This window comes from Balaenoptera acutorostrata, chromosome 5 (assembly GCF_949987535.1).
Source record: "Balaenoptera acutorostrata chromosome 5, mBalAcu1.1, whole genome shotgun sequence".
Lineage (NCBI taxonomy): Eukaryota > Metazoa > Chordata > Mammalia > Artiodactyla > Balaenopteridae > Balaenoptera > Balaenoptera acutorostrata.
The window spans coordinates 55932114-55998038 of record NC_080068.1 but is presented as its reverse complement, the minus strand read 5'-3'; the positions used below and the strand labels follow the sequence as shown (position 1 = coordinate 55998038).

General features: G+C 36.1%; 1 protein-coding gene across 4 annotated transcripts; it reads left to right on the top strand.

Moving 5' to 3' along the window:
• The first annotated feature begins 30378 nt into the window (after positions 1-30378).
• On the top strand, positions 30379-65050 carry YTHDC1 (YTH N6-methyladenosine RNA binding protein C1). 4 transcript variants are annotated; one of them, XM_007193549.2, is made up of 17 exons: positions 30380-30773; positions 40525-40626; positions 40995-41323; positions 41443-41875; positions 46217-46306; positions 46773-46826; positions 47397-47491; positions 49000-49108; positions 49190-49307; positions 55275-55359; positions 56354-56520; positions 59038-59120; positions 60370-60406; positions 60503-60542; positions 60651-60713; positions 62289-62423; positions 64054-65050. In XM_007193549.2, the coding sequence occupies exons 1-17, from the start codon at positions 30746-30748 to the stop codon at positions 64276-64278; spliced, it is 2193 nt and encodes a 730-aa protein (XP_007193611.2). In that variant the 5' UTR covers positions 30380-30745; the 3' UTR covers positions 64279-65050. The 4 variants fall into 4 exon arrangements, with proteins under 4 accessions (XP_057402946.1, XP_007193611.2, XP_007193610.2 ...); XM_007193548.2 differs by having other exon boundaries at positions 60479-60542; XM_057546963.1 differs by lacking the exon at positions 46773-46826 and having other exon boundaries at positions 30379-30773; positions 60479-60542.
• The last annotated feature ends 875 nt before the right edge of the window (positions 65051-65925 follow it).

The following is a 65925-nucleotide window of genomic DNA, read 5'->3' as shown; positions in this document are numbered from 1 at the left end:
ATGACCACCCATTTACAGAGTGAATATAGATCAATTTACCACAATTATCAGTTTCCTTAGGTAATCTTTCTGAACCTATGCCTTCTCAATTCACCTAGTCAAAGAAATAAGTAACCTAACCTTCACTGTTAGGTGAAAAAAACAGATGACAGCTGAATTGTAATCATCAACTCTGAGTGATATAATAAGCTTTTTCTTTCTCAAATGGTAAAGTCTATCATTCCTCACCACAAAAAACAAACACACACACTCTTCTTTTTAAACTTTTTGAAGCATTTTAATCAGCAAGCAAGGACATTCTTCAGATTCCCTGAGATGTAAAGTTGGCATTTTTCCACATGACAAACCTTCCCTACCCCATCAACTAAGAAGCAGTCAGTGATGTTAAAATACACGGAATATAATTAAATGTTCTACATGGAAGCATAATATCCTCTTAATATTCACATTCAACAGTTAAGAAACTATTATTTCAGCTATTTCCTCTAACAGGCTGTGCTGTATACTCCACTGCCTTCTTTTCCTTTTGTGATTGTTCAAAGGAAGCAAGACAATAAGTAGAATATAGAGCAGAGGGTAAGTGCAAGACAAATAATTTTTAGAGGCACTGAGTTCCAAAGATATTCCTCATTCAAGGTCATGAATGATAACTAAAGAAAGATAAAATGGTAGCTTCAATTGAAGTAATTTCTAATGATAACATATTAAAATCTGAGAATGCAATTTAAGCCTCACGTTATACCAGTTAACGAGATAATTGCAAAAGAATTCCCACTATGAAAAAAATCACCATATTTGTCACATGGAAAGGTGAAGTTTTTGATGATCATGGTACATCATCTTCTTTTTAAATATATTTTCTACATTTATGTTTGCTAGTATACATAGATGCATCAATTACAGCTTTATAGCTTATCTCGTTATTATCATTTGCCAAAACAGAATTAAAGTATAACTGCTATGATATTTATTATCTTTCCCTTACCCCAGAAAGAATATAAGAGAAGGGAATCATCAGAAGCCTGAGAATTCAACATGCTCATGCTCAGATAGCACTGACTTTCATATGCTCTCAAATTACCCCAGACCCCATACTCCAGGTTCTACTTTATATTATTACTTTTAGATGATCAAGTGCACAAAATTGAATTAATCACTCTCTCCCATGTCACTGTACATTATCAGCATCTGTCCAATTTCTCTTATTTTTCCTCCTTTCATTTCACTATTTTTTCCATGCATCCACCATCCTCATCTCTCTTCCACCCTTGTGTATAAATACATATATTAAAATATATGCTCTTCCATGTTTATTTAGATACACGTGTATCCTTAGAAATAAGTGTAGGGTTGTTTTCTGAGTATGTGTGTTTAATCTCCTTGAAAGATATTCTTTTATAAATCTCATATTGTTTCTTTTTTTTGTACTTGCCAAAATATTTTAAGATCCACCTAGCTATATATTAATCTAGAACATTAATTCTGATTACTGCATATAACTTTATTATGTGTCTATCTCTCACTTTACTTCTCATTTCTCTCCTGATGGGCATCTAGGCTTCTTCCATTCTTATTACCACACCCAGTGCTGTAAAAAATATTCTTAGGGACATGTGCAAAAGACCTAGGATATAATTGCTACATCCTATGGAGAGTATAAGTAGAGTTAATGTACCAACTACTTGCAGGTTGCTCTCTGGAATGGTTGCACTTTCTTTTAAGCTTTATGGGAGATTTCTTTTTTTTTTTTAAATTTATTTAATTAATTAATTTATTTATTTTGTGGCTGCATTGCGTCTTCATTGCTGTACGTGGGCTTTCTCTAGTTGCGGCAAGTGGGGGCTACTCTTCCTTGCAGTGCACGGGCTTCTCGTTGCGGTGGCTTCTCTTGTTGTGGAGCACGGGCTCTAGGCGCGCGGGCTTCCGTAGTTGTGGCACGTGGGCTCAGTAGTTGTGGCTCATGGGCTCTAGAGTGCAGGCTCAGTAGTTGTGGTGCACGGGCTTAGTTGCTCTGCAGCGTGTGGGATCTTCCCGGACCAGGGCTCGAACGCATGTCCCCTGCATTGGCAGGCGTATTCTTAACCACTGTGCCATCAGGGAAGCCCCTGGGAGACTTCTTATTTCCCAACATTCTCACCTCTACTTGATATAAGACTTTCTAATTGATGCTTTAATTCGCATTTCTCTGATTACTAGTAATGGTAAATAACTCTTCATTTGCTTATCAGCCATTTGGGTTTCCATGTTTAGTTGTGTATTTTCTGTTTCAATAGCAGAATGCAAACATCATGGGTGCTGTTATTTATTGCATCTTCTTCCCTTTTTCCTCATTAGTTTTATCAGAAACTGGCCTAATCAATCTTTTACAAGAAAAACCAGCTTTAGATTTTTACAGCAATACCTAGCACATATGAATGATGAATACATTAATAAGTGACAAAGGAATGTCTTTTGCTATGTAACAAACAACTGAACAATTCAATGAATAAACGACGTTTATTTCTCACTCATGGGTGTGCAGACTGGTCTGAAGGAAGTTGTGACTCTGCTCAGATCTCCTGGGCTTGGCACTAGCCTGCAGTTTGGTTTAGGTATGCAATGAGAGGAAACTATCCTAAAGGCTTTTTTAAAAACTTTGCTTAATAGGTTTCATGTCTTAAGTCACCTTTCTTTAAAATATAGGAAAGAAAATGGTACATGATATTTATAACCCAGAAAAACTTAGTGAAAACCCAAGCAAGCTGTCAGGAGAATATCTTGAGTAAGATTATTTGATTATTCTCTCTTCTTTATTATAACTTAATATCCCCTATTTATTTTTTCTGACTTGCCATGTAAAGAAGATAAGGCACTCCAATATGCCAAATCGTTTTACTTCAGGGACTGTCTTCATCTCTCAGGAATATAACATCTACCCAAGGTTTGTTCTAAAAAACAAGTAACGTGTGTTTTAGAAAACTGCATGAGATCATCAAACATGAAGGCACATTGCTATTCTGCCAGTATACGTGACCATACCAATTGTTAAAATTTTGAACAATTCTATATCTGTTCGTAAATAGAAGCTACCCTGAGCCCCATCCTTGTGCCTCCCACTGCCCCAGCCTGTCCCAAATGTACTCCTAATCCCCAGGTGAAGGACCAAGCAGGAGCCTCCCGGATTCTACTCTAGCCCTTTGACATCTGATGTCTGCATCTGCTCTGACGGGTCAGTGCCCCATGCTGTCCTACATGTTATATATTTTAAATATCACCTCTGATTATAGGAAATAGTACATATTCACATGTACAGCTTGTAAATCAACTCATGGGAGGTTTTGTTGGCCTTTGTTCCTCCAGCAAATATACGCACATACCAATGACTTATGTCACACATATGTATGCTCTATGAAATCTCTGGGGTAAAGGAAGCAGTCCAATCTTGTCTCTCCCTGAAGCTGTTTGAATTAAAGATGCTCTAGCAGCTTCTGATCCAAGCACAAGTTTTTCTCCCACACTTTCCACATCTCCTAGTTACCTCTTGGATTCATTCCTTTTCTTCCTCAGACACTTCATCCCACAATGTTTTCAAATAGGATCTTTCTGTGTCAGCCTTCTCAGGCCTTGTGCACCTTACAATAATTATTTGGGCCTTACATATAATTAATTAGATTTTAAAATGCTAGCTTGAAATTTCTCCTATTTCAACACTTTCTCTGCACTCTTTCCATCTAGATACTAATATTCTTTAATCTTGCAAAATTCTGTCACTATGTCTTAACTTTTCTCTCAGTTGCTCCGCAGCATGTGGGATCTTCCCAGATCAGGGCTCAAACCCATTTCCCCTGCACTGGCAGGCAGATTCTTAACCACTGCGCTACCAGGGAGGCTCCTACGTAAAGTTTTTATTTATATCAAAATTTAACAGAACAGGGGTGAGGTTTATTCCATGCTATAATACTTACTGTTCTTTTTTTAAATATTTGGCTCTAGTACTCGAGCGTCAGAATTTCTCTTGCTTTCAGGTAACCTATCTTGCCACTAGATGGAGAGTAATGACAGTTTATGGTCTTGTGGTAAACTCAGCTTTTAAAGATAGCTGTTTAAGTATAATGCATATGTATGGGGTCTTAATCTGGTGAAGAATCAATATTCTAGTTTCAAAGGTGAATTTAGAACAAGTTCTTTCTCCTCTAAATCACTAAATATGAATAAAACAAGCCTTTAGTCATTAAGGCCTTCCCTAAATCTCCCTATGCTTATTTTGGGAAGAAAAGAGAGGATCTTTAACCTCAAGAATAGTAAAAAATCAATCAATCAATCAATCAATCTCACCATTTCAGAGCAGATGCTTCACATGCTGCCTACTAGAAGAAAATGATGTGGGAACTGTTGTCCTGACAGCCCAGGGGTTCCCTGGGAATTCAGGGAGCCGCATTAAATCAGGGAGGCCTAGTGATTCTGTCAGTGGATTCAAGCAGATGTAATGACAGCTCTGTGTTTGGACCTTTCAGACCTCCCTGAGCTATAGAGCTCTTCCTCACAGAGCAGCTTTCCTTCCATGGCTCTTACTGTGAGTGGCAAGAAATTCAGAGCCTGGACCCGTGCACATGTAACCCACAGATCTCATAAAATTATACCCATAGATATTCAGATGCTTACGATTCAAGTCTAGTATTTGCACCTAAATTAAAGTGATGGCATCATAATCAAGTTACATAATCTTACTTCTAAGTTATGGTCTACAGGCTTTAATTAAGTTTAATTCATTTTTTAATTAATTTAATTTTGGAGACAGTAAAAGAAGAAAGCTTCCTTGGTGTTTACTTGAAAGACCTAAAGAGGATGGTTTACCTACCAACACAGGGCTGTAGTAAGGGGTCACTAGATCTTAAAGTTATTTATTTAACTAATAGTAATTATATATGGATGATTACCATCATTTGAGATAATGTATGAATGCATTGCTGAGAAATACTGGGGAAATGGGTAGTCTAAGGACTTGATGGTACTTCACCTACAGTGAGAATTAAACTGTTCAAATTTACTAGCAAAAGACATTAGAAGTTTTTAAATGATGTGTCATTTTTCCTTTTTAAAAGTATGAGCAAATGCATTAATCATGATTAACGATATGGAACAGGATGGCCAGAAAGAATATAAACTGGTATAAGTTTTCAAGAGGGGAATTTTGCAATAATTATTAAAAACTTGAAAAGTATTCATACTGTTTGACTGAGATTCCACTTTTAGGAATTTATTTTATTTATTTATCATAGAGAAAAATATGTAACAACCTAAAAATCTAAAATCTAACGAATGGTTAGGTAAATTATAACAATGTTCTACTTGCATTCCAGTCGGCTTCTAGTATTCTTTCTGTGCCTTTGCGGTTGGAAAGTAAAAACTACATTTCCCAGATGCCCTAGCTGTTAGGGTTGAGAGTGGGTTCCACCACACAGGGACAAGAGATCCGTGGACACGGGACCGCAGCGGAGGCGGGTTTTGATGCTGTGAACGCAGGCGGAACCAGTATTGTTCTGTCCGCCGAAACCTCTTGGTTTGATGACTTCCTAGTGGCAGTGCTGCTTCGGGAGTGAGGGTTGGGGGTGTGACTTTGGCGAGTGGAAGTCGTTCCTGGAAGCTCCTTAGCGCCTGCCATTACAGGGAGTTTAAGCCATCTAATACCGGGTAATAAATTCCTTCCTGCTGGAGCTAGATACAATGGTGTGCAACTGAACCGTAGCCAATAGCTCTTTCATACGATGGAATACGACACATCAATTTAAAAATCACATGGTCAAAATTAATATATAATGATATAGGAGTAAATTCTGTAACTTTATTTTTACTGGCTCATTTTTTCACTGATTTATAATTTAATCATTTACGCCAAAAAACTGTTGTCTTAAAGAGCCTCTATATCTTTAAGAGCTAACAATTGAACACGTGAGTAGTTCAACCTGGTTGTAGGGAAAATTAAAAATGATGTTTTCACACAGCACTTAAAAAGATTTCCCTTATACACTAATGTGTATAAAATAGATAACCAATAAGAACCTACTGTATAAATAAATAAATAAAATAAAATTTAAAAAATTTAGCTTCAGATTTTGAGATTAAAAAAAATAAGATTTTCCTTCTGCTCTTCAGGTAAGCCACGATTCTGCTGCTACACTACCCAGTTTCCCTCAAAGGCATTTGTTTTTAGGTGTAATCCAGTTATCAACTAAAGTAGTCTGTTCTGTATTGTTTAAATTTGGCTCAAACCCACATAAATGGTAGAAATCCTGCACTCCTCCGTGTTTCTATTCCTCAGCTAATTCTTGGTAAAGAGGGGGAAGGTGGGAGGGTAGGTTTGACTTTTTTCTGAACAATTAATCTAGTGGTTTTCTGCTTGTTCCCTTAGTTGTGTTAAATTAATTAAACAAGGAGGCCATTAGACTGAGGTGGCTCTAAATGCCATGTCAGTCTATGTAAGCAAACCAAAACCTAAGCCAGTAAATGCCAAGGTTACCAAATCAAAACCTACGGACAGTCAGTCACAAATAGCCAATTAGGCCTTAAGCTATAGCCAATCAGTTATTTCCTTACTTTGCACTCAGCTTTCACTGTCTTTCCCCCCAGCTCGTGTGGATGGAGCTCTCCTAACTACTTCTGGATTGGTACTGCCTGATTTGATTTTTGCTGAAATAAACTCTTAAAATGTTTACTATGCCTCAGTTTATCTTTTAACAGAACATAAAAGCAGAAGAGTCAATTTTAATTTTAAATGATTTTTTCTACTTCCATTCTAAATCACCATATTTTCACTTGCAAACACTTTTGTGAACCTGAGGATACGCCCATATGTTCTGCATATGTACTGTCCTCATAGGGTGATTATGAAGAATCAATAAGATAATGTATGCAATTAAATTTAGCATTTAAGAATATAAGACCCTAAGTATATGTAAGTGGTGAAGAAATTGACCCAAACTGAACTTATCTTCTTTACAATCCTGATTCTTCTTTTATATTCCTTATCTCTGTTAATGACATCTTTTAGGTGTGTATCAAGAGCAGATGATATTTCCTTCTCTGGGGCTAGGTATAATTTCAGTTCTTTTAAATTAAACAATGAGAAGAAAATTTCAGAGCAGCAGTAATGGTAGAAAATACTATCCAGGGATTTAATAAGTAAATATGTGGAAAGTGTAAGATAAAATTCTTGCTAACACAGTAATCTCTGCCTTATTTCTAGATAATAGAATCAGTCAGAACCATTTTCTCTTTTGAAGCAACCATCTGTCTAGTCATGCCCCAGGAGCCCAACTAATTACTGGGGCAAAAATTGTATGTCCTACTATTCTTCCCTCTTAAAAAATAAAGCTGTGGTAAAACTACTATCAATAACAACAACGATAATGACTTCCATTTTTTAAGTGCTTACTGCTATATACCAGGTGGCATACATGCTTTACTTGCTAAATCTGCAAGATAACTCTCTGAGGCAACTATTCTGATTCCCTCATACCCTCAGATTAGGATGCAGAGCAGAAAGAGGTTAATTTGCTCAATAGCTTCTAAGTGGCAGAGTCTGGATTAGAACAGAGAGCCTGATTCCAGCGTTCTTAAAGAGAGACAAAAACTTGCAGAGTCAGGCTTGTCGCAAATCAAATTACTAGATGCATAGGGAGCTTGACAGAGTTATCGTATTAAAATGATCCAGTCATGTTATTCCCTCCAGTCACTCAAGATGCCTATTAAAATAGCAGGTTTGGGACTTCCAGGGTGGCGCAGTGGTTAAGAATACACCTGCCAGTGCAAGGGACACGGGTTTGAGCCCTGGTCTGGGAAGATCCCACATGCCGCGGAGCAACTAAGCCCGTGTGCCACAACTACTGAGGCTGTGTGCCACAACTACTGAGCCGGTGTCCCTAGAGCCCATTCTCTTGCTGTGCAACAAGAGAAGTCACCGCAGTGAGAAGCCCGTGCATCGCACCGCTCACTGTAACTAGAGAAAGCCCAGGCGCAGCAACAAAAGACCCAACGCAGCCAAAAAAAAAAAAATAAATAAATAAATTTATTTTTTTTTAAAAAAAGAAAAATTAGCAGGTTCCCAGCCTTATAACAAACCACTGAATCTGATTTCTGGGTTCAAGACCAGGAATCTACATTTTCAGTAAATTTTCCTTATGAATCTTATGCACAGTATACTTTGAGAACTCCAGATCAAGAGGGTCAAGTTCAGACTCCTTATTTTGGCACAAAAAACAGTGTCTTGGGCAGTATCTACCGTGTAATAGATGTACAATAAATACTTGTGGGAAAAAACCCAAGGAGGCAAGAAGGGGAGGAAGGTGAGGAAGTAGGTTCGGCTACTTAAGTTTTGGATAAAATTAAGGCTTAAGATGGAGATAAGGAAGATAGACTAGATTCTTTACAGAAATCCTGCACATATGAATTCCAACATTCAATCTGTTTTCTGCCTTGTTTTTCTTTCTCCAAAAGATAGTAGCCCTTGAAAAACAAATGCAATGATTAACTAAGTGTAATTTTAACTATTCAACTTTTAAATGCCTTTCATTCTTTTCCTCTTTTTATTATACCTTTCTCTCCTTGCACTGGCATGTGAGCTTGTTGTTCTGGTCAAATGAGTCAGTTTAGATGGAAGCACTGATGTATAGGAGCACAGCTTGTGTTGACGTCCTAGTCACACATTCACAAAAGTAGTTGCTGCACATCTGTGTTCCACTTAGCCCACAGAATTTCTAGAATGTTCCTGGAAATTTGACCTGAAAGCTGTTTCAGAAAGTCCGGAACAATTTAAGTCCAAACTTACCCAAGTAGAAAGTGTCCTAATGATATTAAGACTTTATTTATGTTTTTAGAGTAGTATTAGGTTCATAGCAAAATTGAGAGGAAGATATAGAGATTTCCCATATAAACCTTGCCCACACATATGCATAGGCTTTCCCATTATCAGCATTCCCCACTAAAGTGGTACATTTGTTATAATCGATGAACCTATATTGATGCATCATAATCACCCAAAGTCCACAGTTTATCTTAGATAAACCTTTGGTGTTGTACATTCTTTGGGTTTGGACAAATGTATAATGACATGTATCCATCATTACAGTTTCATACAGAGTAGTTTCACTGCCCTAAAAATCCTCTGTGATCCACCTACTCATCCTTTCCCCACTTTCAACCCATGACAACCACTGATCTTTTTACTGTCTCCACAGTTTTCTTTTCCCAAATATATTTGGGGTCACACAGTATGTAGCCTTTTCGGATTAGCTTCTTTTACTTACTAAGATGCATGCATTTAAGATTCCTCTGCATCTTTTCATGCTTAATAGCTCATCTCTTTGTAATGCTGATTAATAGTCCATTGTCTGGATGCACCACAGTTTATTTATTCATTTACTTACTGAGGAATATCTTGGTTGCTTTCAAACTTTGGCAATTATGAATAAAGCTACTATAAACATCCATGTGCAGGTTTTTCTGTGGGCATAAATTCTCAACTCCTTTGGGTAAAAACCAAGAAGGATGATTGGTGGATCCTGTAGTCAGAGTATGTCTAATTTGTAAGAAATAGCCAAACTGCCTTCTAATGGCTGTACCATTTTGCATTGTCACCAGTGTCAAAAGATAAACTGAGGTATATTAAAATTTTTTAGTTTATTTGAGCAAAAATGGATTCAAACTGGAAGTGGTTAGGAGCACTCTGCTGCCAAGAGTCAGGGGAAAGACGTTATATAAGAAAGCGTAGAAGCAAAGAAAGGAATATATTTGACTGGCTATAGCTTAAAGCCTAGTTGGCTATTTGTGATGGGCTGTCCTTAGTAGTTTGATTTCATAGCCTTGAGGCATTTACAGGCTTAGATTTTGGTTTTCTTACATCAGCCACCGTGGCATTAGAGCCATCTCAGTATAATGGCCTCCTTGATTAATTAATTTCACAGAAGGTAAGGTTATCTGTCCAAATCCAGGGATAAAATGCAGCCAAGTCTCAGAAAAAACTGCAGCTGAAAACTATTGACAATAGAATACTGTAAGAAAACCAAGATTGGTGTTTTCCTTTGCTTTCCCTTTGCATTTCTTCTTCTTTACTGGAAGATCAATCTTATCTGCTACTCAGTCCACATTATGGTCGAAAAGTGATTAGCTCAAATATTCACGTGTTAGTTATAGCTTTAGTCACACATAGAAAATGATTCTCGGTCTTAATTCACATCTCAATTCTGCATTACTCTCATTAGCTGTGGCCAGGAAAGACAATGATGTTATACAGATTTGGCCACTGGGAGCAGTGTATCTGAGGGCAGTGGTTTGCTGGAAGTGGCTTATAATGACTTATGAGAGTCAATTGTGAGATTTTTAGAAATTTTGCAAACTGGTTGTTAAACACAGGGATTATTAAAAATTAGATTACATGAAACTGTAGTTAAGTGAATTATATTAAAAACAAAAGTAATAAATTTCAAAACTCACCACTTTCTAATTCTTTCAACTAAAATTTAATATTATCTATGTTCTTTTTTAAAAATTTAATTTAATTAATTTATTTATACAGCAGGTTCCTTTTTAAATTTATTTATTTATTTATTTATTTACTTTATTTTTGACTGAGTTGGGTCATTGTTGCTGTGCTCGGGCTTCCTCTAGCTGTGGTGAGCTGGGGCTACTCTTCATTGCAGAGCACAGGCTCTAAGCGTGCGGGTTTCAGTACCTGTGGCACACAGGCTTAGTTGCTCCGTGGCATGTGGGATCTTCCCGGATCAGGGATTGAACCCGCAAACCCTGTTTTGGCAGGTGGATTCTCAACCACTGCACCACCAGGGAAGTCCCAACAGCAGGTTCTTATTAGTTATCTGTTTTATACATATTAGTGAATATATGTCAATGACAATCTCCCAATTCATCCCACCACCACCACCACCCTCTGCCCCCAGCTTTTCCCCTTTGGTGCCAATACGTTTGTTCTCTACTTCTGTGTCTCTATTCCTGCCTTACAAGTCGGTTCATCTGTACCATTTTTCTAGATTCCACATATATGCATTAGTATATATTTGTTTTTCTGACTTACTTCACTCTGTATGACAGTCTATAAGTCCATCCCCGTCTCTACAAATGACCCAATTTTGTTCCTTTTTATGGCTGAGTAATATTCCATTTATATATGTACCAAATCTTCTTTATCCATTCGTCTGTCAGTGGGCACTTAGGTTGTTTCCATGACCTGGGTATTATAAATAGTGCTGCAATGAACATTGGGGTGCATGTGTCTTTTTGAATTATGGTTTTCTCTGAGTATATGCCCAGTAGTGGGATTGCTGGGTCATATGGTAATTCTATTTTTAGTTTTTTAAGGGACATCCGTATTGTTCTCCATAGTGGCTGTATCAATCTACATTCCCACCAAAAGTGCAAGAGGGTCCCCTTTTCTCCACACCCTCTCCAGCATTTGTTGTTTGTATATTTTCTGATGATGCCTATTCAAATTGGTGTTAGGTGATACCTCATTGTAGGTTTGATTTGCATTTCTCTAATAATTAGTGATGTTGAGCAGCTTTTCATGTGCCTCTTGGCCATCTGCTTGTCTTCTTTGGAGAAATGTCTATTTAGATCATCTGCCCATTTTTTGATTGGGTTGTTTGTTTTTTTGATATTGAGTTGCATGAGCTGTTTATATATTTTGGAGATTAATCCTTTGTCCGTTAATTCATTTGCAAATATTCTCTCCTATTCGGATGGTTGTCTTTTTGTCTTGTTTATAGTTTCCTTTGCTGTGCAAAAGCTTTTAAGTTTCATTCGGTCCCATTTGTTTATTTTTGTTTTTATGTTTTTATTTCCATTACTCTAGGAGGTGGATCCAAAAAGATCTTGCTGTGATTTATGTCAAAGAGTGTTCTTCCTATGTTTTCCTCTAAGAGTTTTACAGTGTCTGGTCTTACATTTAGGTCTTTAATCTGTTTTGAGTCTATTTTTGTGTATGGTGTTAGGGAGTGTTCTAATTTCATTCTTTTACATGTAGCTTTCCAGTTTTCCCAGCACCACTTATTGAAGAGACTGTCTTTTGTCCATTGTATATCCTTGCCTCCTTTGTCATAGATTAGCTGACCATAGGTGCGTGGGTTTATCTCTGGGCTTTCTATCCTGTTCCATTGATCTATATTTCTGTTTTTGTGCCAGTACCATATTGTCTTGATTACTGTAGCTTTGTAGTATAGTCTGAGGTCAGGGAGTCTACTTCCTCTGGCTCTATTTTTTCCCCTCAAGATTGCTTTGGCTATTTAGGATCTTTTGTGTCTCCATATAAATTTTAAGATTTTTTTTGTTCTAGTTCTGTAAAAAATGCCATTGGAAATTTGATAGGGATTGCATTGAATCTGTAGATTGCTTTGGGCAGAATAGTCGTTTTCACAACACTGATTCTTCCATTCCAAGAACATGTTATGTCTCTCCATCTGTTTCTGTCATCTTTGATTTCTTTCATCAGTGTCTTATAGTTTTCTGCATACAGGTTTTTTACCTCCTTAGGTAGGTTTATTCCTAGGTATTTTATTCTTTTTGTTGCAATGGTGAATGGGATTGTTTCCTTAATTTCTCTTTCTGATATTTCATTGTTAGTGTATAGGAATGCAAGAGATTCCTGTGCAGTAATTTTGTATCCTGCAACTTTACCAAATTCATTGATTAGCTCTAGTAGTTTTCTGGTGGCATCTTTAGGATTCTCTATGTATAGTATCATGTCATCTGCAAACAGTGACAGTTTTACTTCTTCTTTTCCAGTTTGTATTCCTTTTATTTCTTTTTCTTCTCTGTTTGCCATGGCTAGGACTTCCAAAACTATGTTGAATAATAGTGGTGAGAGTGGACATCTTTGTCTTTTTCCTGATCTTAGAGGAAATGTTTTCATTTCTTCACCATTGAGAATGATGTTTGCTGTGGGTTTGTCATATATGGCCTTTATTATGTTGAGGTAGGTTCCCTCTATGCCCACTTTCTGGAGAATTTTTGTCATAGATGGGTGTTGAATTTTGTCAAAAGCTTTTTCTGCATCTATTGAGATGATCATATGGTTTTTATTCTTCAATTTGTTATTATGGTGTATCACATTGATTGATTTGTATATATTGAAGAAACCTTGCATCCCTGGGATAAATCCCACTTGATCATGGTGTATGATCCTTTTAATGTGTTGTTGGATTCTGTTTGCAAGTATTTTGTTGAGGATTTTTGCATGCATGTTCATCAGTGATATTGGTCTGTAATTTTCTTTTCTTGTAGTATCTTTGTCTGGTTTTGGTATCAGGGTGATGGTGGCCTCATAGAATGGGTTTGGGAGTGTTCCTTCTTCTGCAATTTTTTGGAAGAGTTTGAGAAGGATGGGTGTTGGCTCTTCTCTAAATGTTTGGTAGGATTAGCCTGTGAAGCCATCTGGTCCTGGACTTCTGTTTGTTGGAAGATTTTTTTTTTTTTTTTTTTTTAAATAGAAAGTCTTTATTTATTTATTTATTTATTTATTTATTTATTTATTTATGGCTGTGTTGGGTCTTCGTTTCTGTGCGAGGGCTTTCTCTAGTTGTGGCAAGTGGGGGCCATCTCTTCATCGCGGTGCGCGGGCTTCTCACTATCACAGCCTCTCTTGTTGCGGAGCACAGGCTCCAGACGCGCAGGCTCAGTAATTGTGGCTCACGGGCCCAGTTGCTCCGTGGCATGTGGGATCTTCCCAGACCAGGGCTCGAACCCGTGTGCCCTGCATTGGCAGGCAGGTTCTCAACCACTGCGCCACCAGGGAAGCCCTGTTGGAAGATTTTTAACCACAGTTTCAATTTCATTACTTGTGATTCTCTGTTCATATTTTCTATTTCTTCCTGGTTTAACCTTGGAACTTTATACCTTTCTACGAATTTGTCCATTTCTTCCAAGTTGTCCCCTTTATTGGCATAGAGTTGCTTGTAGCAGTCTCTTATGATGCTTTGTATTTCTGTGGTGTCCATTGTGACTTCTCCTTTTTCATTTCTAATTTTATTGATTTGAGTCCTCTCCCTCTTTTTCTTGATGAGTCTGGCTAATGGTTTATCAATTTTGTTTATCTTCTCAAAGAACCAGCTTTTAGTTTTATTGATCTTTGGTATTTTTTCTTTGTTTCTATTTCATTTACTTCTGTTCCGATCTTTAAGATTTCTTTCTTTCTACTAACTTTGGGTTTTGTTTGTTCTTCTTTCTCTAGTTCCTTTACGTGTAAGGTTAGATAATTTATTTGAGATTTTTCTTGTTTCTTGAGGTAGGATTGTATTGCTATAAACTTCCCTCTTAAAACTGCTTTTGCTGCATCCCATAGGTTTTGGATCATCATGTTTTTGTTGTCATTTGTTTCTAGGTATTTTTGATTTCCACTTTGATTTCTTCAGTGATCTCTTAGTTATTTAGTAACATATCGTTTGGCCTCCATGTGTTGGTGTTTTTTACTTTTTTTCCCTGTAATTTATTTCTAATCTCATAGTGTTATTGTCAGAAAAGATGCTTGATATGATTTCAATTTTCTTAAATTTACTGAGGCTTGATTTGTGACCCAAGATGTGATCTATCCTGGAGAATGTTCCATACGCACTTGAGAAAAAAGTGTAATCTGCTGTTTTTGGATGGAATGTCCTATAAATATCAATTAAATCTATCTGGTCTATTGTGTCATTTAAAGCTTCTGTTTCCTTATTAATTTTCTGTCTGGATGATCTGTCCATTGGTGTAAGTGAGGTGTTAAAGTCCCCCACTATTATTGTGTTACTGTCGATTTCTTCTTTTATAGCTGTTAGCAGTTGCCTTATGTATTGAGGTGCTCCTATGTTGGGTGCATATATATTTGTAATTGTTATATCTTCTTCTTGGAATAATCCCTTGATCATTATGTAGTGTCCTTCCTTATCTCTTGTAATATTCTTTATTTTAAAGTCTATTTTATCTGATTTGAGTATTGCTGCTCCACTTTCTTTTGATTTCCATTTGCATGCAATATCTTTTTCCATCCCCTCACTTTCAGTCTGCATGTGTTTCTAGGTCTGATGTGGGTCTCTTATGGATAGCGTATATATGGGTCTTGTTTTGTATCCATTCAACCAGCCTGTGTCTTTTGGTTGGAGCATTTAATCCATTCACATTTAAGGTAATTATTGATATGTAAGTTCCTATTACCATTTTTAAAATTGTTTTGGGTTTGTTTTTGTAGGTCCTTTTCTTCTCTTGTGTTTCTCACTTAGAGAAGTTCCTTTAGCATTTGTTGTAGAGCTGGTTTTGGTGGTGCTGAATTCTCTCAGCTTTTGTTTGTCTGTAAAACTTTTGATTTCTCTGTTGAAACTGAATGAGATCCTTGCCATGTATAGTATCCTTGGTTGTAGGTTCTTCCCTTTCATCACTTTAAATATATCATGCCACTCCCTTCTGGGTTGTAGAGTTTCTGCTGAGAAATCAGCTGTTAACCTTATGGGACTTCCCTTGTATATTATTTGTTGTTTTTCCCTTGTTGCTTGTAATAATTTTTCTTTGTCTTTAATTTTTGTCAATTTGATTACTATGTGTCTCAGCGTGTTTCTCCTTGGGTTTATCCTGTATGGGACTCTCTGTGCTTCCTGGACTTGGGTGGCTATTTCCTTTCCCATGTTAGGGAAGTTTTCGACTGTAATCTCTTCAAATATTTTCTCAGGTCCTTTCTCTCTCTCTTCTCCTTCTGGGACCCCTATAATGTGAATGTTGTTGCATTTAATGTTGTCCCAGAGGTCTCTTAGGCTGTCTTCATTTCTTTTCAATCTTTTTTCTTTATTCCCTTCTGCAGAAGTGAATTCCCCCATTCTGTCTTCCAGGTCACTTATCCATTCTTCTGCCTCAGTTATTCTGCTGTTGACTCCTTGTAGTGTATTTTTCATTTCAGTTATTGTATTGTTCATCTCTGTTTGTTGTTTAATTCTTCTAGGTCTTTGTTGAACATTTCTTGCATCTTGTCTATCTTTGCCTCCATTCTTTTTCAGAGGTCCTGGATTATCTTCACTACCACTATTCTGAATTCTTTTACTGGAAGGTTGCCTATCTCCACCTCATTTAGTTGTTTTTTTGGCGTTTTATCTTGTTCCTTTATCTGGTATATAGTCCTCTGCCTTTTCATTTTGTTTTTGTTTCTGTGAATGTGGTTTTTGTTCCACAGGCTACAGGATTGTAGTTCTTCTTGCTTCTGCTGCTGCCCTCTGGTGGATGAGGCTATCTAAAAGGCTTGTGCAAGCTTCCTGATGGGAGGGACTGGTGGTGGGTAGAGCTGGGTGTTGGTCTAGTGGGCAGAGCTCAGTAAAACTTTAATCCGCTTGTCTGCTGATGGGCGTGGCTGAGTTCCCTCCCTGTTGGTTGTTTGGCCTGAGTTGACCCAGCCCTGGAGCCTACAGAGCCTTTGGTGGGGCTAATGGCAGACTCCAGGAGGGCTCACATGAAGGAGTACTTCCCAGAATTTCTGCTGCCGGTGTCCTTGTCCCTGTGGTGAGCCAGAGCCACCCATCACCTTCCCAGGAGCCCCTCCAACACTAGCAGGTAGGTCTGGCTTAATCTCCTATGGGGTCACTGCTCCTTCTCCCTGGGTCCTTATGAGCACACATCTTTGTGTGTGCCCTCTAAGAGTGGAGTCTCTGTTTCCCCCAGTCCTGTCGAAGTCCTGCAATCAAATCCCTCTAGCCTTCAAAGTCTGATTCTCTGGGAATTCCTCCACCCGCTGCCGGACCCCCGGGTTGGGAAGCCTGACATGGGACTCAGAACCTTCAGTCCAGTGGGTGGACTTCTGTGGTATAATTTTTCTCCAGTATTTGAGTCACCCACCCAGCGATTATGGGATTTGATTTTATTGTGATTGTGCCCCTCGTACCGTCTCATTGCGGCTTCTCCTTTGTCTTTGTATGTGGGGTATGTTTTTTGGTGAGTTCCAGTGTCTTCCTGTCATTGATTGTTCAGCAGTTAGTAGTGATTCCAGTGCTCTCACAAGAGGGAGTGAGTGCACGTTCTTCTACTCTGCCATCTTGAGCCAATCCAATATTATCTATGTTCTTGAGGTTACTTACATTTATATCTATTGCATCTGTGTGGTGAAAATACTATATAATTGTGTGTTACTGCACACTTCTCAACTTTGTTCAGTGATACGGTGTCATATTGGTAGCTTGAAATAGGTCATGATAGTATGGAAGTACTTATACCATAGAAATTGTCGAACACTACAAAGACGGTTTTTCCTTCTGGAGTGCTGGTTGTTAAATATCTATCAGCTCACTATCAATTAAAGGAGTCGAAATAGGCTTTTCTCTACTATCTATTACTTCTACTGTACTAGAAGATAGGTTCCTTTAAACTAGCTATAACACAATTAATAACAATACAGTTGCTTCTTCTACAATTTTTTAAATTATTTATTTTTAAAATTGAAGTATAGTTGGTTCAAAAAATAGGATGGCAGTTTTAAGGATAAGTGACTGCTAAGAGATGACTGTGAGTTTGGATAGCTACATAGCAGTTTGGATAGCCATGTTCACAAGTAACCACAGTGAGAACAGCAAGTGTCATGGGCCTACAGAGCAGGAGTGGTTACCAGAGGCAGGCTGGATGATATCTCAAAAAAAAAAAAAAGAAATATACAAATAAATACATAGTTTTCCTTTATATAAGGTGTACACACTTATAGAACATTGATTAAAATTAAATTCTATTAAAGGAAAGTAGAAAGAAAACATTACATTTGGGAAGTATGTTGGACTCCTTGTAAGGAGTAGCCATTTTCCCAATTCACAGCCTTTTAGGTAAGTGCCACAAAAAATAAACAACTGGAAGATAATTTAGGATACAAAAATAGCTCTAATTGTTTCACAAGTTATACTGATCTAATAACAATGCTAACAAATACGTCTCAGAAGTGGGAATTTCTTATTTCCTTCTCCTGCAATCAGTCCATGATTACAGTGAGTTAGCTTTGATTCATTTTTGCCCTTTATGCCACTAACAGCATACTGTAGTCTTCTGCTCTTGACCCTATGGTTTTTTAAAATTCATGGCCTCTGGCTTCTCTTCCTGTTTCTCTCCACTTCTGCCTACCTTACTATTGTTGTTGTTGTTTTTTAATTGAGACATAATTGACATATAACATTGTATTAGTATTAGGTGTACAACATTATGATTTGATGTATGTATGTATTGTGAAACAATTGTCACATTAAGTTTAGTTAACATCTATCACCTCATATAGTTACAAATTTTTTTTCTTGTGATGAAAACTTTTAAACTTTGCTTTCTTAGCAACTTTCAAATATACAGTACAGTATTATTAACAATAGTCACTATGCTGTACATTACATCCCCATGACTTACTCTTTTTATAACTGGAAGTTTGTACTTTTTGACCCCCTTCACCCATTTTGCCCACTCCACACCCCCCTCCCTACCTCATATCCATGACCTCAGTTTCTTTGGTTTTGGTTTTGGTTCTGGGTTTTGGGTTTCTTTTTTTTTTTTTTAGATTCCACATATAAGTGAGATCTTATCGTATTTGTCTTTCTCTGTCTGACTTATTTCACTTAGCATAATGCTCTCAAGGTCCCTACATATTGTTGCCAATGGCAAATTTTCCTTCTTTTTTTATACCACATTTTCTTTATCCATTCATCCATTGATGGATGCTTCAGTTGTTTCCATGTTTTGGCTATTGTAAATAATGCTGCAATGAACATGGGGGTGCAGATACCTTTTCAAGATAGTGTTTTTGTTTCCTTTGGATAAATACCCAGAGGTGGAATTGCTGGATTATATGGTAGTTCTGTTTTTAATTTTTTCAGGCCCCTCCCTACTCTTCTCTTTTCCATAATGATTGCACCAATTTACATTTCCACCAACAGTGCACCAGGGTTCCCTTTTCTCCGCATCCTCTCTAACACATGCTGTTTCTCGTCTTTTTGATAATAGTTACTCTAACAGATTTGAGGTATCTCATTGTGGTTTTGACCTGCTTTCCCTTGATGATTAGCAATGTTGAGTATTTTTCATGTACCTATTGGCCCTTTGTACATCCTCTTTTGGAAAAATGTCTATTCATTTCCTTTATCTATTTTTAATTGAATCGTTTGAGTTTCTTTGCTATTGACTTTTGTGAGTTTGTAAAATATGTTTTGAATATTAACCCCTTATCAGATAGATGATTCTCTCATTCCATAGTTTACCTTTTCATTTGTTGATGGTTTCCTTTGCTGTTTGATGTAGTCCCATTTGCTTATTTTTGCTTTAGTTGCCAAATCCAAAAAATCATTGCCAAGACCAATGTCAAGAAGCTTACCCGCTATGTTTTCTGCTAGGAGCTTTATGGTTCAGGTCTTATGTTCAAGACTTCAAGCTATTTTGAGTTGATTTTTGTGTATTATGTGAGATAGGGATCCAGTTTCATTCTTTTGTATGTGGATATCCAGTTTTCCCAACACCGTATATCCTTTTCCCCCTTTTTTTTTAGGAGTAACAAATATTTATTCAGAAGTGGATAAGTAACACATAGTCTCCTCCATCCGTTAATGCTGCTTCCTCTCCTTTTGAACAGAAGAGCCACAGACGGGGAATGAATTATAGAAGAGAGGGAGTGGAGAGAGAGATAAGGGTCGGCTCACCACCTTCTCCTCCCTGATTTCCACAACATCCTGTAGAGCAGGGGAGGCGAACAGGCTCCGCCCTCCAGTGTATCATATGGCTATGCAGCAGACAGCATCCAGATGGCCGGGCAGCTGCAGCTGGGTTCAGTAAAACTCTGTGATAACCAGAGCAGTTCACCATGGGAACAGGAGGGGAGAAGGAAAGGGAAAGCCACTCAGGCAGGATATTTACCACCCCTACTCAAAGCAGAGTCCAAGCAGTGATCTGACTGTCCTCAGCACCTGAGAAACCAGGTGCTACTGTCTTGCGGGTACTTTCTTGGGCCAAGAAGGGAAAAGCGTAGGAGGAATGTCTTCCAGCTGCTGAAGAGAACTAAGTTTGTACCCATTCAAACAGGGAGAAGGGAGCAAAAGCAGCATTCTTTAAAGAACCAGAAAGTAGAGCACCATCAGGCGCATTCCTTGGACTTCTCAGACCTGAAGGACTGAGCTGGTTTCAAACTCTGGGTTCTTCCTGCTTGACAGATTTAACTCTATAAACATGAGTTTCTAAGTTTTTCTTCTTCACTGGGCTAGCCCTAAGCAGGTCAGAGAGGTACTCAGTGCCTCATGTTCCCTTTACCTTTTTGGCTTGTGCCTTTCACAGCACTTGCTACTGATTTTGTAGAGCTCCCAGAATCCTCCTCAACTTGCTCCAGGTCTGTCAGCCTGGATTCCCATTACAGTCCCCCCAAAAGAGCAGAAGACTAAGAGTGACACTGGAACAACTCTGTCTTGGTATTCAGGGGCTGTCCCTGGGTTCTACAGGATCTATCTCCAAATACAGTCACATTGGGGGTTTGGGCTTCAACATAAGGGTCCTGGGGAGACACAGTTCAGTCCAGAGTACTACCCTAAGCCAGGATGAGCAAATGAAGGCTGGAGTTACTAGAGCCCAGTTAGGATAACTGTACAGATAATGTTGCCTGCTAGGAACTGGGGCCATGGATAGAAGGACAGAGCCAACCTCTGGTAACCCTGCATGGAGGTAGTCACAAAAATAAATGTTTCAACACTTACTCTACTCTCAGGTCTTCTGTTTGTGCCTTCCGTCGACTGCACGCAAACAAAACCACGGAAGGGAGCCAACTGGCCAGTCTCTATGGCTCAGCTTTCTAAGGTACAGAGCAGGATAGAGTGTATGAAAAATGGATCAGGGCAGCCAGAGAGATCCAGCACACCCCTGTGCCAAGATGCTACCAAGAAAAGAGAAGAGGAAAAGAAGGAAAACCCTGAAAGCTTAAGCGTTTACTCAAAAGAAATTTACCTCCTCAGTAAAATAAATGTAACAATAAGGTCTCATGGGGGTGTTAGATGGATTAAGGGAAGTAAAACACAGAGTTCAGAGCAGACTCCCTATAGTCAGTACTCAGTAAATGTCAGCTATCAACGTTGTTAAAAAGTAAGCAGAACAACTTTGAAATTCTAGAATTCTTTAAATATCCCAGGATTAGATACTTTTTTAAAAAGCCGAGCAAAATTCTATTCTTTTTTGGAAGTACTTATATTTTGAAAATTTAATTCCTATTAAAAGGCTTAAACCAATAGAATTTCTGGTAAAGAATGCAAGGCTGCCTACTGTGGTACACATAAAAACTAAATGAGGGACTTCCCTGGTGGTCCAGTGGTTAAGACTCCGTGCTTCCAATGCAGGGGGCACGGGTTTGATCCCTGGTCAAGGAACTAAGATCCCACATGCTGCACAGTGTGGCCAAAAAAAAAAAAAAAAAACCTAAATGAAAGCTTGACATTAACATCTTAGTGTAGAAGAACAGTTTCAGGTACCTGGTTTCAAATCAAAAGATTAATACATTTCCAAATTTAAAAATACCCTGTAATATTTAAACAGGCCTATTTTTATTGATTTTTTAAATTAAAAATATAATTGCTGTTAGGATAAATGTTTATTGAATCTAACTAAGAAGCTGGTTGCGAAGTTTAAATGGGATAAGATATGTGAAAAAGAAGTTCTCAGTAAATGTGCTAGTCAAATGTTAGTTATTTTAAGACTACATAATATACTAAACTGTGCAGGCAGCAGTTCAGTGCTATATCAAGGACTCTGCTGCATTATACTCAATAGTTCAGCAATGTTTACTGTGGTATATTTAATGTAACCTTTCCTCATGTTTGGGAAGTTCTGGAAGAGCTTCAGGCAAGTCCAGTACCAGAAAGGACCAAGTCCTTACTAGGAGCCAAACATGAACTCAGTCAGACTCCAGAAGGTGGTGCAAAATACATATTTAAATATTTTAAATGATTCCTATCGGGGTATCTTTAAGTCTTTATAAACCTATTTCAAGTGGGTTCAGGAAGTTCCCTTCTCTAAGGCTTTCCTTCAGACTCTCTTTTCTAGGCTTCTGCTCTCCTCCTCAGGATTTTGAGTGCTTTGGCCTCTTTTTTCTCCTGTCAGCCCAGAGAGACCCACTTGCCCTTAAAAGGCCTAGGTCCTTCACGAATGTTTTTTTCAGAGTGGAGCAGCTACAGTACAAACAACTCCTCTCCTTTTTATTTTCTACTTTATTGTTTTCCCAGCTCTATTGAGGTATCATTGACAAATAAAAATTGTATATGTTTAAGATCTAAAATGTACTTTAGAAATACAAAGTATTTGTATTTGTACATGTACAAAGTACATGTACTTTGTGAAATGATTCCCACAATCAAGTTAATATACACATCCGTCACTTCACATAGTTATAATTACCTTTCTTTTTTTTCCTTTGGTGTGGTGAGAACATTTAAGATCTACTCTCTAAGCAATGGCAAGCATGGTTACAATACAGTACTGTTTACTATAGTCACCGTGCTGTACGTTGGATCCTAGCATTTAGTCATCTTAAAGCTGAAAGTTTGTAGCTCTCTTAATAATGTATTCCGTTATTATGTTAAACTTCTTGATGTGCTATTTTATAAAAACACCTCATCCTTACAAGGCATGGGTGAAGATGGGAAAATATAGTGTCAGGAGCAGCAAATCAGGCCCTAGCACATTAGCTCACATAGCAGCTTACAGAGGCACTCAGGCAGGCAGTAAATAGAAGAGAGGCTGGGCTGTGAAGGCAAGCTAGGCTTTATGCATCTGGAGATCCAGATAACCATTTCAGTAAAGGATACGAGTCCTGTCTTGTGCTCTCCTCTCACCTACACACACTTGGTTAGGAATAGGAAATGCTGTCAAGTCTGCACCAAGCTAGAATGAGAAGAAACAAGGACTCTAGTGGAGAAGGCCAAGAGACAAAGGAGGCTCAGTTTCTCTACAGCTTTGAGCAACTATTTTAAACACAATTGCATAATGCAACAAGTTCCATTTAAAAATTTGCCTAAAATTCTCATGTGTAATTTTTTTAAATGAAATATTTCAGACACTGACGACAGTAATGTAATCCTCATGTGCTCACTAATGTTACTGCTTTGCCATATATTTCAGGTCTTTCTTGTCTTTAAATAAATAAGCATATCTGATGAGCATTTAATCCTCCTTGTACCCCTTCTCAGTTCTATTCCTTCCTCCCTTCCTAGAAATAAACACTGTTTTGAAGATTACTTCTGGTCTATAATTTTGTATTTTTCATGCATATATCTATTTCTATAAAAGAATACATAGTATTTTTTGTGTGTGTTTTTAACATTTAAACAATATTACCATAGCAATCTGAAAGCTCCTTTTTCACTTAACATTATGTTTTTGAAATCTAACCATGTTGGTACATGTAGCTCTTGTTCATTTTTAATGCTGTATTATGTAACTGTATTTGAATATAACAAATTATCTCTACATTTAATTCTATATTCCATGCCTAGGTATGATTATATCATACTTTATTGATTTATTGATCTATCTGTCTTACTTTAATAAGTACCACACTGTCTTGATTACTATGGCTTTATGATAAGTCTTGAAATCAGGTAATGCTGATGCTCCAAAATTGTTGTTTTCCAAAATTGTTTTGACTATTCTAGGTCCTTTTCATTTCCCTACAAATTTAAATTCACCTTGTCAATTTCTTTTGAGAAAATCCATTGGGATTTTGAATGAGATTGCTTTGAATCTATAGATCAATTCAGGGAGAATTGACATCAGTATTGAGTCCTTCAATGCATGATGAGTATTTTTTCATTTTTTTAGGTCGTCTTTAATTTCTGTCAACACTGTTTTATAGTTTTCAGTATTGCTAAGTATTTTGTTTTTAATGCTATTGTAAATGTTTTTAAATTTCATTTTCTAATTGTTTGTTGCTATATTTAGAAATATAATTGATTTTTACATATGACATTGTGTATTACTTATCTAGTGCCATGAAACAGCACACTCCCAAGTTTAGTGGCTTAAAAATAACCTTTATTATCTTTTGCCATTTCGGTGGGTCAGGTATTTCAGAACCACTCAGCTGGGCAGTTCTGGCTCATGAAGTTGAAGTCAGATTAAGGCTGCAGTCATATGAAGGCTTATCACCTTGAACTTGTGTAGATTGTATGTTTATGCTTTATAGGAACAACCCAAGTTTTTAAATCCTTTCTAATATGCAAGATGCAACTTCCACATTTTGTTTCCCCTGTGGGTCTTCCTGGGCCTTGGTTTTAGTCTTTGTCTGAGTAGGTCATGATTAGACTTTACTTTAGGCTAAAGTCCTTATTCTTATGGTGTGGCCTTTCTGGTGTCTCAGGTGGATACCTGGGGTATTAGGAGGTATGAATGAGATTTCTACCCCAGAAGGGCTAGATCTCCAAAGTTCCCTCCCACTGCTCCTCCTCTAGCTTTGCTTGTCCCCTAGTATCTCTGTTCTGATATTAACCCAATAGTAAATGAAATCTGGTAATCAATCCTATCATGGTTCTTCTCTCCATATGTATAGCTCTGGGCACTTTACTGCTATCTAAATTCTGTTAATTTCAATTCACAATTCATTACCATCAGTTTAAAAGGAACTTCCCCCTTTAGAAGCTGTATTGTATTTTTTAAATAATATTTTGATGATCCCTGAGATCTAAAGAGAAGTTTTGGCTGTATGTTTTTGGTTTACTGATCTTGACTCAGGAAATCATATGTATCCATAGATAGCTAAGCCAAAAATCTATTTAGAGTCATTTGGTGCTACATTTTCTGATTAAGTTCACCAACAACAATTGATAAAACAATCCATCATCCCTGAACTACAGAAATGATAAAAATAACAGTAGTTCCAGCTTATTGAACATTTAACTGCCCTTTTCTAACCATTTTAAACATTACAGCAACTCTGAAAATGATTTCTAAGTTTTCATTCATAAAGACACTAAAGATTAGAGGTTAATTTCTCCTAGATCGCATGCTAGTGAATGGCAGAGCCAGAATTTGTACCAGCTTATTATGACTGCAAAATCTGTGCTTTTAATAAGTACACAATAGTTTACTTGAATGTTCAACAAATCTAGAGTTCAGTCCTTTATAACCCCTATAACTTTTCCTTTTTATTAACATTACTGAAATGAAAACTGCATTTTTTAAACAGTTGTACCCTTGTTCTCACATAAACTTTTTTTTTAATTTAAAAAATTTTTATTTTATATTGTATAGTTGATTAACAATGTTGTGTTAGTTTCAGGTGTAAAGCAAAATGACTCAGCTATACACATACATGTATCTATTCTTTTTAAAATTCTTTTCCCATTTAGGTTATTACAGAGTATTGAGCAGAGTTCCCTGTGCCACACAGTAGGTCCTTGTTGTCAATGATCACATAACCTTATTCTAATAGCAAATATTTAAATATAGAATTCTAATTACATTAAAGATTATTTTCAATTATTTCTTAGTTCTGATAGGATAAATATGGATTAGGGAAAATGGCATTTTGATATCACCTTAACTTTCTTGGCTGGTTTCTCTTGCTCTGCCTTTCTTTAAAATTATTAAAGAAAATCTAAAATATTAAAAAAAAATGTAGAGAGGAGAGTATGTTTTTCTACGAATGTATACATATCTGCAGCTCATGAGCTGATTTGTATGATGCCACCCAAACCCCCTTGCCCTATACAAGTTTATTTTGAAATAAATCTCAGATAACATGTCATTTCATCTACAGATATTTTAGTATATATCATGAAATTATGAGAACTACTTTTTAAACATAACTTATTAAACTAAAAATATTAATAGCAATTCTTTCAAAATCATCATTCACTCAATATTAAGTTTGCTGATATGTCTATGTGTATGACTCTGTGTGTGTGTGTGTATGCAAGTGTATTCACGTATTCAAATCAATATCTAAATAAGATCCATGGCATTAGTTTCCTGGGCTGCTGTAACAAAGTACCAGAAACTGGGTGGCTTAAAACAACAGAAATTTATTGTCTCACAGTTCTGGAGGCTAGAAGTCTGAAATCAAGATGTCACTAGGGCCATACTCCCTCAGAAATATGCAGGGGAGAGTCTTTATTTGCTTCTCGTAGCTTCTGGTTTTTGCCTGTAACCCTTGGGATTCCTTAGCTGTGTCACTCCAACCTCTGCCTCCATTTGTCACATGGCCAAATTTTCCTTGTGTACTTCTGTCTCTGTGTCTCTTTTCCTCTCTTATAAGGACAACAGTCATTGGATTAAGGGCCCATCTTACTCCAGTATACCCGTATCTTAATTAGTTACATATGAAACAAGCCTATATCCAAATAAGGTTGCAATCTGAGGTACTGCAGGTTATGTCTTCAACATATTATTTGGGGGAACACAATTCAACCCATAACATCCACGTACTACAATTGGTTTACATTTTTTATATTTCCTGTAAGTTTATTTTAGTGTATAGATTACTTATTCCTCTCTATTTCTTTCCTCCTTCATTGCAACTTATTTTTGAAGACATCTGCTTGTTTGTCCTGTAGAGTTTCCTACTGTCTGGATTTTGCTAATAGTATTTGTGGGGGATAGCTTAACACAGTCACCTGTGCTTTGTCTGTGTCCCAGAGCACGATTTCTCAGCACAAGCACTGTTGGCATTTGGGTCAGATAGTTCTCTGTTAAAATGGGAGGCTTTCCTGTGCCTTACAGGATGTTTAAAACCATCCCTGGCCTCCATTCATTATATTCTAGCAGCACACTCTCTGTTGTGGCAACCACACAGTTCTCCAAATATTGCCAAATGTCCCCTGTGGGCAGAATCACCCCCCTGCTAGAGAACCACTGACAAAAGTCTTGATGAGATCCAGGTTTAGTTTTTTGGCAAGATTGCTTCATAGACAGAATTAGGTACTTCCATCAGGAGGCACATAACATCTGATTGTCTTTCTGTTACACAAATTAGCAGCCATTAATAACCATTGTCTTGATCTGTTTATTTCATTAATGGTTATAAAATGGTGATGTCCTACTTCTATCATTGCTTTGCCCTGGCCACATAGTAGCTGGAATACTTCCCTGAAGAGAAACTTCCCTTCATCAACTATTTGTTTGGTAACCCTGAGATACAGTTCTAATTGGAAAGACAGGATAAATGATGATTTCTCTTTACCAGTTTGCAAAATAATGAACTGGTTCCCTAGCATCACCCAAAGGGGAAAGATGAATTTTTTTGAACTATTATGAGTTCAAGGATTTAAACATATTTGATATGTTTCAGTCCAATGCGATTTTGTCTTTACAGCTGCTCAAAACGCCCCATAGTTTGATAGGTCTCTGGCATTCTCTGATTACTACTTTCTAATATGAGAAGATGTTCTAGGTTCATGTTGCATATTCTCTTCATTGACATTCTCTAAGAGTCTGGACTGAGTCTCCTTTACTCTTCACTCTACATAACCTTCCCGGGGCAACAGAATACAACTATCAATTTTTTTTTTTTTTTCTGAATCCACACACTTCACTGATACATACTTCAATCAGTAATATTGGTCAAAGATAGGGCAATTGAGAGGGATGGTGGAGGAAATCTTATTGGAAAGTGCATGCCCTGATTAAAGGCATTAAGCTTCAATAAAAGCACACAAACACTGATGGTTCAAGGAAAGTCTTAGGTCAGCAGGCACCAGTTTGCAACCTGTGCTATATAACCTGGCCCTAGCCTGATTTGATATTAAATATTGTGAAACATATGTTTCAGAGATTTTAGATTTTGTTGTCTTCCTCTGAGGAGTGCTGATCATCTTGAACTTGTGTTGGCTTATTTTCACATTTTACAGGTGTGGATCTGTGGAAAGCCAAAGGTGTTTTCCTTCCTCACGCTCCAGTGGGCTCACCTTTGAAATTCTGTTTCTCTGTAGACCTTATACTGCTTTTGTTTAGGGTTGGGTCCTGATTAGGCCCTTACTCGTAAGATGTGGCCTGTCCCTCAAACATTATCTCAGCCACTTGCTCTCTCACTCATTATCTGGGTGGCAGCTTATTGGTGTTCTCCTTAGACCCTTGACCACACCAAGGCCTCTTTCTCCCTCAGAGCCTTTGGGTGTGCTGTCCTCTGCCTGGAAGACCCTTATCTCCACCTTTTACTGGGTATCAGTCTCAACTTCACCTCCTCAAAGAGGACTTTACTAGTTTTTCTATATAAAAAGCCTCCACCCATTCCCCCCCACCCTTTGCCATATTAGCCTCTTGTTTCTTTCATAGAATTCGTCATGACTTTTAATTTGTTTACTTTTGCTTTGTCTCCCTCACTAGAACATAAACTTGAACTCTTTGAAGAGAGAAACCAGATTCTATACCATGTATATTTTTAAACTCTGGAGCCTATTACAACATTTGGGGCAGGATAAGAATTTAATAAATATTAGTTGACTGAAATAATAAATGAGTAGAACATATATAATGCTTTTCTTGATTCAGCTTCTTACATAACCATTGAATAGCAACCTGAATTGAACCATGGGCAATTTTGCCACCTAGGACCTTTTTTTTTTTTTAACATGAACACCATTTTTCTGCCCACCACCCTTGTCTTTTCTCCTCTTTACCTAGGTTAGGAGGCTTTTAGATCTCAACTAGGCTTTATTTTCCCTTCTCCAGAAAGCTTTCCTTTACTCTAGTCTGTACTCTCCAGCAGTCTGAGTGACATGCCCCTAGAAGTTCCAATAACATTCTGAGCTTACTCCACATAAGGCAGTGTTATGTGGTGGCTGGATCCAAATTGCCTGAATTTGAGCCATGTTACTTACTACTACTTATAACTTTGGGCACTTTAATTTCATATTACTTCACTTTCTTTTCATGTAAAATAGAGCTAGTAATATACTAATCTAATTGTGTTTTCGGAAGATGAAATCAGATCGTGTAGGTCAAGTGCTCAGAACAGTTCCTGCCACACAGTAAGAACACACAGTTTTTAGCTATTATTTTTACACAGTAACTTCCTGTTAACTTGTCTCTTCCTTATACATACTGAAAATTCCTGAAAGGCAGAAATACTGTCCTATTCACTCTTGATTCCTAAGCAACTGATACAAAGCTGGGTTTTATATTTACTGAATTGATTTCCTTCTCTCTTCTCCCTTCAAGCCCTCCAGATGGCTCCAAACGAATCTCTATTCGTGTTTTCCCACTACTTAAAATCTTCCTGTTGCCTTCAGTTTGGTCTCTACGTTAAAAGGGCAATCAAAGACCAAGACACCATAGATCTGTCCTTCTCTAAACTTGCCATAAGTTTGTAGTTTGTTTTTATGTCTATAACACTGTTAGTTTTTTTGGTTTTTTGTTATTCAAATTTTCTTTCCCTTGTAAACTCAGTTATGGAGCAGTGAAGCAAAATTATATTTTCATTCGTTGGACAATGAACTTTAAGCAAGTTTCCTCGCAGATCTTACCATATCATGTAAAATAATTTTTCATCACTTCTGCAGTTTTAATTTCTTTTTTTTAAACAGCTTAAATTTTATTTATTTATTTATTTTTGGCTGTGTTGGGTCTTCGTTTCTGTGCGAGGGCTTTCTCTAGTTGCAGCGAGCGGGGGCCACTCTTCATCGCGGTGCGCGGGCCTCTCACTATCGCCGCCTCTCTTGTTGCGGAGCACGGGCTCCAGGCGCGCAGGCTCAGTGGTTGTGGCTCACGGGCCCAGTCGCTCCGCGGCATGTGGGATCTTCCCAGACCAGGGCTCGAACCCGTGTCCCCTGCATTGGCAGGCAGATTCTCAACCACCGCCCCACAAGGGAAGCCCTGTAGTTTTAATTTCTCAATAGTCTGTTTAAATCAACTGTGTACCCCAGGACCTCGATAAATGTTTCAATCAAATTTATGTGAATTACAAAGCTATTTTAAAATACAGTGTAATTCCCTTCCCCAGTTAAAAACGAAACTAGTAGGCTTTTGTGACAAGTGAGCTGGTTGTGTCCTGTGCTGCCTTTGGGTAAGCCTGTAGCACCAAATAAGAAAGTACATCCGGTACCTAGGGTAGAAAGTGGTGGCTGCAAAGCGACTGGCCCAGACTTGTCCTAAATAAGTCTCCAATTTCCAGAACTGAATCAGGTGTCCCGCGGAGCGACAGAAAGCATCTTTGCCTTGAGGCTGGAAGCTCCGTTAATAGGCGCTTCAAGTGAGAAACCTGAGCCACCTGGGAATACCCAGCGCGGCACCCTCCCCATAAACTTGGGAGACTTTTATCACTAGAAATAAAACTCATTCCAGGGACTTCCGGGCTGCGGGGGGCGGGGCGACGTGCTGACGTTACGTCACGTTCTTGCCTGACCTGCCACCCCGCCCCTCTCCGCACTGTGACGTTCCCAGGGAGGAACGAAGCGTAAACAGCGCAGGGCATTTTGGGAGGGGGATTGTTTCACGCAGGAAGCAGGCTCCATTTTAGCGCCGCCCGCTGTCGCCATCTGTTTCCCTTCCCTCCCCGTTACCGCCTCCCGTCCGTAAGCCCCAACGGGAAGGCTGGGCCTACGGTGGGGGAGGCAGGAGTGAAAAGAGGGAAGGGGAAAAGGGAGAAAGGGAAAAAGTGGGGAGAAAGGGTGAGTCGGGAAGGGTGAGTGGTAGAGGCTAACGTGCGAAGCGCGCAAGCCCAGCGGACGGACTGACGGACGCGCCTGTGCTTCTGCTGCCGCGGCTGCGGCGCCCGCGCGAGTCGCGTCGAAGCGGCGGCGGCGGCGGCGGCAGCAGCGGAAACAAGAGGGGAGCAATGGCGGCCGACAGCCGAGAGGAGAAAGGTTAGTGCGGAGAAAGGTGGTGGGCGGAGGCGGGGCTCTGGAGTGGTCGTCGTTGTGGGTAGGGGAGGTTAGCTTGCTCCGCGCGGAGCCGGCCTCCCCGTCGAGACGTTTGGACTCGTTGGAAAAGACCAGGCCTGCCCTTTCGTCCTCGGTCTCCATATGACCCAACACTTCATCTAGCCTTGGATTTTTCTTTGGTCCTGATTCCCTTCTTCATTTAACGTTTATCTGTCCTGGGCGCGGCTGAGAGAAGGCCTGTTCTGGGTTGCAGGCCCTTAGGTTTATTTCCTGGTAGTGGTATGCGGATGTAATGCGTATCTTCGGAACAGCCTTTTTTGTTAGGCTGAATTTCGAAAACCCTTAATGCCCTTAAAGCTGGTAATCTACTAAGTAAGCATATTTAAGAAGTGGTATAGGTAGATAATCTTGCGAAATGTCTACAAGTAACTTCTGGCTGTTCTGTTAAATAGGCAAAGTGGCAAGAATGGCCTGTTTGGTTCCTCAGATACTTATTTTGGAAAACGTGATGTTTGAAAAGATGATTATGTGATTTAGGCCAGGCAGAAAAAATCCTGGCCGCTATTGTGATAGACACACGTTGTGCGTAGTTCCTAGAGGGTACAACCAGGAACAAATTTGTAGAGAGTCGGAGGGCTACGGTTACTTTGAAATATGGGAAGAACTGATGTTGCCAGAATGAAATGTCCTGTCTTTTTAAATACCGACCTTCCAAGCCCTGGAAATGTTAATGTAGATCCTGAATCAGTACAAGTCTGGAGAGTGGTCTAGATTGGATGGTGCGTTAAGGTTTTTTACAACCCTAAGATTACCATGATAGATTTGGAAAGGTTATAGTTGATAAAAATCTGGCCAGCTGCTGTCCAGTATTTTGCGGATCTACTCTTTTGTGTGGCTAATTGATTTCGGGGGGGGGGTTTGTTAAGTGAGCTGTAGAGTCAAGTTCCATTAGACTTGTGACCTCTAATTTTTTTCCTTAAAAAAGTAGAGTCTTCATGAATCAGCGAACTGCTCAATAATAGGGACAAGCTTGGGAAATGGAGTGGGTGGGAATATGTTTGATATGGCTCCTATCTCAAAGCAGCTCGGTGATTAGGTTTTAGTAGTTTAATTTTCCTTCCTTAAACGAATCCTAAAAATGCTCTCCCTTCCTTTTGAGAAGTCCAGAAGGAATGTGATCATAGGATCGCATGGTGTTAGTGAATAAAAGAAACTGCTTTTAATTAGTAGTAAAGTAGCATTAAGTAGATGATTTTAATCAGGAAGAATTAATTCAGTCAACATTTGATTGTTTCAGAATGTAATCTATGATCTGTGTGTATGGGAGTGGGTGGTGGTTGTGGTGGGTGAGATGAACTAGATAAAAAATGAGTAAAAGCTCAGTACTTCTCAAGAGTTCAGTGTCTGTTAAGTTGTAAGTCAGTTATGGAGTAGACAAAATATTGTACCCGGAGGGAAAAAAGTAGGTGAAGTTTTAAAAATTTTGTTTTAGAAATGGATTTGGTGATGAAAACGTCTAAATGCATAAACTTTGTAACTATTATTGGGAAGTAGTAATGTCACTTATTAGCAATACTTAAGATAAATTGTCCAGCTTCTGAAAGGCCTCACATTTGTGTAGTTTTTAAAAAATTAATTTTCATAATTCAGCTTCATTTTAAAATTTATGATGTAAGTACTTACAGTTTAAGATTGTCTCTAGTTTACTGGGAAAGCTAGCAGATACATACCTACTGGAATTGCTTATTTAATTTTGGAATGAGAGGATTTCTAGAATAACCCACTTTGCATGTATGGAAACTGAGGCCTAGGGTATCTCACTTTCTTGATCTTTGTCAAACAGCTAGAATAATAGCCAGAATTAGAATTAATGCTTGACTCTTTCTTTTCATGTTGAACAAGGAAAAATGGGAACCTAAGTACTTATTGCCATCAGTTATGTTATATGAAACACTAGGAAATTATAAAGATAAGCCCTGGCACAGATCTTAGACATGTCACAGATCTTAGACATGTCAGAAACCTTAGGTCCTTTCTTGAAAGATTCCGTAAGTGGTGTAAAATCTTGATAAGAAATGAGTTTAATTTGCAGAAATTTGCTGTAAATCACAGAGCAGTTACAAAACTTTCAGTCATAAAATCCTTGGATTATTGGGCTTTGCACGTTAGCTGTGTAATAAGCAGACATTACCTTCTATAAATGCTTTTGTAATACCCATACCTAGAAAGTGAAGCCTATAACTGGAGAATTTGCCAGCTTCCTGATTCCTGTGGTGATTGTCCAAAAAGTGGATGTGGAAGATGTTGGAATATTGGTGGTATTAACTAGTGTTAATTGCCATTTTTCTATGTTTTCTATTATAAACACCTGGTTTATATTTTATTTCTTAAGCTCTTAAAAATTTCTCTCTGAAGAACAATTATACAAGTTTAATGTATCTAAAATGTGGATAATGAGGAACCACTTTTGAAAGTAACATGTTTTCTGCATTACCAGACTGGAAGCTCCATGAAGGCCAGGAGTATGTCTGTCTTGTTTACCAGGTTCCTGGTGTACAGTAATTATGTCTCAGTGCCTCGAATAAATGATTTAGAAGATTGTAAATCTTTAGCTCAAGGTTGGACTTCATTAATGACTATGACTAGTTATGTGATATTTGCTATTGATGTCCAAAGTTAAGAGTTTCCCAGTTTAAATTATATACGTACACACATTCATGCAGGCAAATACATATGAATATGTACGCATGGTTATATATACACACATATATGTATATACACACTGTAGCCCTCACTATAGTAAGTCCTTAGGGTTAGATTGACTTGGTCCACTTTAGTTAGGGCTTTGTAAAGCATAGAGTATGTATTTGATATTCTCATATATTTGTTTTACCCATAATAGAAGTAGGACAAAAAATTACAAATGCCCTCCTTAGACTTCAATTGTATGCATTTTGGAAGACAGGAAATTTGGATGGGATAGGAAATCCAAGTATCTACACTTCTTGAAGAATGACGGTTTTGAATGACAAAAAAGTAACTGAGAGACTGGTCTAATGTAAAACACACCAGAAGGGGAGGCTCCAGGAAATCTTGCTACATTGCCAAACCCGACTAAAACTATATTAAGTGAATTAAAATAAAAACTGTAATGTATTTTGGTGCCCTGTATTGGAAAACAAAATACGTAGTATATTTAAGTACCCAGTTTTTGTTTTTGTTTCCTTCTTTAAATATTTCAGGTTTTAGTTTGATGCTGGATCCTGAAATAAATAGTACTTTGTATCTCCTGACCCAGAAGCTTCCAGGGTCAAAAAAATGAACTGTGTCTCAGATAAAGGTTAATTTTCTACACTGAAAGCCCTGGAGTTAAGGTTTGTGGCCTTCCTGGGCCAGGAATTTCAAGGTTGAGGTGTAATTCTGGTAGCGTGGAAAGAGCATTAAATTTGGATTCAGAACTGTGAGATTTAAGTCACAGTGCTTTAATTCTTTGGGCTTCATTTGGGATATTTTTTATTTCCTTGTTTTGCTTCCTATACCCATGGATCTATACCTCTTTCCCAAAACTCAGTTTGTTAATAATATTGATAGTTTGTGATGAAAACTAAGATTATGCTTGCTTAACAAGTGATGATAATGAAGTCTGTATAAAAACATCATATATTGTGAATGCAAAACGTTCACAGATTATTGCATTTCCATAGAGGAATCAAGCTAGCAGCAGCCTGCTTTGTTTTGTTTTTAATTGAGTCAGCATTTAAAAGTCAGACAATTTCAAATAAAAATCTGAATTTGGGAATCCTCTTGAAAAATTTGTAAGATCCGACATGGTACTTGCATTCTGTCAAGGCAGTTAATCCACTGGAGTTGAGTAGGCTTGTCCCGTTTAGCATTCCTACTCTTCCACAAAGTATCATATATACTAAAACTGAAGTTTGGTGTCCCTGTGCCTCAGTGTCTTGAACCTTAAACTTTTTCGCAGTTATTTAACATCAGTGTTGTTCAGGAGTTGTGGGTTTATATGCATTCTAGGGTCAGGCAGATAAAGTACTTAGTACAGTAGGTAATAGTGAGTGTTAGGTTATAGAGAATAAAGGAGTAAGCATGGTATATGTTCAGGCAATATTAGTAAATACACTGATGTATGGGGCATAAACCCAGATTGTCTCATGCAAAACTTTGACATAAGTTACCTTCTCTGTGTCTTAACAGAAGACTATCAGGACTGCTCCATCTGGCTTTTTTCAGATGGGAGTCTGGGCCCCTAGTGATCAAATAGTCTTTTTTTTAAAATGTAGGGTCTGGATTTTTATATTAAATCCTTGGCGCTTTCAAAAACAAAGGCATCCAAGAGCTAGATTCATCCTACAGGCTGTTAGTGTATAACTTTGAATGGATTTGAACTTGAGCTGTAAATGGAAATACTGTTTATTTGTGTTTTATTTGAGTTAATTTGTTGCACTGACATATTGTGGAAAAATTCGTTTTGTTGTGGCATCTAAAACACAATTTTCAGGGTTTTAAAAGGATTTTTTAAAAAAGACTGTATAGTTCTTTATATAGACTTCTCAAAAAAAATGAAGTGCTTTAACTGATAGAAATACTGCATTTGAGTTATTTTTTATATAGAATTCTTAACCTGGCATTTGCTAACCTTTGTTCATTTTATTGCTAATATTCTTAAGGTGCTGCTGTCAAACTACTGTGAAGAAATTGAATATGTACATATCACTATACAGAATAATAATGCTAAATTTCAGGATAAAGTGAGTGGTTTAAAACATTAAAGTAGTTTAAAGAAAGTCACCCTAGAGAACCGGTGGATGTTACTTTATCTCTTAAAGACATAGTTATTTCTTTCTAAAAAGGATATGCCAGTGATAGATTAGTCTTTAATAGTAGTAGCTTCTGAGACTACTAAAATAATCTTTCTTTCTTTATAACTAATTCATTTTAAATTGAAAATGAATTAAAATATATACAAACTACTTTCTCTAGCCAACGAATGAAGTGGTCAGAGGAAGCAGCTTGTTAGCTTTATAACCCAATACTATGAATTCTCTCACCTTTTTAAACCAGATTTTGGTTTTTAAGAGTACACCTTACATTTATAATTAAAATCCTTAAGTTTAAGCAAAACTAAGCAGGTGGTGGTAGTTTTGAAAACATCTGTCAAGTATTTAACATTTCAACCAACAATAGGTGGAGTCCATGGCTCCTCTCTTTGAACCTGAGTAGACTTTTGTGATTGTCTCTGAATAAAATACTGTGGCAGTGTTGCTGAGCTTCTGCCTAAACCACCATGAAAGCTCTAAACCACCATGAAAGAGGTCGGCCTAAGCTGAAGCTGTCATGGGGGAGAGTGACCATAGAAAGGAGTGCCCTAGGAACCCCAGCTGTTTTGAGTCTTCCCAGCCAAGGTATGTGAATAAGCAAGCCTTCAGATGATTCTAGCTAACCCTTAACTGCAGCCACGTGAGAGACCCTAGTTGAGCCTTAGAACCATAAGCAATTATAGTAAATGATTGTATTGTTTTAAGTCACCAAGTTTTTGGGGTAGCATGTTAAATTTACAGCAGTAGATAGTAGGAACATTTATGTATTTGTCTTATTGAGAAAAGAGGATTTTGTTTTATGTGCTGGACCAGATTTTGTGTATCATGTGCCCTAGTCATTAACAAAAGGTTCAGGAGCATCAAATAACTGCCCCATCCACTCCCTTCCCTTCCCCAAACACTGATCTTTTTATTCTAAATGCCTCCTTTCAGAGGTGAAGAAACTGGAGCTCAGATTGGGACTTTGCTAAAGATACCTAGCTCTTAAATGATGACCTGGATTTTCTTGCTTCCAAATACAAATGTATTTCTCCTATGTATCATATTTCAGCAAATATATAAGCGATTTCAGTGGTGGAGAGAAGTAAATTAAAATGTGATCTTTTATATCAGGGGTCAGATAGAAAATAATATTTTAGGCTTTGTGGGCCATACAAGGTCTTTGTCATATATTCTTTCCTTTTTTTTTAAACACAACCTTAAAAATGCAGAAACCATTCATATCTTGCCAGTCAAAAATAGGCCATGGGCTGAATTTGTCCTGCAGGTGTTATTAGTTGGCCAATATTGTGATAAAACCACAGTTAGGTTTTTGATGTCATAGACTATAATATGGATAAAAATTTGTAGATCGTCAAGTGAGGATGTTATGGTTGATCTTAAAGTAAATTTAAGGTGCTGTAATGTTGGTAATATGGAGCTTTCTGGTGCGCTAATTTGGAATTAATCTACTAGTGCACATGATCTTTCAGTGATACTTTGTAGTTTTGTTTTCTTATACTTTGTTTAAAGATGCTTATTTTATAATAGCCAGGACATGGAAGCAACGTAAGTGTCCATCAACAGATAAATGGATAAAGAAGATGTGGCACATATATACAGTGGAATATTACTCAGCCATAAAAAGAAATGAAATTGAGTTATTTGTAGTGAGGTGGATGGACCTAGAGTCTGTCATACAGAGTGAAGTAAGTCAGAAAGAGAAAAACAAATACTGTGTGCTAACACATATATATATGGAATCTAAAGAAAAAAAAGGGTTCTGATGAACCTAGGGGCAAAACAGGAATAAAGACACAGACATAGAGAATGGACTTGAGGATACGGGGAGGGGAAAGGGGTAAGCTGAGACAAAGTGAGAGAGTGGCATTGACATATATACACTACCAAATGTAAAATAGCTAGTGGGAAGCAGCTGCATAGCACTGGGAGATCAGCTAGGTGCTTTGTGACCACCTAGAAGGGTGGGATAGGGAGGGTGGGAGGGAGACGCAAGAGGGAGGGGATATGGGGATATATGTATGTGTATAGCTTATTCACTTTCTTATACAGTAGCAACTAACACAAAATGTAAAGCAGTTATACCTCAATAAAGATGTTAAAAAAAAAAGATGCTTTTAATGTCCCCCATCTAATTTAACCATAAATTTAGAAAGCCTGAACTCTAGACGAATGAATTTGCTCAACTTGAATTTCTGAGCTTCTATTTCATTATCTGCAGAGTATTGGATCTAAAACATACCTTGTGTGTGTCATGTATGATATGTGTGAAAGTGATAAAATGTTAGAAAAGTATTGATTAATATTTTAAAATTTTGTGGATGCTTTCTAAAACTGCAACCAATCTTTGAATTTGACTAATAAAATTATTTGTTAAAGCTTTTTAAGACAGTAATACCCTTTTTATAGGGAAACCATGATTTAGGCATGTCTGAAATTGATTTAATTAACCTGCACAGTTATTTCATTCTGTGTTTAGCATGTCTAGATTTAGCATGTATAAAAGTTCATATGAATGTTCAGGCTTTTGAAGTGGATATTTCTAATCAGGAACTAGTGATTTCATGAAAAGATTTGTGTAGCACTGTATTTACTTAATTGCCTATTTTGCTGTCATAGTTCTATTTTTTTTTCTTTTGCTTCTGCAGATATCTTATTTTTCAAGATCTGTTGGACCCACTTTTTACTAACTAGAGAGCTTTGACCTAAGAATCATTGAATATCTGAAAAACTTGGGTTTTTAAAAATCAAATTGTATGTTTTTATTTTTTATTTACAATATAGCGTCCAAAAATTGTGTTTGCCACCATTCAGGTCTTGAGGGAATTTCCTCAGTGAAAACATGAACCCAGAGGATGAGAGAAGCCTTTTTGGTTGGCATATCTTGAATTTCAGTACCATTTAAAAAAATAAGTAAACAAAAACGATAACAGTCTGTATAGTATATATTCATTTTAGAAAAATGGTAAAGTACAGAAAAGCATTCTTACCACTCAAAAGAAATCAGTTACGATGCTATTCCAAGCATGGGTGATTTTCAGTGTTTTTTAAAAAATTTTTATTGGGGTATAATTGATTTACAATGTTGTGTTAGTTTCAGGTGTACAGCAAAGTGAATCTGTTATACAAATACATGTATCCACTCTTTTTTAGATTCTTTTCCCATATAGGCCATTACAGAGTGTTGAGTAGAGTTCCCTGTGCTATACAGTAGGTCCTTATTAGTTATCTATTTTATATATAGTAGTGTGTATGTGTCAGTGTTATTAAGTAGCAGCAGTGACTCCAAGCACAGAGGAAGATGCATTGTCACCTTTTCCATATCCTGTGTAACCTTGCTTTCCTTCTTATTATGCCTACATTATCTGTTTTAGTTTTCTTGAGTCACTGATTTCTTTCCCTCTTGGGGGATATTTGAACTCCATCTAACCTGTTCATAGACCTCAGGTTAATAATCTTTGCTATACTTTTAGTGGGCTTTGCTTTTTGGCTGGAGCCGTAATACAATTGTCCTATCTCATCAGTTTTTATGATTTTATACCTCTCCTTACGGCACCTTAAATTTGGAAGGATATATTTTGATGCCAGGATATTTAGTGTTCAAAAACATTTACCATTAGCTTTAGTGCCTTATTTGAAAAAAAAAAATCAGTTTAAAGTAGTAAATACATAGTTGCATGTATTTCGAAGACTTATTTTGTCCAGTTGGACAGGGTTGGGGGTAGGGAAGGTGATGGGGTGATACAACCGAGTTCTAAATTTTCACGATCATTGACTGTATCAATTACAGTCAATAGTTTCCTTGTCTGAACAAGTTATACTTTTATAGTCCATGCCAGCAGCCTCAAATGTTTTTGATTGTGTACCCCGTCAGTAATTTTCTTCTTTTAACTTACTTGGACATTATTTCAGACAAACAGGATAGCTGTAAGGATAGTACAAAGAATTCTTTTGCTTTTCAGCCACATTCCACAAATGTTAACATTTTTACCACATTTGTCTTTCTAATTCATTCTTTCTCCCTCTTTTGTCAGTTGCAGACATGATGCTTCTTTGCCCCTAAATAGTTAAGTATGTATTTCCTAAAAAGTAGAATTCTCTTTTACTTAACTGTAGTACTAGCAAAATCAGGAAATTGACATTGATACTTGTAATTTACAGACCTTGTTTAGATTTCACTAGTTTTTCAGTTGTCTCAGATCTTGTGCTGTGTCAGTTATTGTATCTTTTAGTCTCCTTTAATCTGAAGTATTTCCTTAGTGTTTGTATTTCATGAATGAACTGTGACATTTTTGGATGCCTCTAAATTTGGGTTGGTTTGATGTTTACTCATGTATAGGTTTAGGTTTTGCATAGGAATATCACAGAATTTTTCTATTCATAGTGCATCATTCCAGGGGGTCCATGTTGTTGATTTGACTCACTGCTGGTGATGTTAACCTTGATTACTTGGTTAAGCTGGAGTCTGCCAGACTTCTCGACTGTAAAATGGTAATAAATATTCTGCCCGGAGTACACAATCTTTGATAAATGTATGTTTATTTAAAAAATTATACACATGTATTTTTATTATTGTGCACATTTTAAAGCAGTTACAAAAATTAGACATTAAAGGATGAGCTACAAATACAGAAGGTCTCAGTTTTTCTTTTTGTACCCCAGTATATCCTTTCATATCCTATGGGATATATACTCCTGGTTTTGTAGACCAGAGCTCTGCATCATATTCTTTACTTTATATCGTTTTATAGGAATTATTCTTGTGTGTTGATCCTGAAATAAAAGTTCCTTGAAGGTTATGTTCTCATACTTCTGTAGCCTCAGTACAGTAAGTACTCAAAAATAAATGCTTAATGTTAATGATTTTTCCCTGTTACTTTTTAATCTTTTGCTTCCAGATGGAGAACTTAATGTTCTAGATGATATTTTGACTGAAGTACCAGAACAGGATGATGAACTTTATAATCCAGAGAGTGAACAAGATAAAAATGAGAAAAAAGGTATGTAAGATTTCTATTTTCGTTAAAATAGCAAAATAGAGATCAGTTTCTTAAGAAAGAGTCTTTGCTTTTGTACTTGTTCCTTGAGGCACTTACCACCAAAAGCACAATCATAAGAAGCAGTGGTACCCAATTCCATATGAATGAGAGTAATATATTTTTTCCAAACGTGTGAAATGTCTCAGATGAATTTATTCCAGTATGTGAAAGCTGTGTTTTCTTTATGATTAACTTTGGAGTAAAGGTATTTCAGAAGACATTTTAAAGAAATGAGGCTTTTTTTCTCTGATATATTTACCTGTTAAACTTTGGTGAAATAAGTCTAATACCCAAATTTTTATATATATTTTTTTCATTGTATTTTTAAGGTTCAAAAAGAAAAAGTGACCGAATGGAATCTACAGACACAAAACGACAAAAGCCTTCTGTTCATTCAAGACAATTGATTTCTAAGCCACTGAGCTCATCAGTTAGCAATAACAAAAGAATGGTTAGTACAAAAGGAAAGTCAGTCACAGAGTATAAAAATGAGGAATATCAAAGATCTGAAAGAAACAAACGTCTAGAAGCTGATCGGAAGATTCGTTTGTCAAGTAGTGCCTCCAGAGAACCTTATAAGAGTCAACCTGAAAAAACATGTCTGCGGAAAAGGGATCCTGAAAGGAGGGTCAAATCCCCTACACCAGATGGTTCTGAGGTAGTAAATATTATTGCAGATATAATACAGAAAGCAATTCTTTTTGAGGCTAGAACTATTTATTCACTCTGACCTTGTCTGTTATATGACTGCTGATTCCCTTTTTCTTTAAACATCAGAGAATTGGGCTTGAAGTGGATAGACGTGCAAGCAGATCCAGCCAGTCTTCTAAGGAGGAAGTGAACTCTGAAGAATATGGCTCTGACCATGAGACTGGCAGCAGTGGTTCTTCTGATGAGCAAGGCAACAACACTGAGAATGAGGAGGAAGGGGTGGAAGATGTGGAGGAAGATGAAGAAGTAGAAGATGATGCAGAGGAAGATGAAGAGGTGGATGACGATGGAGAGGAGGAAGAGGAGGAGGAAGAAGAGGAAGAGGAGGAGGAGGAGGAAGAGGAGGAGGAAGAAGAAGAAGAATATGAACAGGATGAGAGAGACCAGAAGGAAGAGGGAAATGATTATGACACCCGAAGTGAGGCTAGCGACTCTGATTCTGAATCTGTTTCCTTCACGGATGGGTCTGTCAGATCTGGTTCAGGAACAGATGCATCAGGTACTAATTTTTATATGTAAAGGTTTGTCATTTTTTTTTTTTAATTGACCTGATTGGTTTTTTTCTTGAACATGTTTAAATTGAATTATAAAATTTTTGAGGCAATGGGGGGGGATGTTAGTAAGACTGTCCTGTGATTTTTTTTTTTATAGTGTGTGCTTTTGAGTATTATAAATGCATTTGAGTAAGATTTACATATCTTAGTAAAGGTTATTTTCCAGCTACAAATTGATTGTATTATAAATACACTGGTCTGATTGTTTCTGTATAAGGAAATGTATTTGAGGTTTTAATGTTACAAATTCTTAGATATCCATAGTAGTCAACAACAGCTTATTTAAACACTGATGTACTTGAAGTATATTCATATGGAACCTGTCTGCTAGGTATTACAATATTTTCATGTTAAATGCCTCTAGATTTCCATCATGTGGCAACAGAAACCAAAATAACTTTCTTTTTCTCTTGGGAGCACAAATTTTTCTTTCATTTTTGTATCTGTGGGTTGACTGACTGGGGCAGGGTCTCCAGAGGGCTGGGTGTAAAGGTACCAGATGGAAAATAAGAGTATAAAATTATTGTGGAGAGACTGGGTAAGAGGCATCTTGGGTCATTCCTTCAATACTACATGCCCTGCCACTTTATCTGACCCATGAGACTTGAATACGAGAATGGTAGATAGTTGCAGTCATTAGGCTGAGGGAGCCCTCTTTTGGGGGGAAATTCAGAGGGTAGAGCAACAAGAGGCCAGGGTACTTGGAGACTGCTGGTCACTCTGATGATTATAGTCTCATGGCTGTCTTATGTAAAGATGCAGCCAGATCTCCTACATAGGCCAAATGTACTAAATATTGGAATACAAGAAAAATTCTATTCTTTTGATATATATGATAGTTAAATGTCATTATTATAGAATTTTATCATTTTAGTGTAGTACATTGTTAGTAAATCATATTTTTGATATAGTGTAAATGATTAGAGCAAATGACCAGGTATTTTCTAATTGGCAGCTGAAGTGCTTCTAGCCTTTTGCTCACTAGAGTTCTAGGTTTGGGAGTTCAGACAGGTTTTGAAGGGGGCTAAAGAGTTAAACTGAATAGATGAGTAGTTGGGTTTGATATTAAAAAAAAAACTTGTGGGATCTTTAATTCTACTATCCCATCATACTTTTTGCAAACTGATGGGATATGTTTTATAATTTATGATAATGGATAGAGAACAAAAATTGCATTGGCAATATGAATGAATGTTCATTTATTGTGGAGAATGTGTGAAACCTGTAAAAGTAGGGAACATTTTATTATAGGAATCTTCTTTTTGGTGTCCATGTTAAGAATGATATTTCTTAGACTTGAATGTTTATCCTGTTTAAGTCAAACGAGGGAGACTTACATAAATACATAGGGCCTGAAATAATGTGTATTTTTAATAAGTTCCTAGATGCTGATACTTAGCAAGATACTTATACTTTATGTTTTTTGTGGATTAGACATTTCAGATTGAATGGTAGCCAATAGTTTTATAAAACTTGGATATTAAAACTGTTAAGAGACTTACTGTTATAAAAGAGATACCTGCCTGGAACTCTTTCCATATTAAAGGAAAATTTGTGGCTTTTCTTTGGAAGAGCTCTTATGTGGAACATGTTTTAAAGACTGTATTTAGTATGCAGGACATTATTATTTTTATTTTGGAGTGGTTTCTCTTTATAATAATGTGTGAGAGAAAAATGGGGTGGATCTGGAACTCCACTAGAGGTAAAAAATGTTTTTAAAGATTTTTAAACACAAGGGATCACAGTTTAGTTTTTGTGTCATGAATTTTCTAGATTCCAGTTTATTTTACCTTATTTTTCAAAATTTCTCTAAATTTCAGTAATTTCCTTATAAAAGTGACACACTTGGTGGTTGTTAAAGGTTTATTTGTTAGATGACTTTCAATTGTTTTTTTGACCTGAGAATAATAGTCGGGAGAGGAGATCATAAACTTAAGAGCAATGAAAGTTATTTATACAAAAACGATAAAAAATCCTTGGAGATTTTTCATGGTAATGCTATATTTAACATTACATAAAAATTGTTGGGCGAGATCTTACTTCTGCTTCTATTTCCTGCATCTTTTTTTTTTTTTTTTAATAAATTTATTTATTTTTGGCTGTGTTGGGTCTTCATTGCTGTGCGCGGGCTTTCTCTAGTTGCTACGAGCAGGGACTACTCTTCGGTGCGGTGCACGGGCTTCTCGTTGTGGTGGCTTCTCCTTTTGTGGGGCACGAGCTCTAGGCGAGTGGGCTCTAGAGCGCAGGCTCAGTGCTTGTGGCGAATGGGCTTAGTTGCTCTGCGGCATGTGGGATCTTCCCGGACCAGGGCTCAAACCCGTGTCCCCTGAACTGGCAGGAGGATTATTAACCACTCCACCATGCAGGGAAGTCCCTGCATCATCTTGGTTAGACATTCTTTTAGTACTTAGAACCATGAAGTATTATTTTTAAACAGCAGCAAGATGTGTATTACCTTTGTGATCAATTTATAATGCTTAGATCCCTGACTGTTCAAAGAGGAAAAGAATAAAAGAAACATGCTAGAATTTTTGAAAGAAATTAAAAAAAAATTTTTTTAACAGTTTTATTTTTCTAATCTCTTTCATGTACATGTCATACTCATTGATTCAATGAATTCAGTTCCTTCTGTGTGCCAAACACTATATAAGAATGTGTAGTCAGTGAACAAAACAGACATAGATGAGAAAGAGATTTGGGATATGACAAAAACTCCTGTTTCTTATCTGTTGGGTGAGATTCTCAGTCATTTTATACTAAAAGGCTTCAGTCTATTCTCTTGAAGTCTTATAGTTTACCTTGAGAGAGAGGATTTTAAAACTTAAAGGTCAGGTATCATTCAAAGCCAACAAACCTGTAAGTAAATGCTTTTCTCTATAGCTAGTTATATAAATTTCATTATGTTCCCAAGTTTCTAGCTTTAAATGGGCCTGACTTTGTAGTTGTGCCAATATGTACTGCTTTGCCTTTCCTTTTTGCTTTAAGTTAGCAAAATCAGCATCATTTACAAGCTTCTTGTTAACATCTATTTGGAGAAGGAATTAGTAGTAAATTACAAAGGGAAAAGTGCTTAAACTAAAAGAAAAGGAACTTTTGTCCTTGGAGTTTTCCATCTTTAAGCTAGTTTAAACCTAGAATCCCCTTTAAAGAATAGAAATAAAATATCTTTTCTATTCTCTTGCTCATGGCTTGTACTTTCAAGTTAGAAACTAGGTTCTGCCACTCAGGAACTGTGGGACCCTAGCCAAGTTGCCTAACCACACCACTAAGTTGAGGTTTCCTTTTCTGTAAATGAGAATAATGGGTATTATGTATCTCATGAGTTTGTTATGAGGATTAAGGGAAATAATTTATTTAAAGCTTTTAAAATAGGAGTTTGTATGAAAGATCATTGATTATTATTTTTTCAACATTCTGTTAACTTCTATAAAAATAAGTATATGCGTTTTCTCCCATCATATTCCTTCTTTTAGCTGAAAAGTAAAGGTGCTTATAGTGGTGTAATTAAAATACCAACAGAGACAGGAGAGTCTAATTCCATTTTAGGCCCTCATTTATATGCTTCCAGATTAAGCCTGAAATGGTTCTTATAGGTAATGCAAATCTCTTCTGTCTACTGAAGAGTCCCAGCTTTCTAATAGAAATACATAGACTATTGCTGAGATTTTAGAGTTAAATTGAATTTGAAAATAAGCAGTTATTCAGGAAGGACGTGGTCAGGAAGAATGGAATTGAAGATACAAAAGCAAGCAATGGCAACCAGAAGGGAGTCACTAATTTACTTTAGTGTAATTTAAAAAAAAAACAACAAAAAACAGTTGAAAGGCTTTGGGTTCTGGGGTTCATCAGACATCTAAGAATCAGAGTTGGAATTGTGATGAAGAATGATAGTATACTTTTTAAAAAGAGGACTTAAAACAGACAGTGGTACTTGGTTCATAGAAGGGAGCACTGTAAATTTAATTGAAAGAAAAGTTGTGTTTGCTTTGCAGAATTTTTTTCCCTTTTAAAACTTTAAGACCTTTTATATATAGGATAAGTAGTTCTTAATTATAGCTGTGTATTTTTATTTGATTAAAATTGGTGGGAGAAATAACAAAATGTCCTTAGTTTTTGAACAGTGTCTGAATTGGAACATCTTCCGAAATTGAGGGGGTCAGGAAGGATTAATAATGAATAATACTTAGGGATTATGCAAAATCCAGATGCATGATGATACATTCTTATTTGATTAACTGTACCTATATTGTAATGTTTTTAAAAATCTTGTCTGAATTCTTTTTTAGATGAGAAAAAGAAGGAAAGGAAGAGAGCTAGAGGCATATCTCCTATTGTTTTTGATAGAAGTGGAAGCTCTGCATCAGAGTCATATGCAGGTATTCTCATTTTACTTTTATTTGTGATCATATCTGACTGATTCTAATGTAATCTGCTATAAAAAGTGTGTGGAGGCTGTAGTTTAGCGTGAACTCGTTAATATTCATTAGTATTGATTTCTGGCATGTTCAGTGTAATAAATCTAGAGGAAACTAAGCTTTTTCTTATTATTTTAATCCTGTTCTGTTACTGCTTAAGTGGAATTTCACTTTTTTTTTTTCTTGGAAGATGATGATTCAGTGACTAGTTTTCTGAGTGAGAAACTGTTCAAATATTTTTAAAAACATCCAAACAACCCAAAAAGCAAAACACTCGTACACATTGAGAAGTATTTTTTTTGTGTGTGTGGGTGCGCCAGGAAGAATAATTTGTCTTGAATGAGAACTTTATGTGACAAGACTGTAGAAATTTTGTCTTATCTCTATTAAAGCTCAATCTGAACAAATGTACTTTGGCTAAATACAGGTTCAGAAAAGAAGCATGAGAAATTATCATCTTCCGTTCGTGCTGTCCGAAAAGGTATCATTTAAATTTGAAATTGTTTTCATTGCATGCTTCCTTAAAAGTCATTATTTTGCCTTATTGGTTGTCCATTAATAGTTGGTTTTAATGTAGTAATGTTCTGATATATTACATTAAGGGGAAAAAAATAATTTAGTCTTATACAGAGCTCCGTGTTCACTTCTTACTGGGTATCTTTTAGAATAGTAGCAAGCATTTTAGGACATCTTAACAGTTTTTGGATGGAGTGGATGGTATATATATTTTAGTAGCATAATGGTCTATTAGCAAATTTTAAATGATTAATGTGATAAAGATCTATAAAATTTATAGCCATTTTCACACTTAAAAAATATGGATCTGATATATTAGAACATTACTATATTAGGTTTGCCTTCTTGCAAAATGCTGGTGTCTTTCTTAGCTTTGCTTTATTATGTGTTGTGGCTTAGCTTTCTAGGTTGAATGGGTGATTATGAATTTTAAAAGTTTAGCTGGGTTTTGGAGGGCTAATTTCAGTTAGTACAACTTATATCCCTCTGTGTGATAATGGCCTCTGTTTAATCAATTTGGATTTCTTTTTTTCAGATCAAACCAGTAAACTCAAATATGTCCTACAGGATGCGAGATTTTTTCTCATAAAGAGTAACAACCATGAGAATGTGTCCCTTGCCAAAGCTAAGGTATTAGCATCAGTTCTGTTGAAATGTCCTAATCTTGAAAATTTAAATGTGAAGGTGGACTTGAGTATCACTTGAGTACATGACATACTGTAATTTTCATTAAAGCTTTAAAGATCCATAGTCCAGTTGCCATGTAGGGTCTGCTTTTTTGACTGGTTAGGCAACCTAGTAGTCATTTGAGTTTTCTTTTGAATCTTTTGAAGATGAGTTTAGAAGTAAAAATATTCAATATCTGAAGAATATGTAATTATACATTGTACTGCAAAAGACGTGTTTCTTTGGATTTTTGTGTTTCTATACTCAATTGCTAGTTTATTATACTAATACATTTTATAAAGTTTTTTTAGTTAACCAGTTTTGTTTTTTATTGCTGCTTGTTTTACACCTTGAGATTTTCTTGAAAAGAAATCATTCTTTTACAGAGAGTTTCTTTTACTTTTAGAAGTAAGATCACTTGGATTTAGAAGAAAAGGGAAGAGTTAGTTTTAGTTTAAAGCCCCACCCTGGGCTTTACAAAAGGGATATGCCCAGTTGCTGTAGGATGTCGTAAGGTTAATTTTTTTAAAAATGTTTTTGTTACAAAAATGCATCTACTTTTTATACCAACTATTCTAATATTTTTGTATTTTTGTTTTAAGACAGTTTCTACTGTGAGAAAGTTAAAACTAAAGCATTTTGTAAACTGTATTTCTGTCAATATTAATAATCCTATATTTCTAACTTAAGTTGAGGGTTACCCACTAAATTTTACAGATGGAAGGAATAGTACACTAAATAGTGGAAGTTTATTCTGTTCTTTAGCTGGAGTGGATTTAGGCAGAAGTAGTTAAGCACCTAGTGAGAATGAGGTCTAGTATGTATCAGCAGATTAAACTGAATTAGAGGTTCTGGTTTACATTACCATTCCTGCCTTCTTAATCTTTCATGATCAAAGAATTGATTAAAATGCTTTGGAAATAATAACTATGTTCCAGCTCTACATAAAACACAGGTCTCTTCAGTCAAACTATTGATACGTGAAAATTTGAACCTAAATAGAAATAAGAGAGAAATGCTAGAAACTTGACAGAAATTCTTCACTTACGGATTTACTAACATGATCATTTTTAATTATTTGGTTAGGCACAGTTTTTAAAGAAAAAATGTACACATTGTGATTCACCTTCAAGCAAAATGTTTTTACCACAGTAAATGGTTCTGATTTTAAATTGTAGGTGATTGTTTTTATTATCTAAAATTCTAGCCCATATGATTTGATTGCCCCGTCCCCATGTGTTTACTAGTTTTAATGATTTTGTTAACGTTGGTAATTTTCTCCATATTTTTCCCAAGTTTTTAATAGATTATTCCATTATTTTGACATATGACATTATTCATAAATGTTCTACGAATACATAGGACATTTATTCATTATAGCTTACTGGTAACCTTGGTCTTCTGTAAATGTAATTGGAAACATAAAAGATTTACATTAATTTCAATCTTTGATCTTTACATCATTTATATAGGGTGTATGGTCTACATTGCCAGTAAACGAGAAGAAATTAAATGCTGCATTCAGATCTGCAAGGAGTGTTATCTTAATATTTTCTGTGAGAGAGAGTGGAAAATTTCAAGGTAAGAGTAAAAATAATTTGGATATGTAAAAACATTAATTATATTTGCATCTATATATTATGTTGTGATTTATTCCCCTAGGATTTGCAAGACTTTCTTCAGAATCACACCATGGAGGATCTCCTATACATTGGGTCCTTCCAGCAGGAATGAATGCTAAAATGCTGGGAGGTGTCTTTAAAATTGACTGGATTTGCAGGTAAATTACACACTTTAGTGTAGATAATTAAAGTTGCTCTTGTTTTGAATGGGCTACCAGTTGAGAATAATGTTAAAACTCTACAGTTATTTAGTTTTAATTTATTATTCTAATTATTGTCCCCCTTTTTTTGGTGTCATTCCTAGGCTGATTGGGATCTATAGAGCTTATTTAACAATGTTAAAAGTAAAAACATTAATATGCTTAGATTGTATTGTTCACCACCTTTATAATCTAATATAGAATGCATAGGGCAAAGATTTATTTAGTCCAGAGTTTTATGTATTTCATTTGTTCTCTGCATTAGTATTATGGCAGTAAATTTACAAATCAGACAGTTGCTTATGTTATTTAGCACATGTTTATGTTTAGTGATTTAACATGCCATTTTATTACTGTGGAGTGGGAAAATAGTCACCCTTTGACTTGGCTAATATAACATTTTGGAGGTGACTAATTTAGTTGTGAACAAGTAGTGTTTTTTAAGGAAGTTAGCAAATCATGTTAGTTGGCATTGTGACCTTTTGAAACTGCAGTAGTTAAGATTTAAATGTTTGTTAGAAAAGTAGACTTGCTTTGAAATCTGAGTTATTTACCACTTTTTTTGTCCTTACTGAACGATTGTACATTGTTTTTAAAAAAATGATTAAAGAAGTCAATTTAGATGATACAGAGAGACTTAACACTTCAGCAAATGGATAGTCTCTTGTTGAGAACTGCAAAATGGGGCAGAAGGCAGAAAGCTTTTATAGGATAAATAGTAAAGAATAAGAAAGAGACAAATAAGAAAATATCTGATTGGATGGGGCCACACAGAACCTTGTTTGGGATGAGGAAGCCCAGAGTTGGCTTGGCGTTTGGGGACTGACTGACAATATATTGCATTTCTGGTCAAGTGGAGCATTTACAGGGACATGAAAGTTATCTAAGTTTCAGTTTGCTGGCTTAGCACCTTGGGCAGGAGTGGCTCCATCTTGGGCTTAGAAAGCTATTTCAACAATATGAAAAGCTAGTTATGTAAGTGAACCTTATATGGCATGCACAAATCTACTACCTGTAAAATTAGTTTTAGCTAAATAAGAATTACCTGAAAGGGACCATATGGATTTTTTTGTATCATTAAGTCGGCTTAGGTGGATTTTTGATGAGGATAGAGGAATTGGATAAGAAAGAAAAATGCTGTTCATATTCAGGAAGGCAAACTAGCACAAAGAAGAGACATGAAATCAGAAACCATGGGGTGGGGGGGTGTGAGTGGGGTGTGTGGATGGGATAGGGAACCACCTTTTTAATAAAGCAGTCAGTAAAGAGAAGAACAAAAGGCAAAGATGGGTAGTAATGTGGGCCAGCCTAAGGAGTTAATAAACCTTTGCTGTGGGACAGTGAGGAACTATGAAAATGGGCAGTGATACAGCAGAGATGGTGTATTAGGTTGATGTTTAATAGAGTAGCAAAAAGCTATATGCGCATATAAATATATCACCATTATTCATCCCGTCATTACTTTTTTGTTTTTTTTATAAATTTATTTATTTTTATTTTTGGCTGCGTTGGGTCTTCGTTGCTGCGCGCGGGCTCTTTAGTTGCGGTGAGCGGGGGCTACTCTTTGTTGCGGTGCACGGGCTCCTCATTGCGGTGCCTTCTCTTGTTGCAGAGCATGGGCTCTAGGCATGTGGGCTTCAGTAGTTGTGGCACGCGGGCTCAGTAGTTGTGGCTTGCAGGCTCTAGAGCACAGGCTTAGTAGTTGTGGCGCATGGGCTCAGTTTCTCCGCGGCATGTGGGATCTTCCCAGACCAGGGCTCAAACCCATGTCCCCTGCATCAGCAGGTGGACTCTCAACTGCTGCACCACTAGGGAAGCCCCCCGTCATTACTTTCTATAGGGAAAAATTAGAAGCAATCTAAATTCTCTCATATAGGAAATTGGTTAAGTAGATTATGGTTTGTCACTTAAATGTAATACACAAAAATAATTGTCCATGTAATAACATGGAAAGATACAACAAATGAAAGGATACATAATTATAATGTTGGAATGCATTGTTAGGGTGGTGAGACTATAGATGATATTCCCATACTCCATTGTACCCAGGGTTTTTAAATATAGATTTATAGTTCTTAATTTCTAAAGTTAAATCATAATCAAAATTATAAAATTTAAAAATCTGGTGGCAGTTTATAGGGAAGACAAGGTGTCAATTATTTCTTAGCAGAGATAGACATTTTTACTTATTTTTTTGGATGGATAACTGTAAAGGCCAAAGGAGAGGTTTGTTAAGTCTATGGTTTTATGACTAGAAACATTATTGGTGTCACTGGAAAATATTTGGAGGTGATGCTTTCTTAGGAGAAAAATAATTACCCAGTTTTAGATTGGTGGTAGCAAATTTTATTTTGAATGTTACTTGTTTTATGAACCTTCATTTTCAGATTATTGATAAGGAAATTTGTTTCTTAATTTTAGAAGATGAGTTTGAGTTTAATTTATTCACAGATTATTGTCTTCATTTTCTTCTTCATTGACTTTCTGGCTCTTTTACTAACTCATTTGAAATATTTATAGCTAGCATCAGAAGAGGTACAAACCCAAATAGTCCATTCTGCTAAGATTTTGTGTAAAATTTTGGGTAGTAATGTTTTTTACTTTTAAGTAAGTTTTAGGTTTACCTGGAAAGAATATTCTTTTTTTTTTTTTTTTTTAGAATATTCTTAATTAAAAAAAAATTAACTTTTTTTAAAATACTCATAAGTGCGTTAAAGAGTAATATTAAAATACTTAAGAGTTCTGAGGGGGCACGTGTTCTTATTACATTGACATTTCTTTGAGTAAGTCACTTGAACTAAATTTTCTGTGTGAAATGAGAATTACATTTGACCTTCAGTGTTAAAAGGATTAAACTTTAATAAATATAAACCCTGAAGGCTTTGCTATCAGTAATAGTAACTGCTATTAATATATTTTCTTTTCAGATATGATAGTTATCAGAGTTTTATTTAAGCACCTTTTGGATTTAATAACTAGCCTTAAGTTTTTTGAGGTGTGGTCCCTGGATCACCTGCATCAGTAGTATCTGATTATTAAAATGCAGAATCCTTACATGCACTTCAAACCTATAGGCACACTGGAGTTTAAAACTAGATGGTGCATGGTAGCAGATAGAAAAGGAGGCATTAAAAAGTGACTTAAGTTGCCGCTGGGAGTTAGATCAAAATAAGGCTAAAATCTATAGAATGTCATTCAACCAGAATTAAATCTACTGACTATATTGTATTTTAACCTCACCCCTTTCATGTCCATTCCAGGTAACCCATTTCTCTTTTCTTTCATGGTTTCTCGATATTATTCCTTTTAGTTTTAATGACCAAAACAGCTATCCAGCACATAAGAGCCTCTGTACAGTTTCATGTTCTTTTGTTAAATATGCCCCATTTTCTAAGCTCCTTAATTCAGAGAATCACTGCCATGTTACCTAGGGTACTCACAGTAAAGATAATCATCTGTAGGCTTTTTCATTACATGTCTGCTCAAAAGCTGATTTTTAGGATGCCTGCTCTATAATTGTGATGACCACAGATGTGCAATTTCTCTTAGTCTTAATCTAAGCCCTGTTTTTCCTAAGGCCTCATAGATCTCTGTGCTTTTCAGTCTGGGATTAACTACGGTGTCGAAACAGTGGGCAGAGGTCTCTAGAATCTAGTTAGAACCAGTGCCACCAAAGAATTTTAACCCTCAGTGACTCAAACAGCTCAACCAACATATGCCTTTTTTTTGTACCTAGGGTATTCCATTGCTAATGTTTAAATAACAGTGGTAACTCTGTGCGATAATAATTTGTAACCGCCCTGCACTTTCGTAGTTGTAGGTTATTTATTCCTTTCCGAAACCTTTTTTTAACTGGCAATTGAGAGGAAAAATCTGAGAAGCTATTAAAGTACAGTTTTAACTATAGATCTGCATCTGGATATTCTAGACTTTTGGTATGGACTTATTCTAGCTTAATGATAGTCTCTTTCCCCCTGCCCTCCCTGTAAAGGGTGTGTGTGTGTGTGTGTAGATATATATACATACACACATATTTTTATGTATGTATATACACTCTTGAACTACTCTCAATGTGTGAGGTAAGATGTCTTTTAGATGAGGAATCCAGTAGTAGTACCTAGTAGGCAGTTCTGTCACACTGTGCCCGCTTCTCCCATACATTCACATCACCACCACCACAGATCATGCCACCTTGATACTTTAATTTTAGATATATTTCTCTTTTCCTGTAAATGTCAAAATATTTTCTGAGGTGTAAAAAGTGTAAAATTTGGGCGTTTAATATTCATCTTTAAGAAAATTCACGTAAGGTTAGAATAAATGGTTATATAGCTTGTCCACTGGACCAGGATATTTGCTTGTATTTTTTCTTCTCCATTATGTCTTTGCTCAGGTCCTTTTCATTGCTTCAAATGTAACCCTGCCTTACCTCTCTACATACGGCTTTTCCTGAGTCACTTTTCTTTCAGACTTTTCCCATATGCCACCTTTTCCAGGAAGCATTTTCTGATTGTTTTTTCTTTCTTTCCGAAATAGATATGACCATTCACATTAAAAACAAAACTTTAGGGTACCCATTCTTTTACAAAATAATTGTGTGTGCTTGTTTACTCTCTGATAAAAGCTGTGGAAGAAAGGTTAGGAATGCAAGCTCTTTATTTTATTCATCTTTGTATGTCCTTTGAGCAGTTTCATTTGTATTGTGTATATATATATAATAGATCTTTAATTAAAGCATTTATTTAATTTGGCATTACTTTATGCACAAATAGATGAAACCTTATTGAATGATGTTAATTTTCGATTATTTTTTTTGACAAGTACTTATCATGTGTCATGTTTGTGTTCAGTGTTGTGCTGGGTTGTTAAAGAACTATAAAAATACAGGGTATCTTTTTTTAACTTGGTGAGACCATTTTGCCCTATGGCTCAGAGAGCTTAGAGCCAGAGTTTGTTTAAATTATTTAGGTATAGCACTGTAGTGTAAGTGGAGGGCATAATTAATACATGCAAATATAGGAATTTATGAATAAAAACATTTGTATTGTCAGGAGCCATTCCATGTGTAGTGGGGAGTATTGCCTTATCAAAAGGAGGGAGGATATTTGAATCTGGGAAAGCAGCCCTGAACCAAGGATAGGGGGCATGTATTTTCATTTGGTATTAACTGCCTAGTTAAGCTTCATCTCTTTGTTGGTCAGTTATTTAAAAATGCAAGATTTTTAGGGGCTTCCCTGGTGGCGCAGTGGTTGAGGATCTGCCTGCCGATGCAGGGGACACGGGTTCAAGCCCTGGACCGTGACGATCCCACATGCCGCGGAGCAACTAAGCCCGTGCGCCACAATTACTGAAGCCTGCGTGCCTAGAGCCTGTGCTCCACAACAGGAGAGGCCACCGCAATGAGAAGCCCGCGCACGGCAACGAACAGTAGCCCCTGCTCACCATAACTAGAGAAAAGCCCACGCGCAGCAACAAAGACCCAACACAGCCCCCAAAAAATAAATAAATTTATTAAAAAAAAAACACAAGATTTTTAGTACACAGAAACAAGAAATATGCTAAACATTTGATATGTTATTTCATATGCAAACTGCTTAAAACAAGTATGAAGAAGGTGGTGATATCCTTGTTTATAAGATGAAGAAACTCAGGCTCAGAGAAGCTGAGAGAGAGCTGGGATTAAACCCCAAACTGTCTTGGTTTTAAGCTCATTATCTTAAGCGTATTATTTAGCTTTTTTTTGATTTTGAGAACACGTGAGAATGTGGAAAGAGTGTGTCTCTGAAGGGGGCTCCCTTTCTGGGGAATAAGCTCTATCAGTCTTAAATTTTAGTCATATTTAAATCATGATTAACATAGGAATTCACTACTAAAGTAGTATAAGGATTCTGCAAAGTAATATAATTAATATTACTTTGTATTTAGGCGTGAATTACCCTTCACTAAGTCGGCTCATCTCACCAATCCTTGGAATGAACATAAGCCAGTAAAGATCGGACGTGATGGACAGGTTTGTTAACTTTAATTGATTCTTTAAAAAACATATATTTAATCAACCCTTTTAAAGATCTTTATTGAAGGATATTTTAAAACCATTTTTGATTGAATTTGTGGGAAAGATTAAGGGAAAATAGTCTTATTTGGAGTTTGTGATTACTGTGATTTTGATTGATTAATCTGACCTCCGTTAATGTTGAAAGATAGGTAGCTTTATATGGTACTTCATTAATACAGTTGAAGGAAAAGTTTTCAAAGAGAATTGGCATGATTTTTACATGCTTTTTCATTATGTTATTACTGTTTAACAGATTCTGAACTTTGTATAATATATTTTAGAAATGCCATTTAATGTCTTTGCTGAAGTTTTCTGAGTAGAAGGAAGCTTTACGAAAAGGAGATAAGTATGTGTAGTCAGGTTTTCAAGTCTGCAAATGAAATCAAAAGTGTGCTGTGACTTAAACCCAAACCTGTGAACCTTACAGTTTCTACATGTAATTTTGAACCAGGTTTTCATTGCTCATAAGTGAAAATATTGGTAACTGAAAATAAAACTTAATTTTAAAAAGTCTGTAGATTAGTCTGTTTTTCTAGTTAATATAATGTATTTAAGTGCATTTAGCAATTTATGATTATGAAAATTGTTGCCACACTAATGTATGTTTTTCCTCCACTGTATTAAGATGGATGACTTTGTCCTGATACTTTCGTATTTTGCACAAAGAAATATTCCTTTGTTGCAGAGTGATTGTCACAGAGTTTTTTGTATAGTTAACTTTGAAGATTCTACACTTTTAATTTTTCCCCTTATATAAATACGTGAAACACTTTTAAAAGGTTTTTTAAAAACCTTTCAAGGAAATTTATCGGAATCGCATATGATCATCAGCCTTGGGAAGGAAGCCTCCAAGTCAATCTGTTTTTGTTCTTGTACATCAGGAAAATACAAGTCTATTGAAAGTTTCTCCTTTTTTTTCATCTTGTAAATTACTACTTTCCTATTCTAGGAAATTGAACTTGAATGTGGAACCCAGCTTTGTCTTCTATTTCCCCCTGATGAAAGTATTGACTTGTATCAGGTCATTCATAAAATGCGTCACAAGAGAAGAATGCATTCTCAGCCCCGATCAAGAGGACGTCCATCCCGTCGAGAACCAGTCCGGGATGTGGGAAGGTTAGAAACGTTCTTTGGACTGATAATAGGCACATGTATCAGAATAACATGATGGAGGAATGTGATTCGTCAAAAGTTTGTCCTGCGGTAAAGAAGAAAGAGAAAATCCTCAAATCAAGCTGCATGGACTAGTTTGTGGCTTCATTGAGGATTTCACATGGTCACCTTGGTCTCAGTCATTTTTCAAGAGGAAAATGGGGATCTTTCCTTATGCAGAAAAAATTATCTGCTAAAGAGTGATAACCAGTTTAGATTAGATAATAATCTGATAATACAATGTATACCATTGAAATGAGGTAGGCCTTTGTTGCTAAGAACAGGCTAGAAAGGAGGAAGAGGAGGAAGTCTTTATTTGCAAAAATTGTTAATATTTTGTAAAAAGCCTTTTCTTTCAGGTGTGTCTCTGGATAAGCCTTATCAGATATGGGACTTTTATAAAGGATCACTAATATTTTTTCAGAAGATGACGCCTCATTTAGAGGATAAAATATTTTAAGTTATTTTGATATTCAAGAGGAGCATTATTGGGACTATTTCAGATTTTGCCATCGTGATGTGTTAACCCCATTGTCAAATATTGTCTAACTTGTACCCAGTGAATTCACACATCTTGCTGAGCTTCTGAAAACAATAGGTTCTCTCCAAAGGGGATCAAGTGGCCCTGGGAGACCCGGCAACAAACCAAAAAGAAGGGCTGTTGCTGTGTCTGTTTACAGCTTTTCCAGATGCTGGCAGTACCTGTGGACTTAAAGTGTTTTTTAGAGGATCGCCATGGTTATTGATCACTACTTACGAACTAAACAGCATTTTCCAGGAAAAGGGGGTTTAACTTGTTGCAGAATTGGAGAAGTCTTTGCAAAGGACTGATTTATGCCCTTCTACCCAACACCTTCCCCTGTATAGATTTGCATACAGCTAAATCTAAAATATTCTGCTAAAGACTGTTGGATGTGTGGTTGATGGGATGAAACCTTTGGTTAAGTTTCCTTTTGGTGGAAACATCCTGTGGTAGGTACAGATAATCCAACAAGAGTCCCCATTTCTTTGAGCTTAAGAAGGACACTGTCAAGTAGGTAGGAGGAAACCTGGCAGAGCCCCCTTATTTTTGGCCAAAAGGACTGAGCACCAAGATGTCTTTTGAAGTTTTAAGCTAAGAGGTTTCCAGTGCAATACAGTACATACAAGTGAAGTTTTTACCTCAGTTTTGCAATGGACTGTAAACTATACTTACACTACACCTTCTCTCAAGCCTGCCAGGGCCTCCATATTTGTATGTGGCTTACAGCTTAAAGTCAGTAGTTGGACTACTTTATGAACTGTTACTATCATGTTTTATACCGGTCGTAAATGCACTCCCCAAACTACAAGAAAGCGGTATGTTTATTTTTTTAAACCAGCTTTTAATTTTCTTAGTCTTATTTATTGTAGATGCAACTGTTTTTATTCTGTTGGGGGGTTTGGGTTTATTGCAGCTTCGTAGTTTGAGTGAACTTGTGTTGCAAAAGTTAATGAAAGCAGTTGATAATTCAGAGAAATAGCTGGAAAACTGGTGATACCAGGTTATTATGGAGTTTTTTACATTAAGGGTAAAAAGGTGTATTTATTATTACCTTAAAAACTTGGATTTTTGTTTTTCTTTTGTGTAGCTCTTTATTAAATGCTAAGTAAAATGAAGTGTATTTAATGATGTATTTACATTAACCATTGAGATTTATGGAAGATAGTGAAGAGCAGCCCTCTGCAGATAGTAAAGTTGTCACCTTCTAAAGAATACACTTTGAACTCGTTTTATGAACTCTGTTAAAACTCTGCCCCATTACGTGCCAGTTTTATTTTAAGGCATTGTCTCTAGAAAAAATTCCCATAATTCCTAAATGTTATTAACTTTAGAAATTGGTTTTTCAAAGTATTAAGATTTTCAAAACTTTTCTGTAAAGTCACTTTTAATAAGTATCAAATTTTCTGTATGATCATGTGAAAAGTGTAATTTTGTGCAAAGCAGGAGAAAAATATTTAAGAAATTCTTAATTTTCTTTAGACTTAGCCTAAAATGACATTAATACCTTTACATATATAGATTTTAGAGTTACCTGTTGTGTAATGATGATAGTTTTTTTCCCCTTCTTTTACCTGAATGGAGGCTTTATTTGGGAAAGTGTTTTAATTGTTAAACTGGATATTTATATTAGTTTGAGGGCAGCTCATTTACTTTTGTTTAGATTACTAAAATGTGATTTACGTATTTTGAGCAGATTACTCTTTGCAAGTGTCTCATCATAGTATGAGGATTACAGAGAATATCTATTCCAGCGATACATCTAAGGATTGGTGTATAGTAATTACTTTGAGGAGTTAAAATTTAGAAATTTTAAGATATTTGCTCACCAAAAATTAAGGTGTTATTTTAAAGGAAATAATGAGCTTTTTTGTGTGCTTATTTCTGTCAGAAACACTTGCTTTGCTGTTTGTTCTCCCAGCAGTTTTTGGTTTAATTTCTAATGTGTCTAATTTGTGTAGGCGTCGACCAGAAGATTATGATATTCATAACAGCAGAAAGAAACCAAGGATTGACTATGCCCCTGAGTTTCATCAGAGACCAGGTTAATATTTTATAATCCTGCGGATATTTGACTTGAAATTATTAAAAACAACAACAACACCACAAACTTCTATCATGACCCTATAGTTTTAAAAATGAGAAAACTTTAGGATGTGACTACTTAAACCTTAGGAAATTATTAATCACGTACTAATTCCTCTACTTTGTTAAGGTTGTTTATTCTAGTGTGACTCATTATCATAATCTGTTAATTACCTCAAATTACTAATTTATCATTATTGCACAAATGGAAACTGCACTTGTGCTTTTAAGATTAAATGTAGTTAGGGAAAGCAGTGATCTTACACTCTATTAAGCTTTTTATTCCCTTTGATACTTAGTATTTCATGTGTATACAGCTTTAAATGGAAGCTGAAATTATGCTATATTTTTCTAAATAAAAATACCTTTGACATCATTTTTTTAGAGAGGAATGGGGAATGCTTGGTTTAATCTAAAAGCAGCTTTTCCGTTAGTCTTTCCCTTACTGGAATTGAAAAAGGCAAAGTGTATTTAAGAGAAGATATTTATTTAAAACAGTCAGTGATACACTTATAAAAATTAGGCAGTTTGGAAGTTGGTGTTAGCATTACAGCCCTGTATGTGACAAGTGGCTTGATAAGCCTCATTCTTCTCCAAAATGGAATATTCCAGAGAGTAAAATTAAATTTTTCCCCAGTAACTTGGCCCCTCAGATTTTTTTACATTTTTAATTTACTGAGTACTTAGGAAAAGAAGGAGGGGGAGAATATTTCTCTTATTACCATGGTTCTTTCACTTATTGATAAAATGTATATATCTTCATTTCTGCAACTTTTGTTAATTTTGCTTTTCTCCCTGTACATTTGCATTTTTTAAAACTATGGTTGACTTAGCAAGGCTTGTGTATACTCAAGGTAGAGGTAAACATTTGTTTTAAGGAAGACCTATTACGGTGTCCTCAAGATAATTCCTCTGCCCTTACCTTCCTTATGGTGCAGCATGAAGAAATTTCTGTCTAGCAAGAATTGGGGTGTGAATTTAGAAGATCCATATGAAAATCTCTCTAGCAGTTTATAATTCTGTGATATCAGTAAGTTATTTAGTTACTTTTATCATGTAATCTGAGAAGAAAATCTGAAAGTGGAATAATACAATAATAGCATCACTATTATTTCATGGGAAGAATTGAATTGAGTGGTAAGGTTTAATTATAATGCCATAATAAAAAACATATATTTGATATACTAAAATGCTTGATGTTTAAACAGGGTATTTAAAGGATCCACGATACCAGGAAGTAGATAGGTAAGTTGGGTTCACTCTTGCTAAGTTTTGAATTACATTCTTGGAACTAGTTTATGAATTACCTGAATTTAGTTTCACAAATCTTATTCCCAACAGACGGTTTTCAGGAGTTCGCCGAGATGTGTTTTTAAATGGGGTAAGCATCTCACTTTTTAAATTTAATGTACATAAAATCTGTATCTGATTTATTTTGTAACTTCTGGGCTTTTTATTTATTTATTAACATTATCATCTTTCATTTTAGTCCTACAATGACTATGTGAGGGAATTTCATAACATGGGACCACCACCACCTTGGCAAGGAATGGTTTGTATTATTCTATTTTTGCAAGTTATTTAAATTCATTTGCAGTTCCATACATGTTGAGTGCCTACTTGGAATATGTAACAGTTACCCATTAGGAGACTTAAAATACGTATCTTTGGTGATATATACTTGCATGCTGTTTTTAAAACTAAAGGCTAATGAATGATTTGATTTTTATTAATAGTACTGGCTTAATTGATGAGTATTATGATTTATTATTGTAGTGGCTAGTAGTGCAAACTCTTTGGGGTTCAAATACCTTCCCTTCTCAACTCTGACCTTGGACAAGTTTCATAATGTATTTTTTTCTTATAGTTTTCCTTATCTGTAAAACTCGATAAGCGTCCATTCATTCTTTGGCTCATCAAACTAATATTTAGTACCTACTCTTTGCAAGCACTGTGCTTGCTCTGGGTATATGTTGGTGAATAAATTGGACATTATGTCTATCCTTTTATGGCTTAAAATTTAATGGAATAGTCATTAATGTCATTTAATGTCAACCTCAGGATTGTCAAGAAGCTAAATATACAAAATACATGTTAAGTTTAGCATAGTGCCTGACCCTAATATTCAGTAAATTCTCTATATTAAATAAGGTTAATTAAACCCTGTTCCTAAACTTTAATTTTTTTTCCTTTCTTTAAGAAAACTGGATATTCTTAGAATATATCTTAAGGTATTGAGGATAGCTGAAGCATTAATCCCTAAAAAATAAAAAACTTGGAAGTTTAAGTAGTTCTGATTGTTTCTTACCTTTTTTATCTTAAATGCTGCCTGTAATGTGGCATTTCCATCTGACTTTTGTTTCACTTAGGTACTCTGTACAGATAGATGAATTATGAGATTTCTTTCCTTTAGATTCTAGGAAATTAAAGAAAATATTTAATAATATTATCTTGGCACTAATTAGGGGGAGAAGTACCTTTGATTTTCCATTATTCATTTTATAATGGCATTTAAAAGTTCATTAGCCCCTGAGTTGTTTTTTTTTTTTTTTAAGAATACATTTGTGCATAGTGGTTAAGATGACTGATTCTAGAGCCAGAATGCCTGATATTGTGTCTAACTTCCACCCCTTTACTAGCAGTGTGATCTTAAGCAGGTTACTTAACCATTTGGTGCCTCAGTTTCCCTTTTGTAAACTAGGATTACATAATAGTACCTATCTGTAGGGTTGCTGTGAGAATTAGCCATGTAAAGTGCTTAGGACAGTGCCTGGTCCATAGTAATCACTGTGTAGTGAGGGCTCGCTATTTTTATTAGTATGTAAATGGTATGTATAAAAGTGTAAATGTTAAATTTTGGAAGATATGTAATTAGAGAGTTTATTACACACATTTTCAACAAGCAAATAGGGTATGCTTGCATTTTCAACAAGCAAATAGGGTATGCTTGCATTTTCAACAAGCAAATAGGGTAAGCTAAATAGGAATCCTAATGCCATCAAAGTAAATGGCTTGTATAGAGTAAATTATTTGTTTGGGATGGGTGGTTTGGGTAGGGGAATTCTAAGAATGGTTTGTTTACAAGGATGTTTGGTAGATGCTTATGGAAGTGGTTTTCTTTTTTTAGACTCCTTATCCTGGAATGGAACAACCTCCACACCATCCTTACTATCAGCACCACGCTCCACCTCCTCAAGCTCATCCCCCCTACTCAGGACATCACCCAGTACCACATGAAGCAAGATACAGAGATAAACGAGTAGTAAGTGAATGAGAAGGCAAAAGTATGAGGGAACTACTTAGAATTCTGTAGATAATTTGAATGTGAGGGATACCAGATTATGTTGAGTGGTAGACAGTTTCATATTCTTATTGAAGGCTGTTTTTGAAGTAATTCACAACTTGTTTTTATTAAAAATGGCTAGTCCCTTTGATTATTTAAGCAGACTATAGTTGAGGTTGAGATTTCTGGGTCTTCAGTATAGTAGTTGGGCCGAGTTTATTAAATGTTACACACACACACAATGGGCTGAGTTTATTAAATGGTACACACACACACACACACACACTCTCTCTCTCTCTCTCTCTCTCTCTCTCTCTCTCTCTCTCTCTCTCTCTCTCTCTGCTGGGCCACATAAACATCCTTTTATCTTCCCACATGATGAAGAGCATGCATATCTGAGAGGACCAGTCAGAGCAGTAGTTTCCTAGCCTATCTTTGAGATACTTTTCATCTGTCATTTATTTCCTTATCCTCATAAAGATACTAATCCTTCAAAATAAAGTCATACTAGGATCTTTAATGTTCGGTTAAACAATTTGAGAATCCTAATTGACTAATAGACTTTAATTTAGTAGTGGTTTTTTTGGTTTGTTTTTTCAGTCACAGAAGAAGAAATATGCAGTCTATGTATGATGAAATCTTAGTTGACTAGCTGGGTTGTGTTTTTAAAAATGTCTTTTGTAAATGATCACATTTTCAAAAAAGGAAGTTCTTAGATTCTTTTATCGAAATGTACTTTTAAACAAGTTCTATTTCTGTTGTAGCTTTTTTGTTAGTATATATGTATATATTTCATACTTAGGTAATATTCACATATTTATTATATGTGAAAGGTAGTGTGGAATTGTTTTTGAACCTTATATTCTATATATTTAAGCTGACTTTTGAAGAGACCAAGTTCAGTAAGTAAAGAAGAATTGAGAACTAAGAGTAGAAATCTAGAGCAGGGGTCAAGCTTAGAAAAAAATATCCACGGTAACAGCCTTGCACCTCAGTTGCTTACCTTACCCTTTGTTGTCCTCCTCAACCTTTTGTGTATTATTAGCTCTGTGTGGAATAGACTGTACAATCTTACTGCAGTACATATTTTCTTAAAATTCTGTCAAATTCCGTAAATTGTCATTAACAGTGATTTAGTTTGAAAAAAATCAGGAATGGAAGAATTCTTAACTTCACCTTTAGAGGGCAGAGTTGGTTTGGTTTAGTTTGTAGACTCAAAGGAAGAAAAATAAGTATAGCTCACCTGTTGCAGAAAAACATTGATGACATTTAGCGTAGTTGACAGCATGTATTGATGTATTGATCATGTGGTTGATGGTCATCATTTGGTGATTATTTTCGCATAAATCTTAATAAAGGGATTGGATGGAGAAATCATTAAAGTTAAATAGAAAACTGCATGAAGTGATTTTTTAAATGAGATTTGAATAATCCTCTGTTGTAGGTGTCTAATTAGTAAGACATCAAAATCCTTTTTCTAAACAATGTCAGAATTACATTCTGTGAATTAATGAATAGGGCATTTCTTTATATTCTTTCTCTACAATAAAGGGACACATAAATTCCATTTGATTTTTGACATACCTTACCCATTTTTTACCTTTTCTAGCATGATTATGATATGAGGGTGGATGATTTCCTTCGTCGAACACAAGCTGTTGTCAGTGGTCGGAGAAGTAGACCTCGTGAAAGAGATCGGGAGCGAGAGCGAGACCGCCCTAGAGATAACAGAAGAGACAGAGAACGAGATAGAGGACGTGATAGAGAAAGAGAAAGAGAGCGATTATGTGATCGGGACAGAGACCGAGGGGAGAGAGGTCGATATAGAAGATAATGTGCTTTTGGAAGCACTGATTGTCTAAAGATAAAAAGAATCTTGTATTTTTCTTTTTGTGTGTGTTTACAACTAGTAAATTTATTTTCAACTGTCTACTTAAAGTTCATTGTGTAGAAGGATTTATTATGACCCTCTTTGTTCCAAGCATGCAGTATAATAAGAACTGGAAAAACTCAAATCCTCCAAAAAATGCACAGTTGACAATTTGAGTTGAGACTTTTATTGGGGCAGAATGGAACAGTCCAAGAATGTAGATATTGATTCAGTCTCCATAAATGTTCATCTACATATAGTATGTTCATCCTAGAGTTATTTTTTGTTTGTTTTCTTTCTTTTGGATCTTGATTGATGACTGCCACAATATTTTGCTTTGATGTATTTCTAAATGTAGTTGCACACGGTTCAGTAAAAATAATGCTGCTATCAAGTATGCAAATATTGAAATATGATGGTTTGACTGTGTGGCAGTGTTGTAGCAGCCTCTTGGTTTCTCCTTTTCCTTCTTTAATCTTAAAAAAGGTCACTTTTTATGTTTCTTCCGTCTTCAATGATGAGAGCAATATTAAGAAGACATTGCTATCTAATTTTTAATCTTTTTAGATAAAAAATTCCTATGTTCAGTAGCATGGTTGATGCTATTGTTTAGCCTTCCCTTCCAAACTGTATACATTGGCTTGGAATGTTCACAACTTGCGTGTGTGGCAGCGGAAGATAATTCCCATATTCTACATTGCTACTGTTTTGTATAAAATAAATTGGTAAAGATTGACACTTATGTCTTGTATTTCTTTCTTGTCTGGATGCAAGTTTGTTTCCTTATATATTAGTGGACGTAAAAGAATGCTTTGTGTTCAGGAATTGTGGGAACCCCATTTGTCTTTTTTTGCATATTTTATCAGAAATGATTAACCTAGGTCAATTATATTAAAGGCTTATTACTTCTATTTCTAATATAAGAACTAACGGTACACAGTGGAGTTTCGTTAGTATTTTGGTTAAGTATTCATCTGATAACATTTTTGTATCTACTCTGGTTATAGGATTGTTTTCTTTTTTCAGGTTTTGTGTTGGTTTATGTGTAACTTTGATAAGTTAGCTACTTTAGGTATTTTCTATTTTACTTTTAGAATACACTTTTAAAATTTAACCCTCTTATAGTTACTTATTTTAAGTTAAGTTAATCATCAATCCCTCTCAGTAGTAACAAGCTGTATAAAATACAGTTTATGAGAGATTTTTTTTGTACTTTATTTTGAGTTATACCTATAGTTTTGGCCTTTGTTATGTTGAATATTTATTTGGGATATTTGAATATTTGACCACATTTTTTTGTTTTCATACATTGTCATAATTGTGTTCTGTACCAGATCATGATTACAGTTTTATATTTATATTAGTGTCAAAAGAACACAGGAACTTCACTGTTGAAGGATATTTAAAACTATCAGTTTACTGCTTTCATATTCTCACTGATATTTAGAATATTTTTCCATTCACTTACAATTAGTAGGTATATTTACCTATTTCAAAAATAAAGCATAAGGATTTATTTTAAATCTGTGCAGTGTGGTAGAGAAGAAAGAACATTTAACTGTATTAGGAAACCTGGGTTCTAGTTTCAGCATTGCCTTTGATTAAACCAGT

Coding starts and splice junctions, on each gene's coding strand:
- YTHDC1 (XM_007193548.2), top strand. CDS start 30,746: ATGGCGGCCGACAGCCGAGAGGAGAAAG. Junction 41,876..46,216: donor TTCAGGAACAGATGCATCAG/GTACTAATTTTT, acceptor ATTCTTTTTTAG/ATGAGAAAAAGAAGGAAAGG. Junction 56,521..59,037: donor CCAGTCCGGGATGTGGGAAG/GTTAGAAACGTT, acceptor TAATTTGTGTAG/GCGTCGACCAGAAGATTATG.